The sequence below is a fragment of the Salvelinus namaycush genome, chromosome 19 (genome assembly GCF_016432855.1).
Source record: "Salvelinus namaycush isolate Seneca chromosome 19, SaNama_1.0, whole genome shotgun sequence".
Lineage (NCBI taxonomy): Eukaryota > Metazoa > Chordata > Actinopteri > Salmoniformes > Salmonidae > Salvelinus > Salvelinus namaycush.
Window position 1 is genome coordinate 10193384 of NC_052325.1, and position 57923 is coordinate 10251306.

Sequence of the window (57923 nt, forward strand, 5' to 3'; positions counted from 1 at the left end):
TATTTTGTTTGTGCTTGAACTAATGGAAATGACGACGCCACAAAAGGTGAATGTTGGAGATGAAATAAATTGGAGGAATATTACAGAGAATCATTTTACCGTCTGGGTGGGGGCCTGTATTCTGGTGAGATTATAGGGTCAGGTTTCACAGCATCAGATCTCTGCACTAATCCCAATGTGGATAGCCTGCATCGACCCAAATAAACAGGCAGGCCAAGTAAAGATGATCACTCTGCTGTGTCAAGGCAACTCCCACCAAAATGACCAGTCATGCTTTTTGTTTGGGTTGTGTGACCGTAACCATGTCAGGAGTGTCTGCCCAGCAACAACACTGTCTGTGGTTACACCACCAACACCTGAGCCCCACTGGAGGTAGAGGAGGGTGTGGTTAGTTACAGTAACCAGCAGAGGGCCTCTGAGACAGTTATCTCCCTGATCCATCCCTTGCTACTCAGGCCTGGACTGTACAGAGGACCATCAATAATCATAAGGGGATAGCATGAATCTTCTTGACTGTGGCTAACAATGAAGCAATACAATGCAACATTCCCAGAATTGTCTTTTAAAAAGTCTCTCTCCATTTGTCTGTATCTGAACTGCTGTGTCTCAGTTCATGGGAACTGCTAAATGATAGGGACCGGACAGGAAGTTTGTTATCTTCTCTGCTCTGATTTTATTTTGAGGGAGGGATGGTGCTCTGTAGTGATGGGTCGTCGATGCTTGTCACCATTGCTTTTTATATACACTAGATGACTGACAGGGCGCTGTTTTAAGCCACCGTGCCTCCATCCTGGCACTCCGCCATTGTAAAATAATACTTTGGAAGCTGTAGAAATGCATCTATTCATGTGTACATTTGTTTTTGCCACTTTTATTCTATTACAGACACCTTAATGCATAATTTAAAATTATATGTGAGATAAACATAAAAATAGATATAAACGTATCATTTTTTTTAAAAGTTCTGTTAGTTTCCCCCCAGGCTAAAAAAAATATAATTAAATAAATGTAGTTTTGTTTAGTTTTTTCCCCCTCTGGTTGCACATGTGACATGCTGGTAAAAATTTGGTAAAACTGATTTAAGTTTGCTTGCATTAAAGTCCCCGGCCACTAGGAGCCCCACTTCTGGATTAGCATTGTCTTGTTTGCTTATGGCCTTATAGAGTTGGTTGAGTGCGGTCTTAGTGCCAGCATCGGTCTGTGGTGGTAAATAGATGGCTACGAATAATATAGATGAGAACTGTCTTGGTAGATATGGTCTACAGCTTATCATAAGGTACTCTACCTCAGGTGAGCAATACCTCGAGACTTCTTTCATATTAGATATTGCGCACCAGCTGTTATTGACAAAAAGACACACACCCCCACCCCTCGTCTTACCAGACGTAGCTTCTCTGTTCTGCCGGTGCATGGAAAATCCCACCAGCTATATATTATCCGTGTCGTCGTTCAGCCACATCTCGGTGAAACATAAGATATTACAGTTTTTAATGACCCCGTTGGTAGGATAATCGTAATCGTAGGTCATCAATTTTATTTTATTTTTATCTTCTGATATCCAGAAGTTATTTTCGTCATAAGAGACAGTAGCAGCAACATTATGTTCAAAATAAGTTACAAATAAAAACTAACAAAATAGCACGGTTGGTTCGGAGCATGTAAAACGTCAGCCGTCCTCTTCGGCGCCATCTTATCACTGATCAAGCTGTTTAATCAGCTTCTTGATATGCCACACCTGTCAGGTGGATGGATTATCTTGGCAAAGCAGAAATGCTCACTAACAGGGATGCAAACAAATTTGTGCACAAAATTTGAGATAAATACACTTTTTGTGTGTATGGACAATTTCTGGGATCTTTTATGTCAGCTCATCAAACATGAGACCAACACTTTACATGTTGCGTTTAGATTTTTGTTCAGTATACATTGATTTGCTTTGGAATGTCTAGCCAGCGTATTATGATAGCTAGCTAGATGTTGGTTTAGATAAACAAATGTAGTTCGCTAGCTAGTTAACTAAGTTAGCTACGTTACCGCTGCTCGAGTTCTTAGTAAGGTAACCGATTAAATGTTGCCCCAGCAGCCTGTGCTTGCTTGTAGTTTGCACATCCAGGTACTGAGCACCACACCACGACTAAACTTTACTGTTGTCTACACAAAAGAAAGTAAATAGTGATTTGCAAGCTGATGTTTTATAAACAAGTGACTGGTCCAGTGAGTAACGCTAGCTACCTGTTGACACCCATTCTCAAAGGGATCCACCTCGACAAGGGCGTTACTACGTCCTGAAATCGCTAAGAATTCTGGATATTGTGGTTTGCTTACAACCAAGAAATGTAGATTGCCCGTTTCTACCGGGGAGATGCAGAAACGCATGTAGTTAGGAAATTTTTCTGACACATATTACATGTTAATAACATATTAATGGACATACAGTGAAAGAGCAGCAGTGAAATGTCTGTTTAAATTAGGACAGGCGGGACGTGGGGGCGCTATAACGTTGGATGCCAACCGCCGATAAACCCCACAGAAGAAGAAGAGGCGAGGGCAACAATGGTAGACAGTATCCTTCATCCCCTCAGTTCTGTTAACAACAGCGAGGGCAGGTGTTCAGCAGACGGGAGTGAAATACACTGTGTGCTAGCTAGCAAGTCCTATGGAGGACTCCGATACACAGCAGGTGTGAGGCGGGGGCGACACCGCGTGCAAACTAGCTAGGACACGGTTCGCTAACTAGCAAGATAGCTAGTTAGCTAGCACACGGTGTCACTCCCCGCCTGCTGTGTACCGAAGTAGCTAGCGGAAAGGGGTTGACACCAGTGAGCTAGCTGGCTAATCCTAGGAGGACTCCAGTACACAGCATGCGGGAGGCGCCTCCCACCTGCTGTGTACCGGGCACTGTTTTCGCACAGTTCTGTCAATGAAGGTGAGAGCAGGTATTCAGCAGGTGGGAGCAAAGGACACTCTCTACTAGTGATGTTACGTTTGATATTGAAGCTCCGAGGCATGCATCAAAATTGTTTACTTCGGAGAAGTGTGCCTGTATCACTTTTATCAGAAGCACATAATTTATGACGTCCAAAGCTTTGTTTCGTCGAACAACCACCGCCTTGGTTTGGTATTGGTTTCGGTAGAAGACTGTTACCTTCTGCCCACGCTACGGCATGTGGGAAGTCATCTATAATAATTTGGCTGCTCTAAATTCTTTTGACCAGCAGGTGCCAATAGTGTACATTGTGTTGATCAAAGCCTCAAGTAATGAACCTACTGCATTTTCGACACAATTGGCTGGAAAGCCTCAATGCTTCAGGAAGCTTAGTTTCCCCATCACTACTGTCTACCGGTATCGCCCAAGGGGCCAGGGTTCTGGTCTAGAATCACGGTTTCAACTGCTCCTACAGTTTTGCTTCAGTACTGCAGTTTAACTGATGCCTGGACCAGAAGGAGAATTTCCATACTTGGCCACATAGAGAAGTCAGATTAGAAAATTCCTAATAAGACACTTTAGTCATCACCTTTGTGCACAAAACATCCATTGAATTATTCATGTAATTGTCGCTGTGGCCGATTTTTTTTCCATCACTCACAGCCGAAGATGTCTTCCATGCTTTTGAATGACGTAATGCTCAAGATGTTCTCTGTGCGCATGTGATGTTGGTGTGTGCATGTGATGTTGGTGTGTGCATGTGATGTTGGTGTGTGCATGTGATGTTGGTCCGTATAAACCGGATTCAACATAGATACTTGGGTGCATTCTCAAAGCATGCGCAGACCTGCTGAATGGTGTCTTTACAGACACGTTCAATCTGTCCTTGACCCAGTCTGTAATCATAACATGTTTCAAGTTCACCACCATTGTCCCTGTTCTCAAGAGCTCCAAGGTAACCTGCTTAAATGACTATCGCCCTGTAGCACTCACAACTGTAATTATGAAGTGCTTTGAAAGACTGGTCATGACACACATCAACACCATCATCCCAGACACCCTAGTCAACGCCTCTTTCCCCTCAGGATGCGGAAAATATTTGGCATGGGCCCTCAGATCCTAAAAAGGTTATACAGCTGCACCATGGAGAGCATATTGACTGGCTGCATCACCGCTTGGCAATCAAATCATATAAAATGTATTTATAAAAGCCCTTTTTACAAAGTGCTATACCTCAAAGCACTACAAAGGGTGGGGTGGACAGCCCAGCACATCACTAGGGCTGAGCTCCTTGCCATCCAGGACCTTTATATCAGGCGGTGTCAGAGGAAGGCCCGAAAAATTGCCAAAGACTCCAGCCACCCAAGCCATAGACTGTTCACTATGCTACCATCCGTCCAGCAAACGGTACCGGAGCATCGGCTCTTGCACCAACCAGTTCCGAGACAGCTTCTACCCCCAAGGCATAAGACTGCTAGATAGCCAAACTACTAGAGTGAATTATTGGTACCCAAACTATCTGCACTATCTTGCACTGACCTTAAGCACACTCACTAGACTTTATATACACATTCACTTACACACACATTTAAACACTACAGGCGCATACACACACACGCATAACACACACATGCATATCAACACAGCACAAACATACATACACACTTTTACACTCATCAATTGCTGCTACTGTTATTTATTTTACACTTATTATTATCTATCCGGATGCCTAGTCACTTTACCCTGCCTTCATGTGCATGTCTACCTCAAATACCTTATTATTATCTATCCGGATGCCTAGTCACTTTACCCTGCCTTCATGTGCATGTCTACCTCAAATACCTTATTATTATCTATCCTGATGTCTAGTCACTTTACCCTGCCTTCATGTACATGTCTACCTCAAATACCTTATTATTATCTATCCTGATGCCTAGTCACCTTACCCTGCCTTCATGTACATGTCTACCTCAAATACAGGAAGTACCAGTACCATATCAATGTGCGGAGGTACAAGGTACTTGAGGTAGATATGTACATATTATCTGCCCTGTCTTCATGTACATATCTACCTCAAGTACCTCGTACCTCTGCACATTGATCTGGTACTGGTACTTCCTGTATAGAGCTCCATTCTTGTGTATTTAATTGTATTCCTCTTGTTAGTTACTATTCTGCATCGTTGGGAAGGGCTCGTAAGCAAGCATTTCACTGTAAAGTCTACACCTGTTGTATTCGGTGCATGTGATAAATTCTATTTTATTTTATTTAAAAGGTCCCGGAAATTGGCGTATGTGAACGTGAGTAGATTACGTTGAAAACAACAGTTGAACACCTTGGATGCGGTTTCCACGATTCGTATTATACCGGCTAGGACTCCGGTACACAGGAGGCAGGGCAAAACTCCCATAATATTTTCATTTCCCTTTTGACCCACATTCAAAAGAGTCACACAAGCATGAAGATGTCTTGCTTGAGGGGGGGCGTTCATGCAGGAACCAATGGGATGCTCGAGGAGGGCGTTCATGCAGGAACCAATCGGATGCTCGAGGTGGGGGGCGTTCATGAAGGAACCAATGGGATGCTCGAGGGGGGGCGTTCCTGCATATGCAGGAATGCCCACATGCTTGAACGCCCCGAATTGCGGCCCGCAATCACACACTGTTGGAGCTTCAGCGACAAACAATAGCAACCATCCTGAGTGAATTAGCTAGCTACTGAGAATACTTTATATAGAAATCCAAAAGGAACTAAGGTGGCAGCACTAGTTAAAATCCTAGCATCTGCAAAACTGAAATAAATCCGGAGATCCAGCCCTAGCCGAAATCAGGTAACGTCAACTTTAGCTAGCGTTTCACGCTGTATTACAGCAAGGGTTAAAATTAACGTTAGCTAGCGTTGTCTTGCTGTTGGGTAGCTGGCTAACGCTATATAGCTAGAAGAAAAACATTTATTGTGAAGTTGTATACCTTCCATGCCACAGCAATACGATCTCGTATTCGTTTCCTAGACGTACAACTAGCTAACTAGATTGGTCTCCTCATGCATCATGATTTGATGTTTGTAGTTACGTTTGCTGAGCAATCGTCTAGCTAGTGAGTTTCAAGCTTGCCATGCAACTAAGGTTATTATGTGCGAAGTGTATTGATGAAGAATTCGCAAACTGAATGTCACAAACATCTTTGTGCTAAAATAATATGCAATTCCTGGTACACTCTCTGGGTTCCGGCGACACGGCATGTGTTCTTCGGTGTCAGTTGCGCTGACTTGGCATGCGTACGTTGTGGTACCACCTCGGGGTTACTTTAGTGCAAACTCTCCTGCGTGCCTTTGCGGTTCTGAACGGTGTAAAATCCCTTTTATTCTATTGCACCAGTAAAAGGAATCTCCTTGAGTGAATTTAAGAAAGCACTTTTTAAAAATGTTTAACTAAGAACATTCAGTTTGTGTTTTAACTATTAGAAACATCGCCATGTGGATGGATATATTCGTAACTATGTAAATATTTAAGGTACTTCGTTTTATTAGTTTTATTGGTAGTTGTAGCCCTTGCTCGTGACTCTCATACTGTTTTCACATAGGATTTATGGTATTTTGCTTTTTTTATTTTTTTATGTGGCCATTGTTTACAACACCCTTAAAAATAGGCCCATTTTTGCCCGCATACACATGTTTGTACCGCCCATGCCAGAATGTCAGGTGCTGCTGAGTGGTAATAGTGTTGTGCAGATGTGGGTGGGTGTTTATTTTAGTAAATCCATTTAATATACACCATCAGAAATAAATACATTATTCATTTTTTGTTTGTTAGGTTGCTAAGAAGGTAGGCCATCATTGCATATAAGAATTTGTTCTTAACGGACTTGCCTAGTTAAATAAAATAACGATAAATAAACATTAAGACTAATAAAATTAATTTCGTTTTTATTAAGATTTAAATGTTAATTTCAAACAATTCAGCTTGTTCTTTTCCCCATCTTTTTTTCCGTTGGGGAGAACAAAGATATACAATACATAACGTAACAGCGGTGGCAGGTAGCCTAGCCAGCTCGGGATTCAAACAAGCAACCTTTCGGTTAACGTCCCAATGCTCTAACGAAAGGTTGCTTGTTTGAATCCCAAGGTGAGACAATTTAAGTTATCTTTAAATCAAGTCTAATTTTATTGGTCACATACACATGGTTAGCAGGTGTTATTGCAAGTGTAGCGAAATGCTTGGTAAAAAAAACTTTTTCATAAGGACTAGAAGAAGCAAGGCAGCCCTCTCTGTCAGCACCATCTTATGTTATCTTACGTAATTGTCCCAATTGGGTGACAACCATACAACCGATATACATATAACATGAAACAATGAGGTCGATTTAAAAAAGGATTAATCAGTCTGCAAAATTGCAGTAATAAATATACATTTCATGTGCAGATTCAGAAAATGTATGGCCTGTGGGATAAAAGTGATCCTGTATCTGTTGCTCTTGACTTTGGGAAGACTAAACCGATGACCTGAGGGGAGGAGTGCAACATGGTCAAGGAGAGGGTGATCAGGACAGTCTAGGATACTGCTAGCTCTCCTCACCACTTGCTTTCTGAATGAGAGCTGTGCCTGTTGCACCCCGATGACCTGGCCGGCCACCATAACCACACTGTCCAACCTATTTCTGTTGCAAACATTAAGATTGCCAAGCCAGGCCACCATCGAGAACATCCATACGGATTCAATAAAACTCATGTAACGGAGTGTCATCATTGTCTGGCTGACATAAGAGGAGTTCATCTTTAAAAAAGAAAGCCGCTGCTGTCCCTTACAGATGGCATCTGTGTTCTCCTCAAACGTCAATACGTTGTCCAACACTGTTCCCAGGCACTTGTAGGTACTGACCAGCTCAATGCCATTTCCCATAACCACAGTGGGTGGGGTTCAGTGGCTGCCTTATGAAGTCATTGGCCATGTCTTTAGTTTGGGACATTCAGATGGAGGAAGCCGTTCTCACACCATGACACAGTCATCTACCACAGGCCCATGCTCCCCCATGACACAGTCATCTACCACAGGCCCATGCTCCCCCATGACACAGTCATCTACCACAGGCCCATGCTCCCCCATGACAGTCATCTACCACATGCCCATGCTCCCCCATGACACAGTCATCTACCACAGGCCCATGCTCCCCCATGACACAGTCATCTACCACAGGCCCATGCTCCCCCATGACACAGTCATCTACCACAGGCCCATGCTCCCCCATGACACAGTCATCTACCACATGCCCATGCTCCCCCATGACACAGTCATCTACCACAGGCCCATGCTCCCCCATGACACAGTCATCTACCACAGGCCCATGCTCCCCCATGACACAGTCATCTACCACAGGCCCATGCTCCCCCATGACACAGTCATCTACCACAGGCCCATGCTCCCCCATGACAGTCATCTACCACAGGCCCATGCTCCCCCATGACAGTCATCTACCACAGGCCCATGCTCCCCCATGACAGTCATCTACCACAGGCCCATGCTCCCCCATGACAGTCATCTACCACAGGCCCATGCTCCCCCATGACAGTCATCTACCACAGGCCCATGCTCCCCCATGACAGTCATCTACCACAGGCCCATGCTCCCCCATGACAGTCATCTACCACAGGCCCATGCTCCCCCATGACAGTCATCTACCACAGGCCCATGCTCCCCCATGACAGTCATCTACCACATGCCCATGCTCCCCCATGACACAGTCATCTACCACAGGCCCATGCTCCCCCATGACAGTCATCTACCACAGGCCCATGCTCCCCCATGACAGTCATCTACCACAGGCCCATGCTCCCCCATGACAGTCATCTACCACAGGCCCATGCTCCCCCATGACAGTCATCTACCACATGCCCATGCTCCCCCATGACACAGTCATCTACCACAGGCCCATGCTCCCCCATGACACAGTCATCTACCACAGGCCCATGCTCCCCCATGACACAGTCATCTACCACAGGCCATGCTCCCCCATGACACAGTCATCTACCACAGGCCCATGCTCCCCCATGACACAGTCATCTACCACAGGCCCATGCTCCCCCATGACACAGTCATCTACCACAGGCCCATGCTCCCCCATGACACAGTCATCTACCACAGGCCCATGCTCCCCCATGACACAGTCATCTACCACAGGCCCATGCTCCCCCATGACAGTCATCTACCACAGGCCCATGCTCCCCCATGACAGTCATCTACCACAGGCCCATGCTCCCCCATGACAGTCATCTACCACAGGCCCATGCTCCCCCATGACAGTCATCTACCACAGGCCCATGCTCCCCCATGACAGTCATCTACCACAGGCCCATGCTCCCCCATGACAGTCATCTACCACAGGCCCATGCTCCCCCATGACAGTCATCTACCACATGCCCATGCTCCCCCATGACACAGTCATCTACCACAGGCCCATGCTCCCCCATGACAGTCATCTACCACAGGCCCATGCTCCCCCATGACAGTCATCTACCACAGGCCCATGCTCCCCCATGACAGTCATCTACCACATGCCCATGCTCCCCCATGACACAGTCATCTACCACAGGCCCATGCTCCCCCATGACACAGTCATCTAAGACGTAGCCACGCATGCACACAAACACAGGGCTGGCACAATAATCCTATAGTCTCGTAACCAACAATTATGGACATAAAGGTAAAGACACACTCCAGCTATTTCTGAACTTTTCCTGTTTTAAAACAATATCCCACTTATAAATAAGGTAATGTGCACTATGGTGATATCGCTCTGCCATTTCCTGGTTGCTAGCATTTTAATAGTTTGCCTATTTTCAGTTTTTAACAAAACAAGCAACTATAGTGTAGAAAATCATTGTAGCATCTTACCTGCTGTGAAATATATTTTCCATAACCAAAAATATTGTATTTTCAGCTGTTTTGAAGCTGGTGTACACATCTGAAAGTAAAAGATGCAAAAAAATATATTTTAAGAACGTGAAACAGAAATAGTGCACAGAACAGACCTACCACTTCTTAGACTTTCCTTCAATGAGTGACTGATCTATAACTCACATTTCTATATGAATTTGATCGGGTCGCCCAAAAGGTTACGTATTTCAGCTTTCATGGCGACAGGTAGCCTAGTGGTTAGAGCATTGGGCCAGTAACCGGAAGGTTGCTAAATCGAATCCCCGAGCTGACAAGGTAAAAATCTGTCTTCCTGCCCCTGAACAAGGCAGTTAACCCACTGTTCCCCGGTAGGCCGTCATTATAAGTAAAAATTTGTTCTTAACTGACTTGCCTAGTTAAATAAAAGTGGAAGGGTAAATAAATGTTTTGAGCAACATGTGTGTTTTTGGACACAACTGCAAGCTTCAAGGAGTGGGCCATTTTAAGGCGTTTGTCTGACAGTGCCCATCTCCCCACTTGTCCCATGTCATGAGGATAACTGAACCACCTATTGAGATGTGCATCACATCCGTGGTACTTTGACAGGCTTTCTGTCTCTCGCCTACTGCTTGTGTGAATCATAATTTGACACTGGTATGTTCAACCCAAGGGGTCTTGTTGGCTTCCCCGGCGGGCAGCTTTGCTCTCTCTGCTTAGTCTGGCTATATGATGAGCCTCCTTTACTTTGAATAGCTTAGTAGGAAATCAACTCAATGTATTAGAAAATAAATTTTCCCAAGTTAATCTATTCACTTATTTAATTAAGTTAAATTGAAGTAAATGTATTGAAGACATGAACAAAATGCATCAGTGATCTGTATTTTCCTGCAACTTTCTGAAGAGGTGTGTGTGTGTCTACCACGTTGTGTAGCCGTTAGCGATGATGCTAATATCATGAAAACAGTCTTCTGGTAGATGGAAATGCTTTCCCAAAAGCCTATGCCTACCTGGCAGAACGGAGTCCTGATTATTTGCATAAATCCAGTGGTCATTTGTTTTGCAAACTCTGCAATCACATGAGTGCTACAGAAATATTGCTATCCAGACCAGCCAGTCTCTGGCTTGAAATAAAGTTGAATTAAAGGGTAACTTCACCCAAAAATCAACATTTCTTACATTGGTCAACATTTCAAAAGTGATGTCCTGATGTGGTTTAAGCGGAAACCTGAAAACTGTGGGAAAAACAGAAACCTGGGAGAGGAAAAATTGAAAAAATGGAATGTGGGGTAAACAACTGAATCAGAAACCGTTTTTTAAATAGAATCGATAACCATAACCCCCAGTGAAGCTGCTGCCAGGTGATCAAGGACAGGCAGCAGTTATTTTCCTACGCAGCTTTAACCCAGTGTCTGTCATCCTCTCCCAGGCATGTGTGAGGGGCTGGTGTGGAGCTCGCGCTCAGGCTGGTGTGGAGCTCGCGCTCAGGCTGGTGTGGAGCTCGCGCTCAGGCTGGTGTGGAGCTCGCGCTCAGGCTGGTGTGGAGCTCGCGCTCAGGCTGGTGTGGAGCTCGCGCTCAGGCTGGTGTGGAGCTCGCGCTCAGGCTGGTGTGGAGCTCGCGCTCAGAATGGTGTGGAGCTCGCGCTCAGGCTCGGGTGGAGCTCGCGCTCAGGCTGGGGTTGAGTTGGATCCCACTGGTATTGCTTCCCATAGAGATGACCTACTATGTGATGCTTTGAGGGCTGTAGTCCTGAGGCAGATGATCCTGGATCAAGGTGTGTTACATTGTGCCCTTTCAGCCCTGGTTGACTTGAAAGACAGACTGATGGAGAGAGGGAAAGAAAGCGCGAGGTAAAGAGAAACTGGAAGCTAAAGATGCAGAAAGATCACGTATAATACCCATAACCCTAGTGTGTTACACCTGGGTCTGTTGCCATGGCAACTATGTGATCATATGGTCCTTTTGAGGATGTCAAAGGGGGTGGATTCTTTCAGGTAATCCAATTTTATTTATTATTTTTTCACTGTAAGTGCACAAATGCACACCGGAAGCATTTTCTTCCAGTATTTATTGCAGTGAGTTGGAAAATAAATTGATCCAGTGGTCACATCTGAAGTAAGTAAGTAAGTAAGTGTGTGTGTGTGTGTGTGTGTGTGTGTGTGTGTGTGTGTGTGTGTGTGTGAACGTGCTCTTTACTTTCTCTTACCTCAAAACACATAGCCTTGTCCTTTGGTCTCAGTTGGAAGCTTTGACTACAAGGATACACAGGCAGCTCTCATTCTGATACTCTCTGGTTAATGCCCCAAATGTCGGTGATTTATTACTCAATTCCAATGCCTTTCTATTTTCCACCTGGTGGGACGTGGGGAGATTCCCTCCCAAATGGTGTCTATCTCAAAGTGGCTAGGAATTGACTTGTTTGGCTACCTGGTCCCAGTCTTGTGTCTACTCCCATCCACGTGCTTTCTTTATCCCACTGGTTTAACTGGCAGTTTCTCACAGAGGCCCAATACGAAATCCACCCCTAGATCTGCCTGGACCATCTGGACCTTACCACTGAGATTCCAATTTGGCCCACACACACACACACACACACAGTCATAATGTTTGGACACCACTGGGTTTGACTCTTCCTGTAGGCCTAGATATGAGATGATTGTGTGGAGGTAGTCCTAACTAATATTTTTCTTTTTTACATTTCTATAGAGCTTTTCATAGAATCTCAAAGTGCCTCGAGCATCAAAAAAAAAGGCAATACATCATGAGAGGTCAAGTCTTTGAAAGATGCATTCTCTGAAGATGGAGAGGGTCATTTCATGGCTTGAGCGAAGGATGAATGATGGAGCTACAGTGCCTTCAGAAAGTAGTCACACCCATTTCCTTTTTCAACATTTTGTTGTTACAGCCTGAATTTAAATGGATTAAAAATATTTTTTAAATGTGGCACTGGACTACACACAATAGCCCATAATGTCAAAGTGGAATTATGTTTACAAATGTATTAAAAATATAAAGTTGTAATGTTGTGAGTAAATAAGTATTCAACCCCTTTGTTATGACATGCCTAAATAAATAAAGGAGTAAAAATGCCCTTAACAAGGTTTACATGATAAGTTACATGGACTCACTCTGTGCAATAATAGTGTTTTAACATGATTTTTTTGGAATGACTACCTCATTTCTGTACTCCACACATACAATTACCTGTAAGGTCGAGCAGTGGATTTCAACCACAAAGACCAAGGAGCTATTGATAGATGGGTTAAAAAAAGCAGACATTGAATATGCCTTTGAGCACGGTGAAGTTATTAATTCCACGTTGGATGGTGTATCAATACACCCAGTCACGACGAAGATACAGGCGCCCTTCCTAACTCAGTTGCCAGAGATGAAGAAAACTGCTCAGGGATTTCACCATGAGCCCAATGGTGACTTTAAACAGTTACATAGTTTAATGGTTGTGATAGAAGAAAACAACTCAGGTTGGATCAACAACATTCCAGAACATGCACCCAGTTTGTAATAAGGCACTAAAAACTCACAGCTGTAACCGCTGTGAGGGGATTTTAGCATGTATTCACTCGGGTTGAATACTGCTCTAATCAAGATATATTAGTGTTTTTCATACTTATTTTTTTTTTTATATATATATACAAATGTTACAATTTGTGTGGATCGTTGACAAAACAATTACAAAGAAATCCATTTCAAATCAAAGTTTATTTGTCATGTGCGTCAAATACAACAGGTGTAGTAGGCCTTACAGTGAAGTCCTAACCAACTTTGTAACCCCACAGAATGTGGAAAAGGTCAAGGGGTGTGTATGCTTTCTGAAGACATTATCTATAGCACATGGTTTAGAAGCGTCTCAGGATTGGGGCTAGGGGATAATTTCAGACTTGGCCAATGACTTAACTGGGTGAGAGAATAGTCTGTCTCTGTAACAGTATCCCACCACTCTCCCTTCCTCTGGGGTCATGGTCGTAACTCTGTTTGTTCCAGATGGTGTCTAGCCAGCCAGAGCGAGACGGGATCTTCAGATAGGCTGTGACGATACCAGTATCGTGATGTTTTTTCCATGGCAAAAATTAAAACACAAAGCAACTCTTTTGGTTCTTTAAAACCCTGTTATATGTCAAATATTTTGTTCTATAGCTTGGAAAATGAATAAATTTTGACTCTGGATGACAACAATGTTTGTTTCCAACATCAGGGCTGTTTTCCTAAAGAAGTTAAATACACTTTGTTTTGTTTCCTTGCAACGATGCTAAGGAATACTGCGGTACTGGCATGGTCCCGGCCCTAATCAGCAGCTGTCGGGGTAGTCACCTAAGGGGTTGGCTCGGGTACCTCGTGTCTGAAGAGGAGGAACCAGTACCAAGATTCCTCCTAGTGCAAAGGTCCAGCTGGCTACTGATGTGAATGTAGCCTACTATTAATTCATTATGAGGAATTTAAAGTATTTAGGAATACTATCAGTGAATAAGCCAATCCACTATGGAGTATGTGGACTACTCACTCAGTAGCCCATGTGAGCTGCTCACTAAGGAGTATTTGAACTAGGTATTTGAATTTTGAACCCCTATTTACTGTTGGGTTATTTAATTGCCATGGTTTAAATAACGAGCAGACACTTCTGGATAGAGCAGACACACTAAATCAAATGTTATTTTTCACATGCGCCGAATACAACCGGTGTAGACCTTACAGTGAAATGCTCACTTACAAGCCCTTAACCGACAATGCTTTTAAGAAGTTTTAAGAAAAATACGTGTTTAGTAGAAAATCAAAGTAAAAAAAACGATTAAAAAGCAGCAGTAAAATATCAATAGCGAGGCTATATACAAGGGGTACCGGTACAGAGTCAATGTGCACCGGTTAGTCAAGGTAATTGAGGTAATATGTACATGTAGGTACAGTTAAAGTGACTATGCATAGATAATAAACAGAGTAGCAGCAGCGTAAAAGAGGGGTCTGGGTAGCCCTTTTGATTAGATGTTCAGGAGTATTATGGCTTGGGGGTAGAAGCTGTTAAGAAGCCTTTTAGACCTAGACTTGGCGCTCCAGTACCGCTTGCCGTGCGGTAGTCTATGACGGGTGGCTGGAGTCTGACAATTTCTTTTAGGGCCTTCCTCTGACACCGCCAGGTATAGAGGTCCTGAATTGCAGGAAGCTAGGCCCCAGTGATGTACTGGGCCATGCGCACTACCCTCTGTAGTGCCTTGTGGTCTGGGGCCGAGCAGATCTGAGGACCCATGCCAAATCTTTTCAGTCTCCTGAGGGGGAATAGGTTTTGTGTCATCTGCAAACTTAATGATGGTGTTGGAGTTGTGCCTGGCTGTGCAGTCATGGGTGAACAGGGAGTACAGGAGGGGACTGAGTAGGTATCCCTGTGTTGAGGATGAGCGTGGCGGATGTGTTGTTACCTACCCTTACCACCTGGGGGCGGCCCGTCAGGAAGCCCAGGATCCAGTTGCAGAGGGAGGTGTTTAGTCCCAGGGTCCTTCAGCTTATGGTGTTTAACGCTGAGCTGTAGTCAATGAATAGCATTCTCACATAGGTGTTCCTTTTGTCCAGGTGGGAAAGGGCAGTGTGGAGTGCAATAGAGATTGCATCATCTGTTGGGGCTGCATGCAAATTGGAGTGGGTCTAGGGTTTCTGGGATAATGGTGTTGATGTGAGCCATGACCAGCCTTTCAAAGCACTTCATGGCTATAGACGTGAGTGCTACGGGTCGGTAGTCATTTAGGCAGGTTACCTTAGTGTCATTGGGCACAGGGTCTATGGTGGTCTACTTGAAACATGTTGGTATTACAGTCTCAGACAGGGAGAGGTTGAAAATGTCAGTGAAGACACTTGCCAGGTGGTCGGAGCACACGTCCTGGTAATCCATCTGGCCTTGTGAATGTTGACTTGTTTTAATGTCTTACTCACATTGGCTGTGGAGAGCGTGATCACACAGTCGTCCGGAACAGCTGATGCTCTCATGCATGTCTCAGTGTTACCTGCCTTGACGTGAGCATAGAAGTATTTTAGCGCTGGTCTGGTTGGCTCATGTCACTGGGCAGCTCTCAGCTGTGCTTCCCTTTTTGTAATCTGTAATAGTTTGTAAGCCCTGCCACATCCGACGAGCGTCGGAGCCGGTGTAGTACAATTCGATCTTATTCCTGTATTGACGCTTTGCTTGTTTGATGTTTCGTCGGAGGGCATAGCGGGATTTATTTTAAGCTTCCGGGTTAGAGTCCCGCTCCTTGAAAGCGGCAGCTCTACCCTTTAGCTTAGTGTGGATGTTGCCTGTAATCCATGGCTTCTGGTTGGGGTATGTACGTACAGTCATTGTGGGGACGACGTATTGATGCACTTATTGATGAAGCAGTGACTGATGTGGTGTACTCCTCATTGCCATCGGAAGAATCCCTGAACATATTCCAGTCTGTGCTAGAAAAACAGTCCTGTAGCTTAGCATCTGCTTCATCTGACCACTTCTTTATTGACCGAGTCACTGGTGCTTCCTGCTTTAGTTTTTATTTGTTAGCAGGAATCCGGAGCATAGAATTATGGTCAGATTTGCCAAATGGAGGGCAAGGGAGAGCTTTGTAGGTGTCTCTGTGTGTGGAGTAAAGGTGGTCTAGAGGTTTTTTGTTTGTTTTTTTCCTCTGGTTGCACATTTAATGCAGGTAGAAATTAGATAAAACTGATTTAAGTTTCTCTGCATTAAAGTCCCCGGCCACTAGGAGCGGTCCCTCTGGATGAGCATTTTCTTGTTTGCTTATGGCCATGTACAGCTCATTGAGTGCTGTCTTAGTGGTTGTAAATTGACAGCTACGAAGAATATAGATAAACTCTCTTGGTAAATAGTGTGGTCTACAGCGTATCATGAGATACTCTGCCTCAGGCAAACAAAACCTTGAGACTTCCTTACTATTAGACTTCATGCACTAGCTGTTGTTTACAAATATACACAGACCGCCACCCCTTGTCTTACCGGAGGCGGCTGTTCTATCTTGCCGATGCAGCGTAAACCCCGCCAGCTGTATGTTATTCATGTTGTTGTTCAGCCACGACTTGGTGAAACATAAAATATTACAGTTTTTAATGTCCCTTTGGTAGGATATTTGTGATCATGGTTCGTCTACTTTGTTATCCAATGATTGTACTGTTGGCTAATAGGACTGATGGTAGAGGCAGATTACCCACTTTCCGTCAGATCCTTACAAGGCACCCTGACCTACGTCCCCGATATCTCTGTCTCTTTCTCCTGCGAATCTCTGGGATTTCCTTTGTCTGCCTCGTTAAAGAAGGAAATCCTTTGTCTGCCTCGTTAAAGAAAAAATCTTTGTCCAGTACGAGATGAGTAATCGCTGTCCTGATATCTAGAAGCTCTTTTCGGTCATAAGAAATGGTGGCAGAAACATTATGAACAATATAAGTTACAAATAATATGAAAAAACATACACAATAGCACAATTGGTTAGGAAACCGTAAAACGGCAGCCATCTCCTCCGGTGCCATTATTCACCAATTAGTAGTCCCCTCCTGATCTACTAGAATGACAGACATTCTATTGTACATTCGACGGTATCTAGGCCTATCCCTGTGATCTAAGCCAATTGTGAGGGTAACACTTAAGTTCCCTCCAGACCTTTGTAAGCCACAAGAAAATGAGCCTTGAGCTTCCCTGGTTGTTTGAATTTGTTTACAGGCCACAGCCCACGTTCAAATAGCACCACGACCTAGTGGACAAACCTCAACATGGAGCTGGCTTCACACTCAGTCAGTGATGTTTTTTTTTTTTTTTTTTTTTTACTGTTATTTAACTAGGCAAGTCCGTTAAGAACAACTTCTTATTTTACAATGACGGCCTACCCCGGCCAAACCCTCCCCTAACCCGGATGATGCTGGGCCAATTGTGCGCCGCCCTATGGGAATCCAGATCACAGCCGGTTGTGATACAGCTCGGGATCGAACCAGGGTGTCTACAGTGACGCCTCTAGCACTGAGATGCAGTGCCTTAGACCGCTCCACCCACTCGGGAGCACGTGTTCAATACAGGAAGTAGACCTGCGGCCTTCTCAGAGCTGTGAGAAGACAACCGATTCTTAGAACTTATTTGTACTGAGGAAGGAACCGTGTTTGTGATCTAGAGGCTCTGGGGTCGTTCCATGTCATTCCAGCTAGCCATGACAAACCCACCATCTCAGATTGTTCTGAAATATTTTCTGTAGTTAGAAGTCTGATTTGGCTGAAGCCAGGAGCTGAAGGCAGCGCTAGCAAGGTACTATATTTATTGGATATTGGATATTATACTCAATAATACAATATAAACTTCTGAAAATCAATACTTAATATTTCTCTTTTCCTAAACAGTATAGAACATAAACATGAGCAAATACAATGTCGGGTGATCACGGACTGTCCAGTTCTATATAATGGCCAATTTGGGTGCAGTCAGATTAATTTCTCAGAGATCTAATTATATTTAAACAAATTAATGTTGCAGGAATGTTTTATCTTTTCTGTTTCTAACAGAACAATCTGAGATGGTGGGTGTCCAAGTCATTTTTCTTGTGCATTTTGAGGTCTGCTATTTCTGCCACTCTGTCAAATTATTCTACACACGAACAGACATACATATCATCACACAATCTCTGTCTCTCTTCCTCCCTCTCTGGCTAGCGGGTGTTTTTGTCCCTGAAAAATGGAGACATGGTTGTCCTGTCCTGTGAGGGAACAAAATACTTTTTCCTCTCTGAGAGATATACTGATATACTCACTGATACACACACCCTTACGTCACATTCTATCCCCTATGAGATGAGAGCATGCAGCCTCCAGGCATTGTCTGGTCTTATAACCCAAACCAGAGCTTAAACACCTCGGAGAACAGGAGGGAAAGATGAGAGACAAGTGAAGAGATGGAGAGGTAATGGAAAGTTGAATGTGAGATTAGAGGGATGAAGGGGAGGATGAGTAGGGGTTAAGGAGTTAGTTGAATGGCGGGATGTAATAGAATGAAAAGGAGAGGTGGAGTGTGCAGAGGAAGCTCTTGGTATTCAGGGTTGATCCTGTCTGCAGTGCATGACGCCTGATCCTTTTCTGCTCTCAGCTGTGTAATGGAATTGTCTTGGCAATGACAAGGGAGTACAAACCGATCTGGGACCAGGCTAGCCTGCACGGGAGGTCACGGTGGACTGGAGGGCTGTGTGATGTTGTCTGTTTGAGTGAGCGTAGGTCTACATCACAAAGACTGATAGTCACTGTACTCACACACACACACAGACACAGACACACACACACAGACACTGAAATCATGCATTTGCTGTGACACAAAATGTAATCCTCCTTGTCTGTCAAACACTCAGTCACTTTAGTCTGTGATGGACCTATACTCATACTTTTCTGTCACACACACACACACACACACACACACACACACACACACACACACACACAGTATAGCACATTCTCATGCTCTGCCAGAAAGATTGTGAGAAACTGTATGTTTCCCCTCTGGTCTCTGATAGCTTCCAGTTCAGTAGATTCTGGTTGGTAATGAGGTTGGCTACACCAGCTTCCTCATTACCTCTTCCTGTTGTGCAACCGTACTGTATGGTTTACAGTAGACTTTTTCTGCCTTTTTATATTGACCTCTGTCTCTCTGTCTCAGGTCTGTAATACTGAGTGAAGGGCCGTGCGAGAGGGACTTATAAAGAGAACCCACCTTGCTTGGTAAGAATGAAAGAAACGTTGATGTCTTCTCGAATCACTCTCAGAACCAACCACACACATCCTCCCTTTTTTTACATGTATTTCTTTAATCTTCTCTCTGAGCAACCACATCTAATGTATCAACCTGGGCTTCATTTCTGCTTTTTCTTTTTTGACCAATTTCTCCTGTTATTTTTTAGTTTATTCTTACTCCATGACACCTTTTATCTTACCGACTTTCTCCTCCCTGCCTCTCTCCTTCCTCCTGCACCCCCCCTCTCCTCTCTCCTCCCCCAGGTTGTCGTAGTGTGTAGAGGAGAGGAGTGCTCCTCAGTAGCAGCAGCCATGGGTCTGGTAGCTTACCTGAAGACCCAGTTTGTTCTGCAGCTCCTCCTGGGTTTTGTGTTCGTGGTGAGCGGCCTCCTCATCAACTTCATCCAGCTCCTCACCTGCGTCCTGTGGCCCATCGACAAGCAGCTGTACCGCAGGATCAACACCAGGCTCTCCTACTCCCTCTGGAGCCGTGAGTCACCACGCTGCAATTGTCCTGTGTCTGTGTAAGATCCTGGTGTGTGTGGGCGTGCGTTTGACTAGGTATTTGTGAGATCCTGGTGTTTCTGTGTGCGGGCGTGCGTTTGACTAGGTATTTGTGAGATCCTGGTGTTTGTGTGTGGGCGTGTGTTTGACTAGGTATTTGTGAGATCCTGGTGTGTGTGCGGGCGTGCGTGTGACTAGGTATTTGTGAGATCCTGGTGTGTGTGTGTGCGTGCGTGTGTTTGACTAGGAATTTGTGAGATCCTGGTGTTTGTGTGTGTGGGCGTGCGTGTGACTAGGTATTTGTGAGATCCTGGTGTGTGTGTGTGCGGGCGTGCGTGTGACTAGGTATTTGTGAGATCCTGGTGTGTGTGTGTGTGTGTGCGTGCGTGTGTTTGACTAGGAATTTGTGAGATCCTGGTGTTTGTGTGTGCGGGCGTGCGTGTGACTAGGTATTTGTGAGATCCTCGTGTGACGTCGTTAGTACGTAATGCGTTGTGTGTATAATATGAAGTATTTTTGTCACACCTCAACGGGAGACCTCGTAACAGAATGGATCTTGTGACATTGATAACTGTGACTCAGTTGACTAGTAGAGTTGTTTGTATGAGACTGTGTAATAGAAAGCAAGTTGTGGCCTGATGTTGACGGAGTAGATTTAGTGGTGACAGAGTTCATACTGAATAACCTCCCAACTAGCACCTTTTTATGGACAACGTTTCGATCCAACAAGGATGTTGGTGGGGTAAAGTTGACCAGAGAGCTGTGAATAGATGTGACTGTGTTGACCCTGTTGTCCTGTGCAGAGCTGGTGATGCTGCTGGAGTGGTGGTCAGGAACACAGTGCACCCTCTACACAGATCAGGCCACGGTGGACAAGTTCGGCAAGGAACACGTCATCATCATCCTCAACCACAACTATGAGATTGACTTCCTGTGCGGCTGGACTATCTGTGAGCGATACGGAGTCCTAGGGGTCAGTAATGATCTCCAACCCTCACTGGCTCGCTCCAATTCTCTGTCACTCTATTGGCCTGTCCTGTTGACTTGTCCTGTGTTTTCAGTGCAGATTAACAGGACAGTAGTTGAGGGAACCACTGTAGACCATTGAGGTGGAACAGCGTTCTTCACATCTCTCCCTTTTTTCTGACCTGATGATCCATGTTTGTTTACCCAGAGTTCCAAGGTGCTGGCCAAACACGAGCTGCTGAAGGTGCCTCTGATTGGCTGGACCTGGTATTTCCTGGAGATCGTGTTCTGCAAGAGGAAGTGGGAGGAGGACAGAGAGACCGTGTTCAGAGGGCTAGAAAGACTCAGAGACTACCCTGAGTTTATGTGGGTGAGTATGGCTCCTTAGTTATAGGGCTACATTTCACTATCCTGGCCCAGATTACTCAGGCTCCTTAGTTATAGGGCTACATTTCACTATCCTGGCCCAGATTACTCAGGCTCCTTAGTTATAGGGCTACATTTCACTATCCTGGCCCAGATTACTCAGGCTCCTTAGTTATAGGGCTACATTTCTCTATCCTGGCCCAGATTACTCAGGCTCCTTAGTTATAGGGCTACATTTCACTATCCTGGCCCAGATTACTCAGGCTCCTTAGTTATAGGGCTACATTTCACTATCCTGGCCCAGATTACTCGGGCTCCTTAGTTATAGGGCTACATTTCACTATCCTGGCCCAGATTACTCGGGCTCCTTAGTTATAGGGCTACATTTCAACTATCCTGGCCCAGATTACTCAGGCTCCTTAGTTATAGGGCTACATTTCAACTATCCTGGCCCAGATTACTCAGGCTCCTTAGTTATAGGGCTACATTTCAACTATCCTGGCCCAGATTACTCAGGCTCCTTAGTTATAGGGCTACATTTCAACTATCCTGGCCCAGATTACTCAGGCTCCTTAGTTATAGGGCTACATTTCAACTATCCTGGCCCAGATTACTCAGGCTCCTTAGTTATAGGGCTACATTTCACTATCCTGGCCCAGATTACTCAGGCTCCTTAGTTATAGGGCTACATTTCAACTATCCTGGCCCAGATTACTCAGGCTCCTTAGTTATAGGGCTACATTTCACTATCCTGGCCCAGATTACTCAGGCTCCTTAGTTATAGGGCTACATTTCAACTATCCTGGCCCAGATTACTCGGGCTCCTTAGTTATAGGGCTACATTTCACTATCCTGGCCCAGATTACTCAGGCTCCTTAGTTATAGGGCTACATTTCAACTATCCTGGCCCAGATTACTCGGGCTCCTTAGTTATAGGGCTACATTTCACTATCCTGGCCCAGATTACTCAGGCTCCTTAGTTATAGGGCTACATTTCACTATCCTGGCCCAGATTACTCAGGCTCCTTAGTTATAGGGCTACATTTCACTATCCTGGCCCAGATTACTCGGGCTCCTTAGTTATAGGGCTACATTTCACTATCCTGGCCCAGATTACTCGGGCTCCTTAGTTATAGGGCTACATTTCACTATCCTGGCCCAGATTACTCGGGCTCCTTAGTTATAGGGCTACATTTCACTATCCTGGCCCAGATTACTCAGGCTCCTTAGTTATAGGGCTACATTTCAACTATCCTGGCCCAGATTACTCAGGCTCCTTAGTTATAGGGCTACATTTCACTATCCTGGCCCAGATTACTCAGGCTCCTTAGTTATAGGGCTACATTTCAACTATCCTGGCCCAGATTACTCAGGCTCCTTAGTTATAGGGCTACATTTCAACTATCCTGGCCCAGATTACTCAGGCTCCTTAGTTATAGGGCTACATTTCACTATCCTGGCCCAGATTACTCAGGCTCCTTAGTTATAGGGCTACATTTCACTATCCTGGCCCAGATTACTCAGGCTCCTTAGTTATAGGGCTACATTTCAACTATCCTGGCCCAGATTACTCAGGCTCCTTAGTTATAGGGCTACATTTCACTATCCTGGCCCAGATTACTCAGGCTCCTTAGTTATAGGGCTACATTTCAACTATCCTGGCCCAGATTACTCGGGCTCCTTAGTTATAGGGCTACATTTCAACTATCCTGGCCCAGATTACTCAGGCTCCTTAGTTATAGGGCTACATTTCAACTATCCTGGCCCAGATTACTCAGGCTCCTTAGTTATAGGGCTACATTTCAACTATCCTGGCCCAGATTACTCGGGCTCCTTAGTTATAGGGCTACATTTCACTATCCTGGCCCAGATTACTCAGGCTCCTTAGTTATAGGGCTACATTTCAACTATCCTGGCCCAGATTACTCGGGCTCCTTAGTTATAGGGCTACATTTCACTATCCTGGCCCAGATTACTCAGGCTCCTTAGTTATAGGGCTACATTTCACTATCCTGGCCCAGATTACTCAGGCTCCTTAGTTATAGGGCTACATTTCACTATCCTGGCCCAGATTACTCGGGCTCCTTAGTTATAGGGCTACATTTCACTATCCTGGCCCAGATTACTCAGGCTCCTTAGTTATAGGGCTACATTTCAACTGTCCTGGTCCAGATTACTCGGGCTCCTTAGTTATAGGGCTACATTTCAACTATCCTGGCCCAGATTACTCAGGCTCCTTAGTTATAGGGCTACATTTCAACTATCCTAGCCCAGATTACTCAGGCTCCTTAGTTATAGGGCTACATTTCAACTATCCTGGCCCAGATTACTCAGGCTCCTTAGTTATAGGGCTACATTTCAACTATCCTGGCCCAGATTACTCAGGCTCCTTAGTTATAGGGCTACATTTCAACTATCCTGGCCCAGATTACTCAGGCTCCTTAGTTATAGGGCTACATTTCAACTATCCTGGCCCAGATTACTCAGGCTCCTTAGTTATAGGGCTACATTTCACTATCCTGGCCCAGATTACTCAGGCTCCTTAGTTATAGGGCTACATTTCAACTATCCTGGCCCAGATTACTCAGGCTCCTTAGTTATAGGGCTACATTTCAACTATCCTGGCCCAGATTACTCAGGCTCCTTAGTTATAGGGCTACATTTCAACTATCCTGGCCCAGATTACTCAGGCTCCTTAGTTATAGGGCTACATTTCACTATCCTGGCCCAGATTACTCAGGCTCCTTAGTTATAGGGCTACATTTCAACTATCCTGGCCCAGATTACTCAGGCTCCTTAGTTATAGGGCTACATTTCACTATCCTGGCCCAGATTACTCAGGCTCCTTAGTTATAGGGCTACATTTCAACTATCCTGGCCCAGATTACTCAGGCTCCTTAGTTATAGGGCTACATTTCAACTATCCTGGCCCAGATTACTCAGGCTCCTTAGTTATAGGGCTACATTTCAACTATCCTGGCCCAGATTACTCAGGCTCCTTAGTTATAGGGCTACATTTCACTATCCTGGCCCAGATTACTCGGGCTCCTTAGTTATAGGGCTACATTTCACTATCCTGGCCCAGATTACTCAGGCTCCTTAGTTATAGGGCTACATTTCAACTATCCTGGCCCAGATTACTCAGGCTCCTTAGTTATAGGGCTACATTTCACTATCCTGGCCCAGATTACTCAGGCTCCTTAGTTATAGGGCTACATTTCAACTATCCTGGCCCAGATTACTCGGGCTCCTTAGTTATAGGGCTACATTTCAACTATCCTGGCCCAGATTACTCAGGCTCCTTAGTTATAGGGCTACATTTCAACTATCCTGGCCCAGATTACTCAGGCTCCTTAGTTATAGGGCTACATTTCAACTATCCTGGCCCAGATTACTCGGGCTCCTTAGTTATAGGGCTACATTTCACTATCCTGGCCCAGATTACTCAGGCTCCTTAGTTATAGGGCTACATTTCAACTATCCTGGCCCAGATTACTCGGGCTCCTTAGTTATAGGGCTACATTTCACTATCCTGGCCCAGATTACTCGGGCTCCTTAGTTATAGGGCTACATTTCACTATCCTGGCCCAGATTACTCAGGCTCCTTAGTTATAGGGCTACATTTCACTATCCTGGCCCAGATTACTCGGGCTCCTTAGTTATAGGGCTACATTTCACTATCCTGGCCCAGATTACTCAGGCTCCTTAGTTATAGGGCTACATTTCAACTATCCTGGCCCAGATTACTCGGGCTCCTTAGTTATAGGGCTACATTTCACTATCCTGGCCCAGATTACTCAGGCTCCTTAGTTATAGGGCTACATTTCACTATCCTGGCCCAGATTACTCAGGCTCCTTAGTTATAGGGCTACATTTCACTATCCTGGCCCAGATTACTCGGGCTCCTTAGTTATAGGGCTACATTTCAACTATCCTGGCCCAGATTGTTCAAATTCTTGTCATTCAGTCGGCTCTTAACAGCCATTTGAAACACTAAAAATACATTGTACATTAGGCCCAGACGGCAGTGAATCTACACACAGGATTTATCCTTGAGCTCCTGGCTTCAGCCTGTTATAACAAGTCATTGGATTAGGTCCAGGAGTTCAGTCTTGTCCAGATCAGGTCTGGTTACTGTATCTCTGGTGCTATTTGGCCGAGACACCACAGGAATATAGGTCAGTGTGACTCTGGCCTGCTTCCTAAAGGCCCTCTTTAGAGAGGTTTGGACACATGCTGTCGCCCGGGCTGCAAGAATCCACGTCCGACGCTCGTTAACGGTTACCGGGAACTACCAGAGGGCTTCGGCTAATTAAGTGGTCTGATCTGATTTTTAGTGACCTCGAAACCCCTCCCCAAACTCAACTCTGACACGGGGACAAGTCAACTCTGACACGGGGACAGGTCAGCTCTGACACGGGGACAGGTCAGCTCTGACACGGGGACAGGTCAGCTCTGACACGGGGACAGGTCAGCTCTGACACGGGGACAGGTCAGCTCTGACACGGGGACAGGTCAGCTCTGACACGGGGACAGGTCAGCTCTGACACGGGGACAGGTCAGCGCTGACACGGGGGCAGGTCAGCGCTGACACGGGGGCAGGTCAGCGCTGACACGGGGGCAGGTCAGCGCTGACACGGGGGCAGGTCAGCTCTGACACGGGGACAGGTCAGCTCTGACACGGGGACAGGTCAGCTCTGACACGGGGACAGGTCAGCTCTGACACGGGGACAGGTCAGCTCTGACAACATGTTGTGTTTCTTTGAAATAGGCCACAGTGACTGTCTGTCTAAATGAGGACGTCTGGTCTGATGACGCTGTGCCTAAATGGAGTCCTTGGGTCTGTTAATGCTGTGCCCACTCTAAATGGAAGTCCTTGGGTCTGTTAATGCTGTGCCCACTCTAAATGGAAGTCCTTGGGTCTGTTAATGCTGTGCCCACTCTAAATGGAAGTCCTTGGGTCTGTTAATGCTGTGCCCACTCTAAATGGAAGACCTTGGGTCTGTTAATGCTGTGCCCACTCTAAATGGAAGTCCTTGGGTCTGTTAATGCTGTGCCCACTCTAAATGGAAGACCTTGGGTCTGTTAATGCTGTGCCCACTCTAAATGGAAGACCTTGGGTCTGTTAATGCTGTGCCCACTCTAAATGGAAGTCATTGGGTCTGTTAATGCTGTGCCCACTCTAAATGGAAGTCCTTGGGTCTGTTAATGCTGTGCCCACTCTAAATGGAAGTCCTTGGGTCTGTTAATACTGTGCCCACTCTAAATGGAAGTCCTTGGGTCTGTTAATGCTGTGCCCACTCTAAATGGAAGACCTTGGGTCTGTTAATGCTGTGCCCACTCTAAATGGAAGTCCTTGGGTCTGTTAATGCTGTGCCCACTCTAAATGGAAGACCTTGGGTCTGTTAATGCTGTGCCCACTCTAAATGGAAGACCTTGGGTCTGTTAATGCTGTGCCCACTCTAAATGGAAGACCTTGGGTCTGTTAATGCTGTGCCCATTCTAAATGGAAGTCCTTGGGTCTGTTAATGCTGTGCCCACTCTAAATGGAAGACCTTGGGTCTGTTAATGCTGTGCCCACTCTAAATGGAAGTCCTTGGGTCTGTTAATGCTGTGCCCACTCTAAATGGAAGACCTTGGGTCTGTTAATGCTGTGCCCACTCTAAATGGAAGTCCTTGGGTCTGTTAATGCTGTGCCCACTCTAAATGGAAGACCTTGGGTCTGTTAATGCTGTGCCCACTAAATTCAAATTTATTTATAAAGCCCTTACATCAGCTGATGTCACAAAGTGCTGTATAGAAACCCAGCCTAAAACCCCAAACAGCAAGCAATGCAGGTGTAGAAGCAAGGTGGCTGGGAAAAACTCCCTAGAAAGGAAGAAACCTCCCTAGGTTTCTTCCTTTCTGACTACTTTCTTCAAACCAGACTATGAGTGGTTTTCAGTCCTCTTCTGGCTGTGCCAGGTGGAGATTATAACAGAACATGGCCAAGATGTTCAAACGTTCATAGATGACCAGCAGGGTCAGATAATAATAATCACTGTGGTTGTAGAGGGTGCAATAGGTCAGCACCTCAGGAGTAAATGTCAGTTGGCTTTTCATAGCCGATCATTCAGAGTATCTCTACAGCACCTGCTGTCGCTAGAGAGTTGAAAACAGCAGGTCTGGGACAAGTTAGCACGTCCGGTGAGAACGTCAGGGTTCTATAGCCGCAGGCAGAACAGTTGAAACTGGAGCAGCAGCACGACCAGGTGGACTGGGGACCGCAAGGAGTCATCAGGCCAGGTAGTCCTGAGGCATGGTCCTAGGGCTCAGGTCCTCAGAGAGAGAGAGATAAAAAGAGAGAGAGCATACTTAAATTCACACAGGACACCGGATAAAACAGGAGAAATACTCCAGATATAACAGACTGACCCTAGCTCCCCGACACAAACTATAGCAACGTAAATACCGGAGGCTAAGACCGGAGGGGTCGGGAGACACTGTGGCCCCGTCCGACGATACCCCCGGACAGGGACATACAGGCAGAATATAACCCCACCCACTTTGCCAAAGCACAGCCCCCATGGAGATTGAGATAAGATGAGGACTTTATTTAGAGTATAATTTCCTGGAGATGCACTTGATCTGTAACCCTGGCCCTGCTGGGGAGTTTGATAGGGACAGAGATGAGAGGAGGCCACAACTCACCCTGACCCTGCTGGGGAGTTTGATAGGGACAGAGATGAGAGGAGGCCACTTTAACAGGAGTGTTGTCTAAACCTGTTGTTTGCGTCTTGTCTGTCTGTTTGTATTTTTAACTTTGCTTGTCTTAGTGTGTTTCTTTTAAGCTCAATGTGTCTCGCTCTCTCTTTCGTTCTTTCTCTGTCTCTCTCTCTGTAGTTCCTGCTGTACTGTGAAGGCACCCGCTTCACAGAGAAGAAGCACCAGATCAGTATGGAAGTGGCAGAGAGTAAAGGCCTGCCCAAGCTCAAATACCACCTGCTGCCCAGAACCAAAGGCTTCACCACCGCACTCAAATGCCTCAAGGGCACAGGTGGGGCATGCATTCAAGCGCGCACACACACACACACCAGGGTTCTCCCCAAAGAATGGAAAACGGGCGCCGCGCCACCTTGTGATGACTGGCCGCGTCGCCTTGTGATGACTGGCCGCGTCGCCTTGTGATGACTGGCCGCGTCGCCTTGTGATGACTGGCCGCGTCGCCTTGTGATGTCTGTCTGGCCGCGCCGTCTTGTGATGTCTGGCCGCGCCACCTTGTGATGACTGGCCGCGCCGCCTTGTGATGACTGGCCGCGTCGCCTTGTGATGACTGGCCGCGCCGCCTTGTGATGACTGGCCGCGCCGCCTTGTGATGACTGGCCGCGCCGCCTTGTGATGACTGGCCGCGTCGCCTTGTGATGACTGGCCGCGTCGCCTTGTGATGACTGGCCGCGTCGCCTTGTGATGACTGGCCGCGTCGCCTTGTGATGACTGGCCGCGTCGCCTTGTGATGACTGGCCGCGCCGCCTTGTGATGACTGGCCGCGCCGCCTTGTGATGACTGGCCGCGCCGCCTTGTGATGACTGGCCGCGCCGCCTTGTGATGACTGGCCGCGCCGCCTTGTGATGACTGGCCGCGTCGCCTTGTGATGACTGGCCGCGTCGCCTTGTGATGACTGGCCGCGCCGCCTTGTGATGACTGGCCGCGCCGCCTTGTGATGACTGGCCGCGCCGCCTTGTGATGACTGGCCGCGCCGCCTTGTGATGTCTGGCCGCGTCGCCTTGTGATGACTGGCCGCGCCGCCTTGTGATGACTGGCCGCGCCGCCTTGTGATGACTGGCCGCGCCGCCTTGTGATGACTGGCCGCGTCGCCTTGTGATGACTGGCCGCGCCGCCTTGTGATGACTGGCCGCGCCGCCTTGTGATGACTGGCCGCGCCGCCTTGTGATGACTGGCCGCGCCGCCTTGTGATGACTGGCCGCGCCGCCTTGTGATGACTGGCCGCGTCGCCTCGTGATGACTGGCCGCGTCGCCTTGTACATATTATACATTTTTTATCATTTAAGGCCAGGCTCCATACCCTAATAGGTTTGTTTTTTGCTCTAGATTGCAGAAAATGTCAGTTACAGCCGTTCAAAAACGCCGTACCACCTTTTAAAAACATACTGGGGAGAACCCTACACACACACACTGATTTTCTGTTATTGTGTCTGTCATCTTCTGTTTTTAGTGTCTGCTGTGTATGATGTCACACTGAACTTTAAAGACCACCAAGTCCCCACTCTGCTGGGCATCATCAACGGCAAGAAATACATGGCAGATATGAGAATCAGGTGGGTACGGATCAATAGATACGACCCTGTGGTTATTACTGGAGCTGTTTCAAATGGAAGCCCATGATGCTCTGTTAGCTCGTTGGCACTGTTCTAAGCACATTGGTATTTATCATAGAGAGATAATGGACTGCTTAACTCAGCTGGAGTCTTGTGCTGCTGGGGTAGTCATGTCCTGTCCTAACCAACACACATGGATAATGCTGCTGGGGTAGTCATGTCCTGTCCTAACCAACACACATGGGTAATGCTGCTGGGGTAGTCCTGTCCTAACCAACACACATGGATAATGCTGCTGGGGTAGTCATGTCCTGTCCTAACCAACACACATGGGTAATGCTGCTGGGGTAGTCATGTCCTGTCCTAACCAACACACATGGGTAATGCTGCTGGGGTAGTCATGTCCTGTCCTAACCAACACACATGGATAATGCTGCTGGGGTAGTCATGTCCTGTCCTAACCAACACACATGGGTAATGCTGCTGGGGTAGTCATGTCCTGTCCTAACCAACACACATGGATAATGCTGCTGGGGTAGTCATGTCCTGTCCTAACCAACACACATGTAAAGAGCGGAGGAGAGAGAGTGAGAGAAAGGGTGGAGAGAGGGCAGTGAGGTCACAGAAAAGCTGCGGTGAAAAGCATGACTCTGACTCATGTCCTGGAGACCATCATTAAATACCAGAGTTAGTATCAGGCTTCTGTTACATCAGCTACACTGTAAGATTACAGAGAGACCTCAACTCTTACAGGGAGTTGGGGGCTCCCGATTGGCGCAGCGGTCTAAGGCACTGCATCTCAGTGCTAGAGGCGTCACTACAGACCCTGGTTCGGTTCCAGGCTGTATCACAACCGGCCGTGATTGGGACTCCCATAGGGCGGCGCACAATTGGCCAAGCGTCGTCTGGGTTAGGGTTTGGCCGGGGTAGGCCGTCATTGTAAATAAGAATTTGTTCTTAACTGACTTGCTTAGTTAAATAAAGGTTAGCTAAAATAGACTAAACTGTAAGATTACAGAGAGCCATTTGCAGGGGTTAAAGTTCTCCGTCACTGTAACGTATTTTCATCATATGGATTCTGGAGAGGTTGTTTTTGAGATCAGTGTGGATCTGCAATGAAAATACTGGTTTGGAGTCTGGTTTGGAGATAGCCTAATACCAACAGCAGCATGTTTGTTCTACAAAATATATTTCCAAATATTGTATTTTCTCTGTTACGCTGTGTGCACTGAACTGACATGCATATTGAGGCCCGTTTCTAGAGGTGGAAATTATATTTTAGATGGTGTCAGCATGATTTAATTTTCATTTAATTTTGGAGTATAATGTGCCTTTTTAAAAAGTAAACAACTGAGTTTCTCAGTCCGTCATAAACATTATCCAGAGGAAGACCCCGCCCCACAAGGGGACTGGAGTTGGTCAAACTCACAGTTTGATACATGCACAAAATGATCCTCTTTCCCTAAAAGCATGATGGTCATGACTTTCTGACATGAAAGGGGAGGTTATTAACTTGGGCCCAGACGATTGATCTGAGATCAACTTTAATCCCATGACTGAAACGTATCTTTTTTTCTTTAAACCCTGCGTATGTCTGATTGCGTCATGAAAAGTTTTGTTTTTACAATCGTAGAGACCATTTGAATAACAACATTGAGAGACCTTCAAAGGCTCATTGCCTTTTTTATTAGATGGCAGAGAGGCAGATCAAGATGGCTCCCTTGCATGAATGAGCCCTGCGTGAGGTTAAATGGGAAAAGTAGCCTGGTGTGGCAAAAACAGATGCTTATTTTATGGCCCAGTCCTACTTTTACTGTATGAGGAACCCCCATCTGAACCTTGAGTTAGTTTGCTCTCTGGTGGTGAGATGTTGCTACAGCAGACGCTCATTCTCCTGCATTCTGTTGCCACAGCAGACGCTCATTCTCCTGCATTCTGTTGCTACAGCAGACGCTCATTCTCCTGCATTCTGTTGCCACAGCAGACGCTCATTCTCCTGCATTCTGTTGCCACAGCAGACGCTCATTCTCCTGCATTCTGTTGCTACAGCAGACGCTCATTCTCCTGCATTCTGTTGCCACAGCAGACGCTCATTCTCCTGCATTCTGTTGCCACAGCAGACGCTCATTCTCCTGCATTCTGTTGCTACAGCAGACGCTCATTCTCCTGCATTCTGTTGCCACAGCAGACGCTCATTCTCCTGCATTCTGTTGCCACAGCAGACGCTCATTCTCCTGCATTCTGTTGCTACAGCAGACGCTCATTCTCCTGCATTCTGTTGCCACAGCAGACGCTCATTCTCCTGCATTCTGTTGCCACAGCAGACGCTCATTCTCCTGCATTCTGTTGCCATAGCAAACTCCCCCTGCTATCTCCTGCATTGTGTTGACTGCCTGTTTCCTCTTCTCCGGCCTGCAGGCGGTTCCCTGTAGAGGAGATCCCAGAAGATGAGAAGGAGTGTGCCAACTGGCTTCATAAACTGTACCAGGAGAAGGTAAGGCTCTTTTGGTACTTGAGGTTTAACTGAATAGTGTTAAATGTAGAGACGCTTTCTTTCCTGTAGAAGTCAGACATATAAACTCCTATCAGATGAGTTACACCTACCTTTATTTTGAAGTGTTTTACCAGGTTTGGTAGTAGCCACCTACTGTACCTTGACATTGTCTTTCTCCAGGATGCTTTGCAGGAGCACTACCATAAAGAAGGCACTTTCCCGGGTCCCACCATCACCCCTCCTCGCCGGTTGTGGACTCTACTCAACTTCCTGTTCTGGGCGGCCCTGCTGCTCTCACCACTCATCAACTTCGCCTGCGGGGTGGTGGTCAGCGGCTCCCCTCTCCTCATCCTCGGCTTCAGCCTCTTCCTCATCGTAGGTGAGTAGAGGGTACACAACAGCCGCAAACACTTCCTCTCCACTGTTAGCTTGGCACACACACATGAATGTACCTGAAATGTTGACTAATGTGTATAGTTCCTGACAACAAAGTTACATGTAAGTAAATATTATAATTTTGTGAGTTTTTTTTCCTCTTAAGATTTGGTCCATCATCTGTCTGTTTTTTCTTTTTGGTCCTCTTCAGCCTCCTTAGCCATCCGGCGCCTGATCGGTGTCACTGAGGTAAAGAAGACAGGCTCCAGTTACGGCGACGAGGGGTCCAAGAAACAGAACTAGACCTCTACCTCCCCCCTGTTGGTTGCTGTACGGTCCTCCTGCGGTTCCTATCCCTCTATTCTGTTGTCCTGCAGGTGCAGTCAGCACGCCGGGGAGGGGGCTAAGCCATTACACCTAGAGATAAAACCGATAGATCTGGATGGGACCAAACCATTACACCTAGAGATAAAACCGATAGATCTGGAGGGGGCTAAGCCATTACACCTAGAGATAAAACTGATAGATCTGGAGGGGGCTAAGCCATTACACCTAGAGATACCACAGATAGATCTGGAGGGGGCTAAGCCATTACACCTAGAGATACCACAGATAGATCTGGAGGGGGCTAAACCATTACACCTAGAGATACCACAGATAGATCTGGAGGGGGATAAGCCATTATACCTAGAGATACCACAGATAGATCTGGAGGGGGCTAAGCCATTACACCTAGAGATACCACAGATAGATCTGGAGGGGGCCAAACCATTACACCTAGAGATAAAACTGATAGATCTGGATGGGGCCAAACCATTACACCTAGAGATACCACAGATAGATCTGGAGGGGGCTAAGCCATTACACCTAGAGATAAAACCGATAGATCTGGATGGGGCCAAACCATTACACCTAGAGATAAAACCGATAGATCTGGAGGGGGCTAAGCCATTACACCTAGAGATACCACAGATAGATCTGGAGGGGGCTAAGCCATTACACCTAGAGATACCACAGATAGATCTGGAGGGGGCTAAACCATTACACCTAGAGATACCACAGATAGATCTGGAGGGGGATAAGCCATTATACCTAGAGATACCACAGATAGATCTGGAGGGGGCTAAGCCATTACACCTAGAGATAAAACTGATAGATCTGGAGGGGGCTAAGCCATTACACTTAGAGATACCACAGATAGATCTGGAGGGGGCTAAGCCATTACACCTAGAGATAAAACCGATAGATCTGGAGGGGGCTAAGCCATTACACCTAGAGATAAAACCGATAGATCTGGAGGGGGCTAAGCCATTACACCTAGAGATAAAACCGATAGATCTGGAGGGGGCTAAGCCATTACACCTAGAGATACCACAGATAGATCTGGAGGGAGCCAAACCATTACACCTAGAGATAAAACCGATAGATCTGGATGGGGCCAAACCATTACACCTAGAGATAAAACCGATAGATCTGGAGGGGGCTAAGCCATTACACCTAGAGATAAAACCGATAGATCTGGAGGGGGCTAAGCCATTACACCTAGAGATACCACAGATAGATCTGGAGGGAGCCAAACCATTACACCTAGAGATAAAACCGATAGATCTGGATGGGGCCAAACCATTACACCTAGAGATAAAACCGATAGATCTGGATGGGACCAAACCATTACACCTAGAGATAAAACCGATAGATCTGGAGGGGGCCAAACCATTACAGATAGATAAAACAGATAGATCTGTAGGGGACCAAAACATTACACCTAGAGATAAAACCGAGGGATCTGGATAATGAGAGGAAAGAAAGAGAGAGAGAGGTATGACCATGGAAGGAGTGTGGAGGGAAAGGAAGATGGTCTGGAGCCAGCTCTCTGTGGAGTAGGAGAGGGCAGAAGGAGAGGCTATGACCAGGCTCTTTGCCCCCCTTAACAACTCCCTCGGATGTCCCCGGCCCCGCCCACTCTTCACCTCCTGACCACTGGGGTCCTCACCACCGGACAACTAATCAGCTCACCACACAGAAGCAAGCCCACTTCCTGTTCTGAGCTAACCACTTCCTCTTCCTGTCACATGCTCTGGTCCTTTTTTTTTGTTTGTTTTTTTTGTTTAGGTGGTGTTACTCATGTTCACCTCTTGTAACAACATACAGTACATCGCCCCCTCGTTCTACAAAATGACTGGACTTCAAATGGGAACCAGTTTCTTGAGGCTCAGCCTGGTTTCCACTTTGCTTTTAACCTCTAAGAAAAAGGTGCTTATTTTTCACTGTGCTTCCTGTCTCTGCTGTGGGAGCCCGCCCCCTTTTATATTTGTTGTCCAGGTTCAAGATCAAATATAATGGGGCGTTTCCATGATTCTACAAGTCTATGCATTCTGGTCACTGTTGAATATTACCACAGCACTTATTTTCATCTGGGCTATGTACAACAGCAGAGATGGGACTTCCAGTGTTTTAAATACTGAGGCAGGTTTCTATGTGTTAAGACTACAGTAAGGGCTCTGTATTCATTAACTACACGCTAACTAACTAACTACTTACTAACATTTTATCTTTGACATGATATTCGACTCCACTGTTCCAACGCCCTCAAGTTCTGACTAATTATTATTTTATGTAGGTTGTTACCGCATTCTCCCATCCTTGCTCACAAGTAGATGTCTGCACACACATTACCATGCCAGTTTATGACTAGCCAGTTCCTGAGTGAACTTCTCTTCTTCTGTTGTCTCCGCTCTGTTTTACACAGCTCAACCACCCCCGGTGTCTTTACACAGCTCAACCATCCCCGGTGTCTTTACACAGCTCAACCACCCCCGGTGTCTTTACACAGCTCAACCACCCCCCATGTCAGTGTGACTCTTATAATAACCAATTCCAGTCAAAACAGACTATAACCCCACCTACCCTTTTTATAGTTGAAAAACACTTGCTACTGATTCTCCTCTCCAGCTGTAGACTCTAGTAGTGTTTGCCTCTGCAAGGGTGACTGTTTGATTGGTTACAAAGTTCCTGTCTCTTAGGCTAGGGTGATTTGATTGGTTACTAAAATTCTATTCCTACCTCATCTCTTCCTCTACTAAAGTCTTGTACTCAGACACACTCCACCGATCCTTCATCTGTAATGATGCACTGTGGGTAGTTGAATTTTCTCCATGATAGTACTGGCATGTTTATTAGGCCCTGGTGTATGTTGACATGGTGCAGGAGTAAAAGGATCTTATTGAATTGTAATTACATGTACATGTGTCATTTAACAGAAGCTCTAACCCAGAGCAATTTACCGTCCCTAACAGTACTGTTCTACATCTCAGTAGCCAGCGATATGTTACTAAAAGCTGCTTACAGACCCTGAGCTGCACAGGAAGGAGGTTTTTGCCCCGTTGTTTATTTTTTGCTGCTATTCCCGGCATGCCACAGCACCACCCCTGGGCTCAGGCACTGCTACTGCACTTGCTTTCCAACACACCTGCACTTGCTTTGAACACATCTCACATTTGTTTATCTATTTACACTCTGATGACCCGCCCCATCTGTGATCTGAAAGGGTTGTATTAGGGAGGGTGCTGACTTTCCTTTACAAACTGGGATTGACATGAAAGCAGATGTCAGATTACAGGTGACTGGTATTTCCTGAGTGCAACACGTCGTCATCATCATCCCTTGTCTGGAGAAGACACCCATTCTGTGTTACGACGTCACCAGCTTCTCTCCGTATGTTGATCATGTCCTTTGTTCTTCTTTCATTTTATTGTAGCGTTTAAATGGTTTTTAACCAGGACAGATTCATGCAAGCCTTAACAGAGTGCAGCTTCATTATATTGTGTGAACGTAGGCAGACCACGCTTCCTCTGCCCCCTTATAGTACATCTGGATTGAAAAGTGGTGTAGGAGACTGATTTAGTAAGATTCACATACATCTGCCCTCTGTTAAAAAAAAAAAGAGGAACTCCTGTTTATTTCTCAATATAGAATCCTGGAAACAAGTATTTTTGGGGGGGGGGGGGGGGGGGGGGTTAGTTGATAAGGTATAGTTAGTGTTAAGGCTGAAGAGATGGGGGTTCCATGAGAATCTGCTTATTGTTACAGTAATAGTTAAGAGGGCCCCATTTTTAGCAATAGACTCAGTGTCCTATGATGCTTCTGTGTTCGATAGCTCTGTTACAAATCCTGTTACATCTCTCAACTGTCAATACAACTGTTACAGTAGCTTAGGAGAGATCTGGGCCCGTATCCACAGAGTCTCACAGTAGGAGTGCTGATCTAGGATCTTTCCATATATTCTTATTAATTCTGATCTAAAAGGCTAAACTGGTCCTATATCAGCCCTCCTGCTCTGAGAGGCTTTGTGGATACGAGCCCTGTTCTAAGTTGTGGGTGGGGCATACGTTTTATCTCATCTCCACAGTGTCCTTCCCATGCTGTAATTCCAAACTACAGTACCCATCAGGCACTGGTGCAGTCCCACCACTCCCTCGGGTATCTATCAGTCAGCTGTGTTTACACAGGCAGCCCAATTCTGATACTTTTTTCACTGGTTGGTCTTTTGACCAATCTGATCAGATCTGAAAAAGATTTGACGTGAAAAGACCAATTAGTGGAGAAACGACCCAAATTACGCTTCCTGTGTAAACGCAGCCTATGGTGTATCTATTCCAGAGCAACAGGACAAATGCAGAGAAGTTAACACAATTTGACATTTTCTAACACTGGAGGTTTGTACTGCAAAAAAAATCCCACTAATTTCAGATTTTCTTATTTTTGTTAAAGTTCTCGAAACTAAAGAAACAATGTTTGAAATTCAACACTGAAATATGAACCTTTTTTGGCATGAAAGTTGTTCACTTAAAAGTGGCATCTCGACTCAACTTACATTTGTCTTTTTTCTAAGTCTATTTGTATCTGTTGTTTCTTTAAGTAAACAATTAAGAATATTAAAGGATTTAATCAGGCAATTCTTATTCTTTCAGTTTGTTTGAATTTGTCTGAATTCATTTCTCAATGTGTACTTATGCACTAGAACCACACTGTCTTCAGTGTGTCAGCTGGTAGTTAATGGCAGAACCACACAGAGCATGCCCTTTAGCTGCGTTTACACAGGCAGCTAATTCTGATCTTTTGTCCAATTGTTGGCAAAAGAGCTGATCTGATTGGTCAAAAGACCAATTAGTGGGGGGTATAAATCAGAATTGGGCCGGCCTGTGTAAACGCGGCTATAATACAATATACGTACTGTACAGCGGCTATAATACAATATACATACTGTACAGTGCATTTGGAAAGTATTCAGACCCCTTGACTTTTTCCACATTTTCTTACGTTACAGCCTTATTCTAAAATGGATTAAATAAAACATTTCCCTCATCAATCTACACACACTACCCCATAATGACAGTGAAAACAGGTTTTTAGAAATACTTCCAAATGTATAAAATAAAAAAAAACTGAAATACCTTATTTACAGAAGTAATTCAGACCCTTTTCTATGAGACTCGAAATTGAGATAAGGTGCATCCTGTTTCCATTGATCATCCTTGAGATGTTTCTACAACTTGATTGGAGTCCACCTGTGGTAAATGCAATTGAATGGACATGATTTGGAAAGGCACACACCTGTCTATATAAGGTCCAACAGTTGACAGTGCATGTCAGAGCAAAAACCAAGCCATGAGGTCGAAGGAATTGTCAGTAGAACTCCGAGACAGGATTGCGTTGAGGCACAGATCTGGGGAAGGGTACCAAAACATTTTGAAGGTCCCCAAGAACACAGTGGCCTCTACCATTCTTACATTGAAGAAGTTTGGAACCACAAAGACTCTTCCTAGAGCTGGCCGCCCAGCCAAACTTGAGCAACTGGGGGAGAAGGGCATTGGGAGGTGACCAAGAACCTGATGGTCACTGACAGAGGTCCAGAGTTCCTCTATGAAGATGGGAGAACCTTCCAGAAGAATAACCATCTCTGCAGCACTCCACCAATCAGGTCTTTATGGTAAATTGGTCAGATGGAAGCCACTCCTCAATAAAAGTCACATGACAGTCCACTTGGCGTTTGCCAAAAGGCACATAAAGACTCAGACCATGAGAAACAAGATTGTCTGGTCTGATGAAACCAAGATTGAACTCTTTGGCCTGAATGCCAAGCGTCACGTCTGGAGGAAACCTGGCCCCATCCCTATGGTGAAGCATGGTGGTGGCAGCATCATGCTGTGGGGATGTTTTTCAGCAGCAAGGACTGGGAGACTAGTCAGGATTGAGGGAAAGATGAACGGAGCAAAGTGCAGAGAGATCCTTGATGAAAACCTGCTCCAGAGCACTCATGACCTCAGACTGGGGCGAAGGTTCACCTTCCAACAGGACAACGACCCTAAGCACACAGCCAAGACAACGCAGGAGTGGCATCGGGACAAGTCTCTGAATGTCCTTGGGTGGCCCAGCCAGAGCCCGGACTTGAACCCGATCGAACATCTCTAGAGAGACCTGAAAATAGCTGTGCAGAGATTCTCCCCATCCAATCTGACGCATCTTGAGAAGATCTGCAGAGATTAATGTGAGGAAGTCCCCAAATACAGGTGTGCTAAACTTGTAGCCTCAAACCCAAGAAGACTCAAAGCTGTAATCGCTACCAAAGGAGCTTCAAAAAAGTACTGAGTAAAGGGTCTGAATACTTATGTAAATTATATATTTCAGGTTTTTATTTTTAATACATTTGCAAACATTTCTAAACTTGTTTTTTCTTTGTCATTATGGGATATTGTGTGTAGATTGATGAGGGGGAAAAACTTTTTAATCAATTTCAGAATAAGGCTGTAACAAAATGTGGAACAAGTGAAGTGGTCTGTATATGTACATTAATAAATGTCTATAAAGGCCTATAAACACAACATCAACCTCTTAGAGAGGGAAACCAAATACTTGGATTCAGTTAAGTCAAGAACACATTCTTATTTACTATGACGGCCTACCCCGGCCAACCCTAACAACACTGGGCTAATTGTGCGCCGCCCTATGGGACTCCCAATGACAGCCGGTTGTGATATAGCCTGGATTTGAACCAGGGTCTGTAGTGACGCCTCTTGCGCTGAGATGCAGTGCCTTCGACTGCTGCACCACTTGGGAGGCCCAGTGAACTACCTTTGTGATTTTAAAAAATGTAGAAATATGTTTTATTCAGATTTTTAAGGGGGTGCTGCAGCACCCTCAGCACACCCACGGCTATGCCCATAACATGATACAGACACCACCATACTGGAAAATATGAAAAGTGGTGCCACATTTTCAGCAGTTTTACTTTGGTGCCTTATTTTAACACAGGATGCATGTTTTGGAAATGTTTTATTCTGTACAGGTTTCCTTTTTTTACTATGTTATTTATGTTAGTATTGTGGAGTAACTTTAATGTTGTTCATCCATCCTCAGTTTTCTCCTATCACAGCCTTTAAACTCTGTTACTGTTTGGCCTCATTGTGAAATCCCTGAGCGTTTTCCTTCCTCTCTGGCAACTGAGTTAGGAAGAACACCTATGTCTTTGTAGTGACTGGGTGTATTGATACAACATCCAAAGCCAAATTAATAACTTTATCATGCTCAAAGGCATATTCAATGTCTGCTTTTTTATTTTACTTTTACTCTAGTAATAGGTGCCTTTCTTTGTGAGGCATTGGAAAACCTTCCTGGTCTTTGTGGTTAAATCTGTTTTTGAAATCCACTGCTCGACTGAGGGACCTTACAGATAATTGTATGTGTGGGATACAGAGATGAGGAAGTCATTCAAACAATCATGTTAAACACTATTATTGCACACAGAGTGAGTACATGTAACTTATTATGTAACTTGTTAAGCACATTTTTACTCCTGAACTTAAATAGCCTTGCCATAACTAAGGGGGTTGAATACTTATTGACTCAAGACATTTCAGATTTTCATTTTGTATTCATTTGTAAACATTCTAAAAACATAATTCCAATTTGACATGTGTGTAGGCCAGTAACACAAAATCTAAATGTAATCTATTTTAAATTCAGGCTTTAACATAACATCTGAAGGCATAAATACATCTGAAGGCCCTGTATGTGTCAGTCCATGTCATGTATTGTTTAAAGAAATAGTTAGATATATGTTATCTTTACTGGAAAATAAATTACTGCATTTCTCAGCAACGTGGGTGGCGTTATATTACAGTCAGGAGAAATTAGACCTTTGGCTGTTGAACGATCACACGGAATGACATTGAAGAGTGTAGAACAGTGTAGACAAAGCTTGGGGGGGTGACCGTTTCCTTCGATACTGAGCCCAAATGAATGGAAGTGATAGCCAGGTTGAATGAGTATACTTCAGGGAAGTCCAACACTGGGAGAGAGAGAGAGGGTCTAAATGGCTTCCAGACACAATGGTCAGTTACTGATTTATTTCTAAGCTTTTCAGCGTATTGTTTTTAGTTGTCTCACATTGTATTTATATTTGTTTATTGTTGACTTCATGAAGCAGAGGAGGGAACACGCCTCGATCCACATCAACGGGACTGCGGTAGAGTGTCAGCAGTTTTAAGTTCCTCAGCATCCACATCGCCAAAGACTTGACATGGACCAGGAACACCACCACTCTTGTCAAGAGGCCTCAACCGCGTCTCTACTTCCTAAGGCGGCCGAAGAACATACTACCACTGCACCATCGAGAGCGTCCTGACCGGTTGCATCACGGCCTGGTACAGGAATTTCTCCACCCACGACCGCAAGGCCCTCTAGTACATCACTGGGTCCGTGTTCACAAGGCCCTCTAGTACATCACTGGGGCCGTGTTCCATCCATGACATCTACTTGAAATGGTGCCTGAGGAAGTCCCGCAACATCATCAAGGACCCCACACTCCCCAGCAATGAGCTGTTCTCTCCATTATTGGGGCATGAGGTCTGATACCAACAGGCTGAGACAGTTTCTATCTACTAGCCATCAGACTGCTGAACACTTTAAACAGACTGACCACCTACTCTGATTCTTTTCACCTTTAGCACACCCTATACCTTTCATGATCGGCGTCAGGAGAAAGAGAAGAGGACCAAGGCGCAGCGTGATACGAATACATACTTATATTTAATAAACGAAGAGAAAAAAATATAGACAAATACAAAACAACAAAACGAACGTGACACTATATATAATAGTGCAGACACAAGCAACTAACACATAGACAATAACCCACAACCCACAATACAAAACAGACTACCTAAATATGGTTCCCAATCAGAGACAACGCAAAACACCTGTCTCTGATTGAGAACCATATCAGGCCAAACACATAGAAATAGACAAACCAGACATACAACATAGAATGCCCACTCAGATCACACCTTGACCAAACAAAACATAAAACATACAAAGCAAACTATGGTCAGGGCGTGACAAAACCTAACACTAGATCCTAACCTTAACACTAATTCTAACCTTAACCCTAGATCATAAAACTAACACTAATTCTAACCTTAACCCTAGATCATAAACCTAACACTAATTCTAACCCTAAACCCAAACTGGTTGTTTGTTTACTATTCTTGTGGGGAATAGTGTAGCTAATCACTCTCACACACACACTGGATCTCTGTGCTCTTGAGTGGTGCAGCAGTCTAAGGCACTGCATCTCAGTGCAAGAAGTGTCACTACAGTCCCTGGTTCGTATCCAGGCTGTATCACATCCGGCCATGATTGGGAGTCCCATAGGGTGGGGCACAATTGGCCCAGTGTTTTCCGGGTTTGACCACTTGGGAGCAAAAGTACTACTTAAGTAGTTTTTTGGGGTATCTGTACTTTACTTTACTATTTGTATTTTTTCCAACTTTTACTTCACTACATTCTTAATGAATTTTTTTAACTTTTTACTCCATACATTTTCCCAGACACCAAAAATTACTTGTTACATTTTGACAGGAAAATGGTACAATTCACACACGTATCAAGAGAACACCTGTAAACTCACGCAAAGGCAGCGAGTGGACAGTAGAGGGCCTCCTCGAGCTTCTTAACCACCCTGTGGAGGCACATGACACTAAGGGGCAGGTCACTAGATGAGCACATAGCGAGATATGGGTTTTCTCCAGGAGATGGTGGAGAAGTCTGGAAATAGATACCATGATATAAACACCTACGCAAACAATGCCTGGGACCAGTGGCGGAGGCAGGCTACTGCCTGGGAAGGTCTCCCACTCAGAAGTACGAGATGGGGAGGGGGGCGGGGGAATCTATCAAATAACGCACCTCTAACTTTGTACAGTACTAATGCAATTTAGTTTATTTGTGTGTTTTTTGTTAGCAATAGCATTTTTTTTTTTAAACTAGGTAAGTCAGTTAAGAACAAATTATTATTTACAATGACAACCTAGGAACAGTGGGTTAACTGCCTTGGTCAGAGGCAGAACAACATATTTTTACCTTGTCAGCTCGGGGATTTGATCTAGCAACTTTTCAGTTACTGGCCCAATGCTCTAACCACTAGGCTACCTGCCACCCATCTGTTATGTTTGGATTTATATACTAAAATTTGTTTATATTTGTCTTTGTTACTTATTTTTTATATTTATGAGTCTTATTTTTGTATATATTTGTATATTTATATAGTTTTAAATGTTATGATTATTTATTTGTGTTGTTCCACATGTCTGAATAAAAATGACAGTTAGTGCAGAATGGTGCTTTTTTGGGGCGGGGGGGGGGAGCTGAAAGGGGGGGTTCGGCCAGGGAGCCATACAAGCTAGAACCGCCACTGCCTGGGACAATGACATCACTCAGGACCCAGAGCTGCTGAGGATGATAGATGAAATGGTAGGAGGAAACAGTGAGGGCAGTGGTCTTGGTTATATTGTCATGAATTCACATTTTTCAATGGCCGTTGAGGTGAAGAGGTCGGCAGAGGGCGAGCCTGAGATGGATGAAAGTGCAGAGACAGAGGGACACACTCAGATCTTTTTACCAAATAATTCCCCCCAAAACCTTTATCCTTACATTTTAATTGGTTCTGTGCCATATATGAAATCATGCAAATAGATTATATGAGCTGATTCTGTGAGGGCTCCACTAAGGACAGCAACAGGGACTGCTAATGGAGCTGGGTCTGTGAGGGCTCCACTAAGGACAGCAACAGGGACTGCTAATGGAGCTGGGTCTGTGAGGGCTCCACTAAGGACAGCAACAGGGACTGCTATAGGAGCTGATTCTGTGAGGGCTCCACTAAGGACAGCAACAGGGACTGCTAATGGAGCTGGGTCTGTGAGGGCTCCACTAAGGACAGCAACAGGGACTGCTAATGGAGCTGGGTCTGTGAGGGCTCCACTAAGGACAGCAAAAGGGATTATTACTATATGAACTGCAGCAGGGACTGATATAGGAGCTGGGTCTGTGAGGGCTCCACTAAGGACAGCAACAGGGACTGCTAATGGAGCTGGGTCTGTGAGGGCTCCACTAAGGACAGCAAAAGGGATTATTACTATATGAGCTACAGCAGGGACTCTGCTGTGGAGTTTTCTGATATGAGAGGAGGCCAGAGAGAAGAGAGTGGAGTCACATTAACAAGGAAGATGGAAGATACACTGGGATTGAGGAATTAACATTACAAGCACAGACTCAGTTCAACATTCAATTTCATTACAAATGCAATGTGGAATAAACCAAACCTTTAAAGGTCCAATGCAGCTGTTTTTATTTCAATATTACATCATTTCTGGGTAACAATTAAGTACCTACTGTGATTGTTTTGAATGAATTGACAAAAATAGCAAAGAACAGTTTCTCAAGCAATCATTTTTCTAGAACTGTCTGGGAGTAATCTAGCTGTTATTGGAAGATAGGTTTGGAACTCCTTTTCTTATTGGTTTATTGACTAATTTACTGCCTGGTGATGTCACCAGGTATTTAAAAACTCCCACCAAAAAAGGTTGAAAAGTCAGGCAGTCCTTTCAAACAGCTCTTAAACTTGAAGGGCATTATCATGTTCACAATTTCACAGTATTATTCCAACCTCATAGTGTGGAAATATTTATAAAATCAAGTTTCTGATTGCACTGGGCGTTTAAAATACTATTGATCAATGATCAAGATGTGCATAGCATCAAAGGATGTATTTTGAACAAACATTTATAAAATGGAGCAAATGCATCCCACGACACTTTTAGAAACAGCACTTGGTTTCTATGATATAATGTACTGTGTTCAAGGAATGTTTTAAAAAATGGTTTATTTAAAGTAATAATTTGTTTTTAAAAATGTAATGACAAAAAAAATATGAACAATAATGGCTCCATTGGTTATGATATGGGTAAAAGTAGCATTACTTTTCATAAAGAAAGTATCCTAATATTCAAATTCAAAATCTAAATTATACAAATCATATATATTTAAGAGATCGAAATGTACTGAGGGGAGGGGCTGGTCCAACTCAAGGTGTCATACAAAATAAATGCCCCCCTAACCTCACAAAGTACTCTTTTTTTCACATGACCCTCCCCTTGTACTCTAAAATTAATTGAACACCCTCCCCCCTCATAGAATTAACTCAAAATGACCACAAATAACAATAACTGTAGCGACCCTGTGTTTATAAACTTGGATATCAACTTCATTACTTCAGCATGTGTTTGTGGCACAGTCAATGCCACGCAGGGCTACGGGCCAGAGGTTAAGGGTTTGCTGATCACCACAGACAAGCTCACTCTCCCTGCCTGTTTCATTACAATATGATCAGAGTCGGCTGCAGACAATGATTAGCTAGGGGGAAATCCGATTTTCAACATTTTGATACCATCTTTCTAATTATATCAAATATATGCAACACATTTTCAACCAACAGTTTTCTGTGCCAATGCACCACACAACCAATAAACAAAGCATACTGACTTTGGGCACTTCAACTTGAGAGGTCAAAGAAAACCACCCGCGGGTCAAATTCGACCAGCAGACCGCCAGTTGGGGAACCCTGATTTAAGGTGTTGTATAGCTAGGTTTCTATTCAATTGGCGACAGATTTTCATGTCAATTTTCTAAAGTCTTCATAAAAACAATATGACTGACCTTCATGTCCTTTAGTACAATTATACACCGGACAACATGACAGGGAACATTTACATTTACCGGACATTTCAGAAATGTAATGGACGTCCATATGCATTCAGATCCAACCTGGTGCAGCCTAACACAATAATTGTCCATCTCACTGTTCAGCTGACAGATATTTGAGCACTAAATGTACAGTTGAAGTCGGAAGTTTACATACACCATAACCAAATACATTTAAACTCAGTTTTTCTGACATTTAATCCTAGTAAAAATTCCCTGTATTAGGTCAGTTAGGATCACCACTTTAATTTAAGAATGTGAAATGTCAGAATAATAGTAGAGATAAGGATGTATTTTGGCTTTTATTCTTAAAATCACATTCCCAGTGGGTCAGAAGTTTACATACACTCAATTAGTATTTGTCAGCATTGCCTTTAAATTGTTTAACTTGGGTCAAACGTTTCAAATAGCCTTCCACAAGCTTCCCACAATAAGTTGGGTGAATTTTGGCCCATTCCCTGACAGAGCTGGTGTAGCTGAATCAGGTTTGTAGGCCTCCTTTCTCGCACACCCTTTTTCAGTTCAGCCCACAAATGTTCTATAGGATTGAGTTCAGGGCTTTGTGATGGCCTCTCCAATACCTTGACTTTGTTGTCCTTAAGCCATTTTGCCACAACTTTGGAAGTATGCTTGGGGTCATTGTCTATTTGGAAGACCCATTTGCGACCAAGCTTTAACTTCCTGACTGATGTCTTGAGATGTTGCTTCAATATATCCATAGAATTTCGCTGCCTCATGATGCCATCTATTTTGTGAAGTGCACCAGTCCCTCCTGCAGCAAAGCACACCCACAACATGATGCTGCCACCCCCGTGCTTCACGGTTGGGATGGTGTTCTTCGGCTTGCAAGCCTCCCCCTTTTTCCTCCAAACATAACGATGGTCATTATGGCCAAACAGTTCTATTTTTGTTTCATCAGAACAGAGGACATCCAAAAAAGTACGATCTTTGTCCCCATGTGCAGTTGCAAACTGTAGTCTGGCTTTTTTATGGCGGTTTTGGAGCAGTGGTTTCTTCCTTGCTGAGCGACCTTTCAGGTTATGTTGATATAGGACTCGTTTGACTGTGGATATAGATACTTCTGTACCTTTTTCCTCCAGCATCTTCACAAGGTCCTTTGCTGTTGTTCTGGGATTGATTTGCACTTTTCGCACCAAAGTACATTCATCTCTGGGAGACAGAACCTCTCCTTCCTGAGTGGTATGACGGCTGTGTGGTCCCACGGTGTTTATAGTTGCGTACTATTGTTTGTACAGATGAACATGGTACCTTCAGGCGTTTGGAAATTGCTCCCAAGGATGAACCAGACTTGTAGAGGTCTACAATTCTTTTTCTGAGGTCTTGGCTGATTTCTTTTGATTTTCCCATGATGTCAAGCAAAGAGGCACTGAGTTTGAAGGTAGGCCTTGAAATAGATCCACAGGTACACCGCCAATTGACTCAAATGATGTCAATTAGCCTATCAGAAGCTTCTAAAGCCATGACATAATTTTCTGGAATTTTCCAAGCTGTTTAAAGGCACAGTCAACTTAGTTTATGTAAACTTCTGACCCACTGGAATTGTGATACAGTGAGTTATAAGTGAAATAATCTGTCTGTAAACAATTGTTGGAAAAATTATGTCATGCACAAAGTAGATGTCCTAACCAACTTGCCAAAACTATAGTTTCTTGACAAGAAATGTGCACAGTGGTTGAAAAACGAGTTTTAATGACTCCAACCTAAGTGTATGTAAGCTTCTGACTTCAACTGTATCAGGGTGCAAAGGCCTATTGGTTTAGGTGCCCACTGTATGATATTCATATTTTAATATATATGTAGTACCAGTCAAAAGTTTGGACACACCTACTCATTCAAGGGTTTTTCTTTATTTTCTTTCATTTCTACATTAAAATGCATTTTAGATTTTAGCCACCCTTTGCCTTGATGACAGCATTGCACACCCTTGGCATTGTCTCAACCATCTAAACCAGGCCAGAACTTGTCCGTGTAGACCAATTTGGGTTTCCAATCACTCCAAAAGAATGTGGTGATCAATGGTATCAAAAGCAACACTAAGGTCTAGGAGCACGAGGACAGATGCAGAGCCTCGGTCTGATGCCATTAAAAGGTCATTTACCACCTTCACAAGTACAGTCTCAGTGCTATGATGGGGTCTAAATTCAGACTGAAGCGTTTTCTTTGTCTTCAGGAAGGCAGTGAGTTGCGGCGCAACAGCTTTTTCTAAATCTTTTGAGAGGAATGGGAGATTTGATATATTCAATAATTTTATATTTTCTGGGTCAAGTTTAGGCTTTTTCGAGAGAGGCTTTATTACTGCCACTTTTAGTGAGTTTGGAAAACATCCGATGGATAGAGAGACGTTTATTATGTTCAACATAGGAGGATCAAGCACAGGAAGCAGCACTTTCAGTAGTTCAGTTGGAATATGGTCCAGTACGCAGCTTGAAGGTTTAGAGGCCATGATTATTTTCATCAATGTGTCAAGAGATATAGTATTAAAAAACTTGAGTGTGTCCCTTGATCCTAGGTCCTGGCAGAGTTGTGCAGACTCAGGACAACTGAGCTTTGGAGGAATACGCAGATTTAAAGAGGAGTCCGTAATTTGCTTTCTAATGATCATGATTTTTTTGTCAAAAAAGTTCATGAATTTATCACTGCTGAAGTGGAAGCCATCCTCTCTTGGGGAATGCTGCTTTTTAGTTAGCTTTGCGACAGTATCAAAAATACATTTTGGCTTGTTCTTATTTTCCTCAATTAAGTTGGAAATATAGGATGATCGAGCAGCAGTGAGGGCTCTTCGATACTGCATGGTACTGTCTTTCCAAGCTAGTCGGAAGACTTCCAGTTTGGTGGAGCGCCATTTCCGTTCCAATTTTATGGAAGCTTGCTTCAGAGCTCGGGTATTTTCTGTATACCAGGGAGCTAGTTTCTTATGACAAATGTTTTTTGTTTTTAGGGGTGCGACTGCATCTAGGGTATTACGCAAGGTTAAATTGAGTTCCTCAGTTAGGTGGTTAACTGATTTTTGTACTCTGACGTCCTTGGGTAGGTGGAGGGAGTCTGGAAGGGCATCTAGGAATCTTTGGATTGTCCGAGAATTTATATCATGGCTTTTGATGATCCTTGGTTGGGGTCTGAGGAGATCATTTATTGCGATTGCAAACGTAATAAAAGGGTGGTCCGATAGTCCAGGATTATGAGGAAAAACATTAAGATCCACAACATTTATTCCACGGGACAAAACTAGTTCTGTGGCAGTGAGTAGGTTCAGAGACATGTTGGACAAAGTCGACTGAGTCGATGATGGCTCCGAAAGACTTTTGGAGTGGGTCTGTGGATATATGTGAATATTAAAGTCACCAAAAATGTCAATATTATCTGCCATGACTACAAGGTCCAATAGGAATTCAGGGAACTCAGTGAGGAACGCTGTATATGGCTCAGGAGGCCTGTAAAAATCTCTTTCAATAATGACAGGAATGGAGGAGGTCTTTATTCCAGTGAGATTGCTAAGGCGAACACCGACATGTTTAGTTTTGCCCAACCTAGATCGAGGCACAGACACGGTCTCAATGGGGATAGCTGAGCTGACTACACTGACTGTGCTAGTGGCAGACTCCACTAAGCTGGCAGGCTGGCTAACAGCCTGCTGCCTGGCCTGCACCCTATCTCATTGTGGAGCTAGGGGAGTTAGAGCCCTGTCTATGTTCGTAGATAAGATGAGAGCACCCCTCCAACTAGGATGGAGTTTGTCCCTCTTCAGCAGGCCAGGCTTGATCCAATGGACAGATTTCCACTGGTCTAATGTCCATTGCTCATGTTTCTTAGCCCAAGCAAGTCTCTTCTTCTTATTGGTGTCCTTTAGTAGTGGTTTCTTTGCAGCAATTCAACCACGAAGGCCTGATTCATGCAGTCTCCTCTGAACAGTTGATGTTGAGATGTCTGTCACTTGAACTCTGTGAATCATTAATTTGGGCTGCAATTTCTGAGGCCGGTTACTCTAATGAACTTATCCTCTGCAGCAGAGGTAACTCTGGGTCTTCCTTTCCTGTGGTGGTCCTCATGAGAGCAATTGATAGTTTTTGCGACTGCACTTGAAGAAACTTTCAAAGTTCTTGAGATTTTCCGGATTGACTGACCTTCATGTCTTAAAGTAATGATGGACTGTCATTTCTCTTTGCTTATTTGAGCTGTTCTTGCCATAATATGGACTTGATCTTTTACCAAATAGGGCTATCTTCTATATACCACCCCTATCTTGTCACAACACAACTGATTGGCTCAAACACATTAAGAAGGAAAGAAATTCTACAAATGAACAAGGCACACCTGTTCATTTAAATGCTATCCAGGTGACTACCTCATGAAGCTGGTTGAGAGAATGCCAAGAGTATGCAAAGCTGTCATCAAGGCAAAGGGTGGCTACTTTGAAGAATCTCAAATATAAAATATATTTTGTTTTCTTTAACACTTTTTTGGTTACTGCATGATTCCATTTTGAGTGGTACTATATATATATATATATATATATATAAAACTTTGACAACCCTCCCCTATTTTGGACCACCCCTAGTAAATTTCGATCTGTCTAGACTTTTCAGCCAATCGCGCTTGTCCAAAGTTGATATTGTTCCCTTAGATTGTTTTGCTTCGAATTAATTGAAATTACTTGAACATTTTGCATGAATTACTTTCAAGTAAAGCAATTGAAAACATGTTTTATTTTTTATTAAAGTAGTTGAAAAACGCGTTTCATTTCAAGTAAGCATTTGGAAAATGTGTTTCGTTTCTAGTAAAAGAGATGAAAAACAAGTCCTGCAGGATTTGCTAGGCCGTGACAGAGTGAATGTTTATGGACATGGCAGACTCTGCCTAGTTACATGTGACAGTGTTAAACCCGTATTAATCATTCGCTAAATTTGTATGCGCCCAAATCTATTGTAACGACCCTGGGTTTATAACCGCGGAAATAGACTCTGCTCAGCACAGTCGATAGCACACACAGCACAGTCGATAGCACACCGGACCTCGGTCTAGGTTGTCGAGGGTTCGAGACCTGCTCCTTGCTGTTTCATTACACTATTTTATAAGAAACGACAAGGAAACGGGTCTACACTTTATGGATTTGGTGCAGAAAAGTCTACCGAGCGTACACCAGCGGTTACTGGCAACGTTGCTACCAACCGTTGTTTAACATTAAACATGGTAGGCCAAATCCTGGTGTTATGGCTGTGTCTCAACCTGCCTACAGCAAACTCAGGTGAGAGCCTTTCTTTTGTTTGGTTAGCCTTAAAGAGGCTAAATGATTGTCCTAAATCAAACGCCGTTTCGGAAGTAAAATAAAAACCATCCAACAACGCTATTTTCTTTTAAACTTGAATGTGGTAATGTAGGTTGGAGTTCCGAGATTATTGCCAAACTGAGTGTCAGGCTCTGCAGCCAGGGAAGGGTTGATGATTATATATATAAAAAAATAAACAAACCTAATCGTAGTCTATATGTGTTCTGTCCTAAATAGAGAAACAATATTTTCTATGAGGCAAAGCAAATGTGGAGCGTACACAAAGCATTAAGTTAGGCTTCTAAGGCAAGCACACTCATTGTTTAAAGAAATGCAACCTTTCTTGTAGCTAAATCTCTAACACTAGACTACACCTTCCCTGAATATCTTACTAAATTACTGGAGCACAATATTACTCAGTTTAAAAGTCAATGTAACCTTTTTATTATTCAGGGTCAGTATGGCGTATTGTGTCTCGTCAGTGATCTCGGAAGTTACTTTCATTTACAACCTGAACCAGTACAGTTTGCCTGGATATAAGTGATGATGTGTACAACTAGATTTTTCAGCCAATCGCGCTTGTCCAAAGTTGATATTGTTCCCTTAAATTGTTTTGTTTCTATTGAGGTATCAAGAAGTTACTGGAAGGCTATGTCTCATAGTTTTAAATATGTATACCGTTTCAAATAGGATTGTTCATATTTCTACCTTATTGGTAACGTATTTGATTCTCGTGACATGCGCAGGTGAGTCATTTTTTTCCACTCAGAGGGTAGGTGGTAACGTTACATCAAATATAAATATTTAACCTATCCCTTGATTTGAAAGAATATATTTAGGGTACCAAGGTACTGAATGTGCAATAGGCCTAGCCGTTATGCCCAGTGGACATTTCAATTAATTATATATAATCATTGATTCTTGAAGAATACAATTCTTCATAAAGTTAGTTAACGTTACCGTCTTAGCCAGATTGGCTATACCTGTATTTCAAGGCTTTGGTCCATTGTTTCCATTTTGTTTTTGTAAACAAACATACCTGATATCAAAGTAGGACTCGGTTGTCAAAAGGCTTACCATCTTCACTGTTATGCTACTAGTGCTAACATGATTTTAATAAGTAAGTATGCGTGTGTGTTTACACCCATTAAATTATATAACCTAATTGTACGTTTTGTGTCCAAATAGAGAAACATATTTGGCATTATTTATGTTTTCTAGGAGGCAAAAAAACGGAGCATACACAAAACAGGCTAAATTACTTTAGACTTCTAAGGCAAGCACACTCATTGCATTTGTTTTCTAAATCTCCCACTAGTCTACAATAACTTACCCTAAATATCTTACTAAATTACTGGAGCACAATATTACTACATTTCTAATTCAATGTAACCTTTTGTTGATCTTCAGGGTCAGTATTGCCCGTTGTGTCAACATAATCTGTCGAATTACTTTCATTTACAACCTGCACCAGTACAGTCTGCCTGGATATAAGTGAGGATGTGCACAACTGGAGTTTTCAGCCAATCATGTGTGTCCGATGTTTATTCATCTAATTTCCTGGAAATGTGATTGTTTTGCAGATTTTAAATGACTGCTAAAACTAGGCTATTTCTAATAGTTTCAAATATGATTGTTCATATTTTACCATTATTGGTATTCCCATGACATGCGCAGGTGTGTCTTTTTTTTTACTCAAAGGGTACATAAAATATTAAAATATATATAGCCTACTCATTGATTTAAAATAATGTGACATATAAATAGGATACCACGGTATGTGCAATACGCCTAGAACTACAGTCTAATAGACATTTAAATTAATAGTATTTAATCATTGATTCTTGAACACATGCCTCGTAAGTACAACTGCCTTACCCCATTAGACTATACCTAAATATAAGGGTGTCCTCCATTGTTTTCATTTGTTTTTGTAAACACACAATGTTCAAGGTCAAGTTTTATTTGTCACATGCACCAGTACAGTGAAACGCCTAACTAGCAAGCCCTTCCCAACAGTGGAGTATTCAATATTTTAAAAAAGTATAATAGGAAAATGAACATAAAAACATGAGATAAATAAGAGGCAGCTGCTGTACATACAGGGTCAATGCCAGTACCAAATGAACAATGTGCAGGGACACTGGAGTATTGAGGTAGATATGTACATGTAGGCAGGGATTAGGAGAAAGTGACTGGTAGCGGGATAAATAATAATATTATAATAAATAGTATGGCAGCAGTATAAGTGGTGTGAGTGATTGTGTGTAAGAGAGTCAGTCAATGTATACCTGATCAAATCTAATGTTATTTGTCACATGTCGAATACAACAGGTAGTTGTAGCCTTACTTACTTACAAGCCCTTAACCAAAAATGTAGTTTTAAGAAAAATATGCGTTAAGTAAAAAAATTGATAAGTAAAAAATAAATAAAAGTAAAAAATAATTTAAGAGCAGCAGTAAAATAACAATAGCAAGGCTATATACAGGGGGTACCGGTACTGGGTCAATGTACAATGTGAGGGGGGCACATGTTAGTTGAGGTAATATGTACATGTAGGTAGAGTTAAAGTGACTGCATAGATAATAAACAGAGAATAGCAGCAGCATAAAAGAGAAGGCATGTAAATAGTCTGGTTAGCCATTTGATTATCTGTTCAAGAGTCTTATGGCTTGGGGGTAGAAGCTGTTGAGAAGCCTTTTGCACCTTTTGGATATCAATGTCCCAGGTTTTAACAGTTGAACAGGTAGGTTATAAATGGCCTGTTCACTGTTATGTTACTAGTGCTACCATGATTATTATACTGTTATGCTACTAGTGCTACCATGATTATTATACTGTTATGTCACTAGTGCTACCATGATTATTATACTGTTATGTTACTAGTGATACCATGATTATTATACTGTTATGCTACTAGTGCTACCATGATTATTATACTGTTATGCTACTAGTGCTACCATGATTATTATACTACTAGTGCTACCATGATTATTATACTGTTATGCTACTAGTGCTACCATGATTATTATGCTACTAGTGCTACCATGATTATTAAACATGTAATGCTACTAATGCTACCATGATTATTAAACATGTAATGCTACTAGTGCTACCATGATTATTAAACATGTAATGCTACTAATGCTACCATGATTACTATACTGTTATGTTACTAGTGCTACCATGATTATTATACTGATTATGCTACTAGTGTTACTATGATTATTATACTGTTATGTTACTAATGCTACCATGATTATTATACTGCTATGTTACTAGTGCTACCATGATTTCAGCAAGTAATTGTGTGTGTTTATGTAACAGTATTGCTTCGGTTCCCATCCATTAATTTATACCTGTGTTTGCCATTTTTTTTTCTAGCTACCCATTCCCTGAAGTATTTCTACACAGCACTCCCACAACCTACTGGCCTTCCAGAGTTCAGCGCTGTTGCGTATTTGGATGAGGAACCAATATATTCCTATGACAGTTCTACAAAGGAACTGGTAGCTCGACAGGAGTGGGTTGAAGGAGCCGTGGATCCAGACTTCTGGAGAAGGAATACAGACATTTCTAAGAAGACTGAGAAGGTGTTCAAAGACAACATGAACACTGCAAGAGATCGCTTCAACCAGACAAGTTAGTATGCCGTCATCAGAGCATGTTTTGATAGATAGCTAATCGTAAACACTCATTGAAGATTGAAGGATCGATGTTACAATGTGTTGTTCCCTTTTAGGTGCCCATACATTGCAGATAATGTACAGCTGTGAGTGGGATGAGGAAACTGGTGCTACAGAGGGACGTGAACAGTATGGATATGGAGGAGAGGACTTCCTGTTATTTGATCTGAAGAATGAAAGATGGATTGCACCTGTTCGTCAGGGACTCATCACCAAAATAAAGTGGGATGCTAATGTTCCTAAACTTGAAGCCAAAATTCACTATCTAACCCATACGTGTATTGAATGGCTGAAAAAATATGTTTTCTATCAGAGAAGCATGCTGGAGAGGACAGGTATTATTATTAAAACTTAATTTGTTTTTACACAATTTAAGTAGCTTTACTATTTCTATTTCTTGGAGATTCTAATTACATTTGTGCATACGTTTCAATTTTTTTAACAAGTAGTCCTTTTTGTTGACTTGTCCAGTAGCCTTCCTCTGGAATAGTGTACAGCCAGATGCTGTCATCTGAAGAACATAATAACACTATAGAGATGTATATATTTGATCAATATCCTGATGATTGTACATTTGATCAATATCCTGATGTTTGTACATTTGATCAATATTCTGATGTCTTTATATTTAATCAATATCTTGATTGTATATTTTAACAATATCCTGATGTTTGTGTATTTGCTTTACACAGTCCCACCGCAGGTAACTTTGCTTCAGAAAGAACCCTCCTGTCCTGTGACCTGCCATGCAACAGGCTTCTACCTGAAAGCAATCAAGATATTTTGGAGAAGAGATGGAGTAGAGATCCATGATGATGTGGTGCATGAAGAGACCCTGCCTAATGGGGATGGGACGTATCAGAAGAGAACCCATCTCACTGTGTCGCCTGAAGACCTACAGAAGTACAACTACACATGCACTGTCCAACACATTAGAGGTGATGTGGTTCTGTCTGCTAACAGGGACAGCATTCGCAGCAACAGCAGGAATACTCCGGGTTAGTAGTTCTCCTATTATCCAAATCAGTTCTCAAGGACCCTCGGAATTCAGGTTTTTGTTTCTAAATATTACATCTAAATGTTTTGTTCTAGACTTCTATATGTTATTCATCTGTTAGCAAACCAGTTGTATATGGCAGCCTCTTTTCAAACGTGCATTCTTATTGGCCACTGTGAAAAGTGATGTTGTGATCCTCTGCCCCTAGAGTCTGATCAGTTTTGATCACGATCTAACACAAAACATGATTAATTATCTAATCAATGTCTAGTTAATGTCTTCACTTATAGAGTTATGTTTGTAATGAAATCAAATGAATTCACATTGAGCAATTCTTCTTTGATCTCAGGGCTCGCCATCATCACTACCAACATCTTCATGGTCTTTGTATTGGTCACATTGGTCATCAGTGTTATTGGTACGTCAAGCCCTCTTCACCACTATAGACACCAACAGACACACAAATGTGGCAACGATTTAACATCCAGTGCATCATGTACATGTGAATGTCAATAATACACAACACCATAGTGTTACATGTATTTTGTTTTGGCATTGAAATGATTGAAACAGTTTGATTTAGATTACCAATGATGATAAAAGAAGGAAAAAACTAATTGCCACATCTTTTTCTCCATTTATCCAAGTAATAAAGAGAAAGGGCTGGAAAGGAAAAGGTAAGTTCCCACCTATTTTTTTAGCCACTATGTCCCTGTTGATAATACTGCAAAATGAGAGGTTTCTAACTACTTCACTAAATTTCTGCAGTGTCTACTAAACATTATATTGTGTTTAACAAATATTCTGACATTTGAACTCTTTGTTTATTGGAATAGCATTCATTTTCAGTATTACACAGGGAAAGATTAGTCGGTTTTGAAATTCTGGAGGCTATTATAGCGTTAATCTTTCTACTGTCTTCTAGATCCAACAGCTGGAAAGGAAAAACAGTGTCCAAGTGAGTACTGAACTGTGTTGTGCTGTATTTAATAGAGGAGTGAATCCTTTATGAAGGATTTCATATCAATCAGTAACCTACTCAACTTTCCTTACTGAAAAGGTGAGGTGGAAGTTATTGTGAAATGTTCCTTTTTTCCAATTCTCAGCAAGTCTCCTGGAGAAGAATGTTCTTCTGATCATCGATGGTGAGTATTCAGATTTCTATTTTACTAAAACTTGGACTCAAATATGACCCTTCGGCAGTAAAGAAATTCAGTCTGGTAGTTGTTTCCCTTCTCATTAAGAGTATAATTTGAGGAGTTGAACATTAAAGATATTTGCAAAAATTATGTATATAATCCATCAAGGCATTTCCTCCATTACTGATTGAAATAAAAAAAACATGTATTTCCCCCTAGCAAAACCTGCTGAAATGGAGAAACCAAAAAGTGAGTACTGCCACGTGGAGAGTTATTGTCAGTGATAGTACATTTCATATTGATAAGTGACCCCACTCACTTGTATGTCTTCAATATACTTTCCGTACTAAACCCTGGGATATTGAAGCAGGGATGTATGAAGTCCAGAATCAGCAATATGACATCACCATACACGGTGGGGAGCCTAGATAGATGGTCTGTGGTGGAGAGACTTCATAAATCACCCAACTATTCTGGTGATGACCTATCGCTATGTCTTCCATTAATGCATTCTTGTTTAAATGTCCCCGGTATCAGTACGGAAAGTATAAAACGACGTGATTTTCACAGTTTAATGTTGACATGTTAAAATAAGAAATATGGTGCTTTTCAGTGAGCCATCCAGCTGATGCTCTCCAGTGCCCGAATCAAGATACGACTGGTAAGAATATTTATTCCTGTATTTGTATAGCTTCATATTTGGAGTTGAAAACGGGTTCTTCAATGAACAATCTGAAACCAGTCAATGAATGCAAATGAATCTAAATGTCACTTTAAATGCACCAAATACTTGACGCAGACTCTCCTTCAAGGTATTTTGTGGACCTGAAGACACTGTCAAGTTATGAGTTTATTAGTCATCCAGACCTCTTATAGGTTCTTAAACAAACCCATGTCTGGATGGTGGCCTCTCCTCCCCCATAAATTATTTTCAGTTTGTTGTTTATTTACCACACATCACATGTACAAATGTAGCTCTGTTTTTTTTTGTTTTACCAGGTAAGTTGACTGAGAACACGTTTTCATTTACAGCAAAGACCTGGGGGAGAGGAGGGGGGTGAATGAGCCAATTGTACGCTGGGGATGATTAGGTGACCGTGATGGAATTTAGCCAGGACACCGGGGTTAACACCCCTACTCTTACGAT

At 43.7% G+C, this 57923-nt stretch overlaps 1 protein-coding gene and 1 pseudogene across 1 annotated transcript; both read left to right on the forward strand.

Annotated features, from left to right (window-relative positions):
• The first annotated feature begins 5584 nt into the window (after positions 1–5584).
• On the forward strand, positions 5585–36555 carry LOC120064132 (1-acyl-sn-glycerol-3-phosphate acyltransferase gamma-like). The gene is made up of 10 exons (XM_039014497.1): positions 5585–5756; positions 19481–19542; positions 19819–20044; positions 20862–21031; positions 21233–21394; positions 28273–28426; positions 29603–29705; positions 32124–32199; positions 32380–32578; positions 32786–36555. The coding sequence occupies exons 3-10, from the start codon at positions 19867–19869 to the stop codon at positions 32875–32877; spliced, it is 1134 nt and encodes a 377-aa protein (XP_038870425.1). The 5' UTR covers positions 5585–5756; positions 19481–19542; positions 19819–19866; the 3' UTR covers positions 32878–36555.
• A 14115-nt stretch (positions 36556–50670) lies between these two features.
• Positions 50671–57923, forward strand: part of LOC120064133 — an 8275-nt pseudogene continuing 1022 nt past the window's right edge.

Coding starts and splice junctions, on each gene's coding strand:
- LOC120064132 (XM_039014497.1), top strand. CDS start 19,867: ATGGGTCTGGTAGCTTACCTGAAGACCCAGTTTGTTCTGCAGCTCCTC. Junction 20,045..20,861: donor CTCCTACTCCCTCTGGAGCC/GTGAGTCACCAC, acceptor TGTCCTGTGCAG/AGCTGGTGATGCTGCTGGAG. Junction 28,427..29,602: donor CAAATGCCTCAAGGGCACAG/GTGGGGCATGCA, acceptor TTCTGTTTTTAG/TGTCTGCTGTGTATGATGTC.